The sequence below is a fragment of the Ursus maritimus genome, unplaced genomic scaffold (assembly GCF_017311325.1).
Source record: "Ursus maritimus isolate PB19 unplaced genomic scaffold, ASM1731132v1 scaffold_6, whole genome shotgun sequence".
In the NCBI taxonomy this organism is placed as follows: domain Eukaryota; kingdom Metazoa; phylum Chordata; class Mammalia; order Carnivora; family Ursidae; genus Ursus; species Ursus maritimus.
Window position 1 is genome coordinate 24,502,263 of NW_024426774.1, and position 70,644 is coordinate 24,572,906.

Genomic DNA, 70,644 nt, shown 5'->3' on the forward strand with positions numbered 1-70,644 from the left:
GGGTATTTACCCCAAAGATACAGATGTAGTGAAGAGAAGGGCCATATGCACCCCAATGTTCATAGCAGCATTGTCCACCATAGCTAAATCGTGGAAGGAGCCGAGATGCCCTTCAACAGATGACTGGATTAAGATGTGGTCCATATATACAATGGAATATTACTCAGCTATCAAAAAGAACGAGTTCTCAACATTTGCTACAACATGGACGGGACTGGAGAAGATGTGGTCCATATATACAATGGAATATTACTCAGCCATCAAAAAGAACGAGTTCTCAACATTTGCTACAACATGGACGGGACTGGAGAAGATGTGGTCCATATATACAATGGAATATTACTCAGCCATCAAAAAGAACGAGTTCTCAACATTTGCTACAACATGGACGGGACTGGAGGAGATAATGCTAAGCGAAATAAGTCAAGCAGAGAAAGACAATTATCATACGGTTTCACTCATTTATGGAACATGAGAAGTAGGAAGATCTTTAGGAGAAGAAAGGGAAGAAGAAGGGGGGGTAAACAGAAGGGGGAATGAACCATGACAGACTATGGACTCTGGGAAACAAACTGAGGGCTTCAGAGGGGAGGGGGATGGGGGATTGGGCTAGGCCTGTGATGGGTATTAAGGAGGGCACGTATTGCATGGAGCATGGGGTGTTATACGCAAGTAATGAATCATGGAACTTTACATCAAAAACTAGGGATGTACTGTATGGTGACTAACATAATATAATTAAAAAATATTATTTAAAAAAAAGTTTACACTACAATACAAATTCACACACACACACACACACACACACACACACACACACACACACACAGAAATAGAAAGTCCCTCCTTCCCCCTCCAGAAGCTTCCTGTGGCTCCCCCTGGTGGGCAGACGGGCAAAACTTAGGACCTGGGAAAGACGCTTGTACTTGTTGCTAGTACCAGGCTCCTTCCAGCTCTGGATTCTTGCACTTTTGGAGTTTCACTGCTTTGTAACTTTTCTCACCCAAGGGAGGTTGTCTAGCAGAATGGTGCAATCCAAGACTGCTGGCAGGGAAAGATCGATCTATCTGGGTGGGGACCAAGAACTTGTTTCTGTTTTGCTTTGATCCAGAAGCTCGGACCCACCCAGGCTGCTCACTTCCAAGGAGCCCCGGGTGAGCTCACCTGCTCTGACATTCTCACTGCACCACCCACCTACCAGCCCATTCCCCTCCTATCTACTGCCTCAAGGATTAAATTATTTTTCAGAATGCTGGAGATTTTGGTAAGCTGCCTCAGCTTTTGTGGATTGAGGGGAAAGTAGCTAGTTCCACAGAAGATGTCTGGGTGGGCAAAGCTTTCAACCTCTCTGTGCTTGATGTCCCTCCCCGGGAAACATCCCCATCTTCACTTCCAGGATTGCTGTGAGGACCAGATGCTGCAAGAGTAATGGCCCCTCCTGCTCTACTCCCTCCCCCTCCCCCAGAATCAGAGTCTGAGGTTGAAGGTAATGGTGGGGAGGTTTTCTAACTATAGCTTTCATCTTGCAAGTTACATACGTCCTGCCTTTGGGAGATGGGGTTCTTGGAGAGAAAACTGAGCCATGGGGGCTCATCAAGCAGGCATTTTAATAAAACCAGACATACACCACTGCCTTCCTGGTGTGGGCTTTCTTCTTTGTGATAGTGGACTTTCCAGGTTAGCTCTGCTCCTGGTACAACGCAGGATGAAACTAGGTTCCTGCCCATGAGAGCTGCCATGCACAACAGACACATGTCCCAGCAATTACGTAGATGTGGCAGTAATGGCATGACTGGGGAAAGCAGTTCCTAGACACCTGGACAACTGAACTCAGCCTGACCCTGTTTCTTCATCCCCTTTCCTGTTTATACACTTCTGCAGCACAATTTGCTAATCTCCTCATTTTTATTGCAGACTTCCCTGTCCTTATGTGCATTCAGTTGTCATTCATTCAAGGGGAAGTGAACCACTATCTACTGAGTGCTCTAGATCTAGATAGATGTAAATACATAGACACTGTAGTAGGTCCCAACCTACACTGTTTTATTCTATCCCCACAATAGTATTCTAAGTGTCATTCTCAGGTCCGGTGTCACAGATGAGGATGTTGTCATAAGGTGGTTAAATAGTTTAGCCTTTTTCTCGACGGTAGGAATTGGCTGACTTGATGCACTTTCCCTTCCAATGGAGACCAAGAAATGAGTAAACTATGGCTTACCCAGGCGCCAGGCTGAGAGGGTTCAGGGGTGGCGGACACGGGACCCCCACTGAACTCTCTTAACTCCCCCAGCCTCCCTGAACCAGGGCTCAAGCTTTTATTCCAAGTTGCCTCCGCAGTGTCCATCTCTCTCCCTCTACTTCTAGCCAGACCTTGGTGATCTTGGTGAGAAAGAGGAAGAGACGGGAAAGTCCCCTATTTCATTGTGTCATTCCCGAGGGCCTTTTGCAAATGCCACAAATTCTATTAGCAATTATATTCTTTAGAGTCAGTGAGCCATCTTTGGTTAAGATACAAAAGAACCGGAAGAGCTACCCCCTGACTCATGCGCTAGCTTACCAAACAGGTCCAGAACCCGGGGCAGCGCACACGCCGTGACGGAACGTCACGGTGATCATCACATGCAGAGCTAACAGTCACACTGAGCACTCGCAACGGACCGGGCATGGCCCTAAGCACGGCACACTCATTGTCTCCTTTCATCCTGAACAATCCTGTTACTCTCTCCATTCCAGAGACCAGGGAGCTGGGGCTTGGAGAATGTAGCCACTTTCCCAAGATCACACAGCCAGGATGTTGGGGGACCAGGATTCTATGTTGCAGGATGTCTGACTGGGACCCTCCGTGAGCCAGCAGGGTGACAGGTGCTGGGTTCAGGAGAGGCACCTGGCGGGAGAGAGGCGCCCCGGAGCCGCGGAGGGCTGAATAGCAATGCTGTGACACAATGTTGAATAGGAAAAAATGGAGTTCTAGGAGACTGTGTGCCGCCGGTAAGCTGTTTATCAAGTCCCGAAGCCCGGGCCCCCACAACATGTTGTTCCGGCTACCATGCATATGTGCTAACATTAATTTAAAAAGCAAGGGAATAGAGCACACTAAATTCCAGGTGGGGTGGAAGCAGGATAGGGGAGGAACACATAGGTAGATGTAAATTATTGCTTATTTTTCTGGTCTTTGGATTGGATGATGGGTTCACCAGGTGCTCTGTAATATCATTTTAAAATGTGTTAAGAAAAAGAAAGAAAAAATGCAATGAAAAAGCCAGGCACAGGGGCGCCTGGGTGGCTCAGTCGGTGAAGCGTCCAACTCTTGGTCTCAGCTCATGTCTCGATCTCAGGGTCCACGCTGGGCACAGAGCCTACTTTAAAAAAAAAAAAATAATCCAGATACAAAGAGTTCATCTTGAACCACGAATTATGAAAAAAATCTAATTTCGTGCATCGAAGCACCAGATTTTTTTTTTCAAAGGATAGGGTGAATTATAAATGAACAGCCAAGTATCCATTATCAAACTTAAAAAATAAAACTTGCAAATACAGTTGGAGCCCCCAGTGTAACCTCTCTCCAGTTCCGTTTCCCTTCTTCGTCCCCGGAGGACACCGCTTTCCTGATTGTTTTATATTCCCTCACTTTTCAAAAATTTCTATGCATCCATGAACAACGCACTGTGGTTTTTGCAAGATCTCAAACTTGAGGGAAGTGGCCTTAGGCGACACCTCGCAGCCTCCCCCCCGCCCCCCCCCCGCTTTATTTATTCAGCGCCCTCTGTCCTCAGTTGCTCTATTTCCCTCATTTTCTCTTTTGCATCGTATTTATTTTATTATAAGAAATTTATTTTGTAAGAAATTTATTTTATGATACTAACACGGCAAAATGTATTTATCTACCTTCTTGGTCAAGGAAATTTAGTTGATTTAGTATTTGGCTGCCACGCACAGAGCTGCCATGAACACCCTAATCCTGATCTCTCCAGGCGTCTGTGCCGAGTTTCTGCAGACCACGCCCAGGAGCGCAGGTGCAGAGTGGAGGACGGGCACATTTTCAGCTTCCCGGATCATGCCAAATGGTTTCCCAAAGTGCTTGTGCCAATCTACACATCACACAGTGTGTGAAAGTACCCACTGTGCCACATCCTTGCTACCACTTGGTATCATCCAACGTTTTTTATTTTTGGCCACGTTGGTGGGTGTGAAGTGTTATCTAATGGTGGCCTGGTGCTTCTCTAATACTAACAAGGTTGCATGTATTGTAAATATCTTTTCACTCTCTTTGTCTATTCAGTTGAGCACTACTGCTTACGTTTAACAGTGCCAAATTCATTAATCTTTTCATTTGCAGTTTATGCTTTCGCTATTTCGTTGAAAACATTCTTCCTGACCTTGTAGCAGTACACATGTGATACCTCTTGCAGTTTTTCTGTATATCAGGTTTCCACATTGGCTGGCTCTTTTACCACATCAATGTTCTCTTGGTCTAGCTCTGCACCAAAACCACACCATCTTAACCACTGCAACTTGATATTGATGTCCCCTGGGGCAAGTTCCCTTTACCTAGTTGTTTCTATTGGTGTTCCTGTCTTCTCCTTCTCCCTCCTTCTCTTCCTCCTCCTCCTCCCCCAGTTCCTCCTTCTCCTCTTCCTTCTTCAATATCTTAGCTATCCTTGGAGTATTGTTAGAATCACCTTGCTAACTTCCAGGGAAAACCGTATTCAGATTTTAATTTAAATCCTATCAATTATTGAATCTAGCAATTATGTTGTAAAAAATTCTCATCTTTGAGACCTGGAATCTTTTCATAATTAAACATGGTATGACTCTCCCATTTATTTAGCACTTCTTTAATATCTTTCCATTAAGTTTTATCATTTTCTTGAGCATCTTTTGTTAGATTTATCCCTAGGGTTTTGGTTTTTTATTAACCATATCTTCAAAAAAATTATTTTTTATAACTATTGCTAGTATGTAGGAATGCTGAACTATTACTCGGTTCCTTTCCAAAGAACTCTCTAGGACTGAGAGCTAGAATTTTACGTGACAGAAGGCACTCCATAAATTAGACACTCAGGGCTGACACTCACTGGTACATAACACCACGGCTGTACTGGTTACTATAATACTGAAATATTTCCACAGTGGAATCCCCTGATTTCTTCCTTGACACTCTGGCCATCCTGGCCTCTCCCTCTGGACAGACTCAGACCTCCCCAAGTTCCACATACTACTACTGAGGTTTAACATCTTTTCTTTTGTCTCTAGGACATTCGTAACACTTTTGTAAACACTTTCGTAAAAGGAATTTTTGGGTCTTCAGGCATTTTTTTCTATTGGTTTTTCTATTGGAATGTTTTCCTTTTTCTTACAGATGTACAGGCATTAATTATGTATTTTGGAGGCTGTTTTGTTGGTTTTATGTACTGTAATATCTTTTCACTCTCTTTTATGTCTCTACACCCAGCACAGCACAGGGGCTTAGGCCCATTCCCCCGGGAGGGCAGGTGTCTGTTCTGATTGCTTGTTCCCACGCCATGTGAGTTGTTATTTCAAATGTTACCTCTTGTGCTCAGATGCTGGTGCTAACATAAACACCAGGGTGAAATATGTGCGCATATATATATATATATATATAGTGTGTGTGTGTGTGTGTGAGAGAGAGAGAGGGAGTGAGAGAGAGAGGGAGAGCATGCATGTGCGCTCATGTGTGTGGGGAGGGGCAGAAGAAGAGGGAGCTATCTAGCCACCACCCACCTCTGATAACCCCTACCCAAATCCCTGCAGCTTCACATACTCTCCCACGTGGCGCTCCCACAGGTCTCCCCACCACCACATGTTTCAGACTGAACACCTCAGCTATATTTATTTTCATTGTTACTCTTTCGTTGTGGAAGTATAATTAACGTACAGGGTTATCAGAGTTTCGGGTGTACAATATAATGATTCAATAATTCTGCATGTTACTCGGTGCTCACCATGAGACACACAGTCACGTGAAAAGATGCTCGACATCACTAATCGGGGAAATGCAAATCAAAACCGTAATGAGCTACCACCTTACACCTGTCAGAATGGCTAGAATCGAAAAGACAAGAAATAACAAGTGTTAGGGAGGATGTGGAAAAAGGGAACCCGCGTGAACTGTTGGGAACGCAAACTGGTGCAGCCACTGTGGAAAGCAGTGCTTGGGTCCTCCTAAAAAACTTAAAAATAGAAATACCATATGATCCAGTAATTGAACACATCATCTTTAAATGCTAAACCTGCCCTCTTCCTGACTCCCCTGACTGGTGGACCAGTGTCTCCAACCATCTTGTCTCCTGCAGTAGAAAATTCAGAATCATCCCAGACTCTGCCTTACCTTCACTTCCTCTTTCTTATTGTTGACCAAGATCTGTCAATTCTACGCCATAAAAGAGTCTCTTGAATACCACCTTACCCCATCCTAATTGTCACTGTCTTACAAATTTTTGAATAGTTTCCTAACAAGTCTCTTGGCCGCCAGCCTCTTTGGCCTCTCCAGTCCCTCCGCGACTGTCCCCAGCATCAGCAGTCCAGCCTGGACCAGTCACATACTGCGTCCTCATCCATGGAAGGCAGTGAGTGGGAGCCATCCACCTCGGTGGGGAGGACTTTTATCACTGGCACGGTTTAGAATGGTGCTCATATAAAGCAGATTCACTTTGAGTTGGTTTTATTATTGTGTTTAAATTCCCTACAGACAATGCCACCCCTTTTGCCTACACCTGGCCAACTGTTCCCACCCCGTTCTCCTTGGTGCAACACTGGAAAGAAAATGTTCTGCCTCAGAGCTGCCGTGAACGGTGAATGGAACATGCCGGCTGAGAGCTCAGCCCAGCCCCCTGCACATGCTGAGCGCTTAATGGTAACAGCTATTAGTAATACCAGTACTATTGGTTCCTTATTCCCTATATGACTCCTGCTCTGGGAAGCAAAGCCTTTTGCACTGGCCTCGCTCACTCCCTTCCACCCTCCTGAACCCTATACTCTAGCTATCGAAACTGTTTACTCTGACTTCTTCCAACTTCCTGAAGCTTTGCAAATGCCCTGTACAGGGCCTGGCATGTCTTCCCTGTTTCTCTGGAGAGTCATCATTTAAGACCCAGTACACAGTCACGCTTTCTGGGAAGCCCTCCTCGGATTATGCAGACAAAAAGAATTCCTCCTCCCCCTGCGCACCCAGGGCCCTCTGCTCATGGCTCCTCCTTACAGCTCGCCAGGCATGGAGCTCCTGCAAGGGAGAGTCTATGTGTGCTCATCTTGGGGACTAACTTTGTATCCACAGTCACCATAATTGCGTCTGCCCCATAATACCCACTCACTACTTGTGGGAGTTTTGCTTGCTTTGTTTTGTTTTACTGGAAGGAATGGACAAGTGAATGAATGAATGAATGAATGGGAATGGTTTTGGTAGCGACAGTTGTGGTCATTTCGTGTAACCTGATATTGGACTCTTCTTTCCATACCCCAAGGAAAATGTCTCCAAGATGCTAGCGTACCTGTCTGAGCGTACCTGAGGACTTGGCCTCAGTAACTAAAGGAAAGGCTATTTAAAAGCGGGAAGATGGTGGAGCGGGTCAGCTCAGTTGTCTTCACAACTGTCCCTGCGAGGGCGCTGTTCCCAAATCAAACCTCCAGAGGCCGGAGCTGAAATACCCGAGCGTTCCCACAGGACTCAGCATCCCTCCCTTCCCAGGCTGCGGTCGCGGGTCCCCAGCGGAGCGCCTGCCCACACACATGGCGGCGCCCTGCTCAGCTTCTCGGCGCCGGGACCGACGGGCCGGGCCGGCCTTGCCAGTACTCGGGGACTTCCTCCGCGAGCCCGCTTCCTGCACGGCTGGCATTTAAACCGGCACTCGGGGCTGCGGGCTGCGGCTGCGGGTGCTGAGCTGTCCGCGGGCACGGCGACGCCGCCTCCTCTCCGGAGCCGGCCCGCCGCGCAGGAGCCGAGCCGCAGCATCCCCTCGCGGCACCCGGGCCAGGGCAGGAGAGGTCGGGGGCCAGGTCGGGGACCCGGCATCGCACCCCGGCATCTGGAGGTTTCATTGCAGGTTTGACTTTAATTTCCGAGATCGCAGCCCTTCTGCCCGGCGTAGATTATTTCTGCTCCCCACCCCGCCTTGGTCGCTGCTTGCGGCGCGCGCTGGGCTGGGCCCCAGGAGCTCGGGCAGGGCGCGTTCCCGCCGCCCCTGGGACCCCGGCGCCGCGCGCCCAGCCATGGTGCGGCCGAGCCCGGCGCTCGGGTGAGGCGGCGGCGCGGCTCGGAGCGGCCGGCCGGCCCTGCGGGGCCCCTTCCCCCCCGGGAGCTGAGGGCGCCGAACGCGGGGCTGCGCGCGGGAGGCGAGCGGCGGCCGCGATGTTCAGCTGGCTGGGTTCCGACGACCGCCGGCGGAAGGACCCCGAGGTCTTCCAGACGGTGAGCGAGGGGCTCAAGAAACTCTACAAGACCAAGCTGCTGCCCCTGGAAGAGCATTACCGCTTCCACGAGTTTCACTCGCCCGCCCTGGAGGATGCCGATTTCGACAACAAGCCCATGGTCCTGCTGGTGGGCCAGTACTCCACTGGGAAGACCACCTTCATCAGGTGAGCCGATCCCGGGGCTCCAGCAGCCCAACCCCCGCCCAGGGCGTAGGGCCTCCGTTCACTCCCGGTGGCCCCTCCTGCCTGGGGACAAACGGGAAGACTTCCGTGGAGGGCGCTGAAGACATTCTGGTGTTTGTGTGTCCAAAGCTTGCCCCACCATTTCACTGCTGGTCCCCCACCCCTTCCTACCTAGTGCCTCGCTGCTGGCTCTTGGCTCCAGAGGTCGGTTTGAAGTGTGAAAGTTCAGAGCCATCCGTATTCTACCCATTTTATGGATGATGAAACTGAGGCCCAGGAAGTACAGTGAGAAAGCTCCTGGTCACAAGAGCACCTTATGCTGGTTGGGGATGCCTCACATTCTCACGTTTTAGGGGCAAGCCCTTCATGGCCAGGACCACCTCCCTTGCCTTTTAAAGGGCTCAGCCATTCACGTGGGGGCTTGGCAATTGCAGCTGACCAGGCGGGCTGGGGACTCTGTAGCCCCTGCTGGTGTGGTGGCAGGTGTCCTTCTTTTTATCAGTTTCCTTCTCTGAGCAGAGCTCCTACATAGATCTCTTGGAGACTGGACAGAAGCAGTGTCAGAAGCAGAATGCTTTTTTTCTTTTCCCTTGTTTGATCTTAATGGCGCCGTAATAACATTAACTAGTCTTTCAGAGGTGGAGGGGACATGGGCAGATTGTCTCATCCAGCCCCTTGACCTGGCAGGTGAGATGACTGAGGTGTAGAGGGGTTCAGTGACTGCCCCAAGCCCCGTAACTGAGTAAGAGGCCCACCTGGGATGCTGAGATGCATGGGCGGAGATCCTTGGCTAAATGCCCGTCTTGCTCTGACGGTGAGTCATCTATTCCCTTGAATTACAGAATCCTAGGGCCGGAGGGATCCTCAGGGAGTCAGCTTGTCCAGAGAAGTCCGTACACTGTCCTCCAGAGTGATGACCGTCTTTCCTGTCTTTCCGGGACAGGCCTCTCTCCGGTCCTCAGTCCACACGACCCTCAAGGCCAGGCGGTTTCCTCTGGCCTCATTTATAGCCATTGCCAAGCCTCTGCAGGTGCTTTGTGGCCCTCTGTTCAGTCAGACTTCTGTAGTGTGGCAACGGGGGCAGTGGCCTCCAAAATCAGTGGTGCTCATCTCCTGCAGAAGTTCTCAAAGCAGGGTGCTCTTGTTTCCCTTCAAATCAAATCTCATTTCCATTCCAGTCAAATATTGACGAGCTGGGCACCTGCCACATGCAAAGCACTGCGCTTGTTCCGCAAGGAGAGCAGAAAAGTTAACAGTCTGGTCACTAATTTTCTAGATACTAATTTTCTCCAAGTCTAAGCTTGTACCCAAGCCTTCTGGGAGCAGGGCTGCACCACGCTGTCTAAACGGAACACCAGATGGGCTTTGCCTTTGTGGGGTGGACAGCCTTGGGTTCAGCAGCTTTGAGGGGCTGAGTGATTTCTAAAGAAGTTAGGTACCTGGGCTGGGGAGTGGGGAGCTACTGGCTTTGGATACCTAATGTTGATAGAATGACAAGGGCTCTTAGCAATGGATCTAATCCATTGCTTTCTTAACTTTTTAAAAGGTTAATAATATATCCTTCGAAAATCTGACAAACGCTGTGGCCCTATCTTTAGAAAAATGCACGTCCATATACACAAAAATGCACAAATTCATATAGAATCTCAGAGCGAGAACCCCTGATCGAATCCATTTCCCTTAGTTCATTAAGCACCCGTTGCTCCCTAGGTTCTGTACAAGGTCTCCTTTGTAATCCCTGTCCTCCACCCGGCCTGGTTTGTGCCCCACGGGAAGTGCAGGCCATTCACAGATGGCTCGTGCCCTTACGCGGGCCTCCCTAGCCCTCTGGACACACCGGGTTATAACTCCAAGGACATTACGTGGAGCTTCTCCTTCCGGTAGCACCAGAACTTAACAACTGTGCCTTAGCTCCCTGGGGGCCTCGCCTGGGGTCGAGGCTACTGGAGCCTCCCAGGAGATGTTTACAGAATGGGAGGGAAGATGGGGAAAGGCGAGTGTCTCCTGGGGGCAGGATCCTGGAGCGGCAGACAGATTGAAGTACCTCTTGCCTGAGAAGCTTTCCTGGCTCTGCCTGAGTCATGCTGGCGGGTAACTGGGTCTAAGAGAGTGGCAGAGTCGAGTTGCCATAGATTATTGCTTATCTGTGGGAGACAGGAAGGCAGGGAGAGGCAGATCCCTCGCTTTCTTATTCTCTGAGTACAAGAGTTCTCCCTCCCCACTCCCGTAGTAACTGAATTTAGCTCCTGCATCAAAAGCCATCCGCCCGCGAGGGAGAGTCTACCAGCAGGGTAGGAGGGGTCTGAGCGCGGGGAAGCCCTCCAAAACCAAATTACGTCTTTTCCTCCTTTTCATGAAACCCACTAAACAGCTATTTTTCCCCCCACTGGAAAATGTAGACAAGAATGAATTTGAGGAAGAAGAAAATAAAATCACCCATAAGCCCACGACTCGGGGGAAACCATTTTAAATATCATGTATACATAGAGAGAGAGAGAGAGAGAGAGAGAGAGATTTATATTTTTTGTATATGATTTATATACATTTATCTTTCCATTATTTTTAGCTATTTTGTAACACAAGTGAGATCGTGCCATAATGTAATTCTGTATGCTGATTTATTTCACTTAGAGAAGGAGCATTTTTCATGTGACTCTAAACCTGTCAGCATTAGTCTTGAGAGCTGCGTGATACTTCACCCTGTGTGTATGCGATGACTCATTAACCAGTCCGCCTCTCTCAATGCTCTAGGCCGTCTCTCATTTTTTGCCATTGTAGAGTCCCTCTGAATACCTCTCTGCATGATATTTTTCCACGTGTTGGACTGTTTTCTCAGAGATTCCCAGAAGTGGAATCACTAGGCCAAAGGTTGTACCGTTTTGTTGTCTTTTTAAATTTTTTCTACTTTTTTATTTTGGTGTCAAGAATCCTATTTCTGAGTTGCTCTGCAAGAGGGTAAGTTGATACAACACCCCTTCCCCAGAGCGAAGCAGGCCCCCCTTGGGGTAGCCCAGGGTGCCTCCCGCCCTCGCTGCCCCGGCTGCTTGCCTCGAGCGCAGTGATTCCCAACTCCGTCCCTGACCCGAACCTGTGCAGACGTTTCCCTCGGAAACAAAGACTTGCCTCTTCGTTTCCTGGCCCTTGGCCCTTTGCCTCCTGAATGCCCATCCACTTTCAGTTATGTGTGCTTGCCACGGCGTCCGTGTCTCGTCTCAGGAAGAACATGCAGTAAAGTACATTCTTCTAATAACTAATTAATGTGCTATGATCACTGCCTGAAATAACTTCCCTGGCCTAAGGCCTGGCAACCCAGAGTAATAAAATAAACAATAAATTGGCCTGGGGGCTGCTCCCTCCACACAGGCTGCCTCTTTGGATACAGTAGCTCTGTGTCCCTCTGGCCCTGGCAGCCTTCCTCCAGCCTCTGCTGTGTGCCTCCCTTCACTCTTCCTCTCACTGGCCCGCAGCCTCCACCCCCTGCTGCCTCCAGCCCCCTGTTCCCTTGCACGCTTGGCCCCTGGTCACCAAGGCACATCGTGGGCTGCCCCGGGGGCTGAGACAGGCCCCAGCGCTCTGGTGGGCTGGGAGGGAGGCCTGGCTGGGCCACAGCAGAGGTCAAGTAGAGGACCAGGGGACGGAGTGTGGGGCCTGAGGCTGCCACAGCGAGGCTGCCAGGGCCTCCACAGAGAGATCCGGGCTGGTCGTGAGAACCTGAGGCCCTGCTACAATGGGACTCGGACCCTAAAGTATGAGCGCGTGGTGGGGCTGCAGGGCTGAGGTGGGGGGCTCCTCAGCGGGCCCTGTGGACTGCCCCCACTTCTTCAGGGAGCTCTTTGTGTCCTCCCACAAAGGTGACTCGGCATTTGGCTGGATTGTGCCGTCTCTCCTCACAACCCCAGCGTCCCCACTGCCAAGGCCTGGCCCCTGGCTTTACAGCATCTCTACCACATGGAAGATGATCATCCAGAAAGCCGAAGGACTAGGGAAAGGGGCCACCTTTCCAGGAACACCCACTGACCTCTGCAGGGTCTGTCCTGCCAGCCACAGTCCCTGGAACACCTCACTCCTGTCCTCCCGCTGTGGTCAGCAGACACCCTTCTCCCGTCAGGGCTGTGGTCTGCTGGTCCCTAAGTGGGAGTGGGTGGGACTCTGCCCACCTCTTACAAGGCCCGAGTGTTACTCAAGGGAGCAGACGGCCCTAGGCCAGAGGAATGAGTCTGCCTGCCTCAGGTGTGGCCTCAGATCTGCCTTGAACGTCAGGTGTGCGGAGGTCCTCAGGGGAAGCATTTACTGGCAGGAGGGAACCTCTGGAGAAGGGCCTGCATCCCATTCCCATTGACAGTGAGGTAAGGCCATGGAAAGAACTCAGGCTGGCTTAGCAGAATCTAGGCTCTACGCTATGGCCAAGAGACCTTGTCAGGAAGGCCTAGCCTGTCCAAACCCCAGCCTCCCCATCACTGACCAGACACGAGCAACAACCACTTTGTGGGGTGTGTCTCCGGATTAGGAAGGGAAAGAACCAGTGTAGCCCCAGTTATGCTGCCGGCACTGGCCTTGGGGCTTTATCATTCACTCTTGTCTTTCTAGCTGATTCTCTAAGCAGAGGCTTAGAAGCTGGCCCTCAGGCGAGTGGGGGAAGCCCTTGTCCAGCTCCGCCCACAGTTGGGGGGAGGGAACAGAGGGATGTGAGGGAGGTGAGGAGGATCTTGCCTCTACCTCCAAGGGCTGGAAGAGGAGTGGGAAGGGGACTGTGCGCGGTGCTGGGTGGGTCGTGGACTGGGCAGGCCGGCCTGTAGAAGGGTGAGTGCAGGAAAGGGAGGCTAGTGGGCGGCTTGACAGCCTGGCTGCCGGCCTCCTCCGTGCTGAGGTCACTTTGTCCCGTGGCGGAGGCTGCTGGTGCCAGGGACAGTGGTGGCTGCTCCGTTGCCTACAGAGCTGATTCAACTCTCAGCGTGGCCATCGAGGGTCTCCCATGTCCTATCTCACTTTGTGATTATAGGGTGCTTTCCAGGGTCCCTAAAACCTCCTGAGGTAAGTATTACCCAACAGAGCAAGTATTATTTTGTTTTTTAAGATATTATTTGAGAGAGAGAGAGAAAGAGCACGTGCACACAGGGGAAGGGGCAGAGGGAGAGGGGGAGGGAATCTCAAGCAGACTCCCCACTGAGCGGGGAGCTCAATGCTGGGTCCATCCCAAGACCCTGAGATCACGACCTGAGCCGAAATCAAGAGTCGGACGCTCAACCGACTGAACCACCCAGAAGCCCCAGTATTATTGTTTTGACCCTGTTTCAAAACTAAGAACCCAAGGCTTGGAGAGACCCAAGGTACAGGTGTACAACGCAAATACCTGTAAGAGCAGAGAGCGAGCCGTGCCTTTAGGGTCTAGAGAACGCAACCCATGAGCCCGGCCTGCGGTCCAGCCCCGCTGTGGCGGACGTGGATTCTTCGGAGGCAGACCGGGTTAACGTTCTTGGCTCCACGCCTTTACCCTGGGTGCTTAGGTCACCAGTAAAGCAGGCCACATGCCTAGATTGCCAGCCAAGCAGGACACACAAAAAAATGAGGAAAGTGTTAGAAAACAATTTGCTTTAAAAGATATGAAGAAAAATTGTCCTCACGGAAACATCAGAATTGCGTGGGACTTCCTTACACCTATATTATGGTGTAGTATTTATTAAATTGCATTGGATGGCCAGGGGGCAGAGGGGCGTACCAAAATCTTTTCCACTCTTAGGCCCTCTAAATATTGTTCTCTGGCCCCAGAGTTGGGCAACCTGTCTCAGTTTGCTCAACGGCAGCATGGAGAAACGCCGCCGTCCCATGGCGCTTCTGGGACTGACGCGGTGGAGGAATTCGGGGAAAGGTCCCGGAACGACACCTGCCACACAGCGGGTGCTCAGCCTGCCCATCCCTCTGTAGTCTTGTGTGTCCCCATCTCCGCCGTTTCCCACCCAGGCTTGAATTAACTTTTCTTTTTTTACACTGCTGTGGGAATGTTTTTGCCTGGCAACAGAGGCGATCTGTATCACTCCCCATAGAGAAGCAGCCATGAGATTCCTCAATAGCTTTTTCCTTTCTGGACACAGTGGTGGCTTTGTTAAGGGGGCACTCAGTGCTGTAAGCCATACCCAAATGTCCCTGAGAATTTACCAAGCCCTGGGTTCTCTGCCCAGCCCGGCTGTGTCCCCGGACCCGCTGGTGGCTTCGCTGGATTCTGTGTTTCTCCAGACCCATATGTGGTCAGCAAATTGGGGGTCATGTGGGTTTAGCCGAGAGGGCAGGACAGCAGATCCAGCCGCCAGGCCCTTGCTTGGCCACCTGAGGCTGCGGCTCCAGAACATCCTGGAAAGTGGCCCCTGTTATGCTGGGAAGAGTCACCCTTTGTTCATTGGCTGGTACGCCGCGTCTCTCCCGCGGCTGGGATCTGAGGCGCCCGTGGCAGGAAGATACTTCGTCACTGCGTTTGGCCTTCTGCAGGCTGGGCATTCTTGAGGCTGCCTCAGGCCTGTTTCTTTCCCCCCGTCTGTATGTCAGCTGTCCCCGAGGCCTTTGATGACATCCAGCACCCTGCTCCAGGCTCAGAATTCACACTTGCCACATGCTCTGCCAGGAGGGCCCTGCCAAGGCTTATATCCAAGCACACGTGGGACAGGTGCCCCCATCCCAGGCAAGAATGCATGGGGTTCCCCGGCACAGCCGTGATCTCATGAGGCAGCTTCACGTTCCAAGAAGGGCCTTGGCGAGCCAGTGGGGCTGGACCTGCTCTGGTCACCCATAGCAACCACTTCTGTGGGCCGCATCCCCCTCACGGAGACTGAGCTTTGAACCCCAACGGTGGGTGTTTATGGGGATGAGCCCATTCCTGGGTTTGTGGGCACCGAAACCTAACTTTCCCCCAAGGCCTGGCCCCCCGGCCAGCCTCCTGCCAAACCGTACTCCTCTGTGGCCTTCCTGTCCCACTCCTCCTTCTGGTCTCCTGTGGGGCTCAGCCCCCTCCCGTTTCCTGGTCAAAGGACCTAAGGCAGGAAAGGAGACAGTGAATGTAGTGGTGAGGAGCATGAATTCTCCAGTCCAAGTGCCACAGTCCAAATCCCAGCTCTGCTGTTCACTGACCGCATATCCTTTTTTACAACGACGGTAATCTCGGTGCCGGTACTGGCTTAAGGGCTTAAGGTCTGTAATGGATGGCACGCTCAGAACGCCCTTCGAGGTGGGTTTTCTTATTAGGCCCATTCGATGAGAAGGATCATAGCGCTCACATCCGAGATATGAAGAGGAAACGAGATAATCCATGGAAAGTCCAGAACAGCGCCTGGCACATGACTGGTACTTAATAAATCAGAACTATAATCTCGCAGGTCATGGAGGACGGTGGTGAGGTTCGCAGAGCGTACGTACCTTCTGAAGGGCGTATTCCTCATGGTTAGAGAAGCAGGTTTCTGGCCCCAGGCTGCTGAGATTCCCTGCCTCTACACTGAGGCCCTGAAGATGTGTTTGAGAAAGCCAGACATGCTGTCTAAGTGCGAACCTGCTGTCATTTATTCTCATCACAACCCAAGTGCCAGATTTCAAACTGATCCTCTGATGGGAGAAAATCCTGCCCTCACACCTGGGTTATTGGGCTGTCCTGGAGGAAGATGAGGGCCTCCCAAGGCAACTGAAAACCCTCCAGTGTGGCCAGGGGTGACCTCCTGGGCGGCAGCCCCTCCGCTGGCTCCTTGGGGAGGGAGCCCATAGCAACCCCATTTCAACCGCCCTGTGCCTCAGAGTAAACAAATGGCTCAGAACACTTCCTTAAGCACAAGCAGGATGTCGATGAGCCAGAAGAAACCCCATCGGGTCTCCCCAGCTACCAGCCTGTGGGGCAGAGCAGGACCAGTGCTCCAGGCCTGTTCTGGGGAGGCTTAAGACAGGCAGAGAGTTCAGGCCCTGGAGGCATGGCCTCCTGTCCCAGCTCTGTTCTGACCTGCGGGGCCTTGGTCAGCTCGCTGTCAGGGCAGAAGACAGCTGAAGAGCCAAGGATTTGGGGTTAGACTGATAGGGGTTTGGGTTCCCTAGCTGTTTAACTTGGAGAAAGCCACATAACCCTACTCTGCCTCAGTTTCCTCAGTACCTGCCTGTAGGGCCGCTGTGAAGCCCGAAGAAGATAATGTTCTCCTGGGGAGTAGTGTCGTGTCTGGCCGGTGGAAATGCGACTGAGTGTCACTGGATTTATCAGTGACATGGGAAAACTGGTCTAGAGCAGGTCGTCAACCTGCGGTGCCCCTTAGAATCAACGAGGGAGTTCCTAGAAAGGACCAGTGGCCAGTCCTCCCCCCTCTCCCCCAGCCAGCAGGGCAGGACCTCCGGGGTGGGGCCTGGGCACCATCTGCTGGAGCTGCACGGAAGCTCGAATGCACCGCCAGGGCGAGGACAACCAGTCCAGGGGGCTTTCACGTTCCTTCGCATCATTCTCGGGCTCACCAAGTTTGCTCTTGACTTCTAACAGGGCCTGGAGAGGAGCAGTGGCCTTGGGCTGTCCCTGCCCGGTCCTGGAGAAGAGCAGAGAGGGGCACCTGCCACGTCAGGCCACAGCCTAGTCCTGACGCTAGAGGGTGGGACTAACATTCTTAGACTTTTCGCAGTGTGCCCTTCTCACCGTACGGTGTGGGAGCTGTTTTTATATTTTATATTAAGTAACTGAATAACCAGATAAAGAAGTCTGGACCTGCGGAAAGCCAGCAGGGTCTACGGACGGTCTCATTCTAACCTTGTCTTCATGCAAGTACTTGAGCGGGTGACCTTCAGTTATAAAGTCTGCTGTTCTCTGTGCAGGATTCAGTCTCAACCCCGTGCTTATGGCGGAGCTCAAATCCTGCTTCTCCCTGCCCCCCAACTACTGATTCAGGGAGAGAAAAAGATAAAGGCCAAGAAGCACAGATTAGATACTTGAAGTTCGGCTAATATCCCACTTCCTCCACGAAGGTCTTTCAATTCCCCATCCGTGGAAATCCGTCCCTGCCGTGAAATGTCATTGCTGTCCACCTGCCCCTCTGCCGTGACTCGCATCACCGCCTGCCCGTGGCAGACACGCGGCTTTGCTCTGCGAACAGAACCCCTGTGTGACGACTGTGCTCCCTTCCACCAGGTACCTCCTGGAACAGGACTTCCCCGGCATGAGGATTGGGCCTGAGCCGACCACGGACTCCTTCATCGCTGTGATGCACGGACAGGTGGAGGGGATCATCCCCGGGAACGCCCTGGTGGTGGATCCTAAGAAGCCTTTCAGGAAGCTGAACGCCTTCGGCAATGCCTTCTTGAACAGGTGCGTGCTCCAGGAACACTCATCCTGAGTGTTCTCTTTTCTTCTTCTTGGAGTTTGAGAAGGAAGGGACGGGGTCTTGGGAGGCTCACTGCCTTCTCCATACCCAGAGTCTCTCGATTGCCCCTTTCTTGCTGGGAACGTAACTGAGACCGTCACCACTGATCAGGGATGTAGGAACTGGGCTAATTCCTCCTGATCGTGGAGCTGGGTAGGGGACACCAGTTAAATCACATCCGCCTAATCTGCACCTCCCTCCAATAAAAGCAGAGAGGGCTGTACTGTGTCTTTCCCAGCTATTGTCTATCCAGTTGACGCTTGAACAACACAGGTGCGAACTGTGTGGGTCCATTTATACACAAATTTTCCAGTGCGCAGGCTGGGACGGGGTGATGGACGCCTCTAACCCCTCATTGTTCTCGGGTCAGCTGTGCTACAGAGGGGATTTGCCTCCAACTGGAAGGAGGCAGAGGAAGGTTCCTCTCTGTTCCTGGACATTGTCCTTACCAGGTGGACAGAACCCGGGGCTGAAGGCGGGAGCCCTGAGTTTGAGCACTGTGTGACCTCGGACAGGTCACATCTCCTCCCCTGGGACGAGTGTAAGCCTGCAGACATCAGGGTCATTGGGTCAGTGTGAGTGACGAAAGCTGCAGGGAGTGTGTGGCAAGCTGACCCTCATTCCCATTATTAGTCCGCGTAACCAGAATGCAGGCTGACCCCGATCACCCTTGTGCTACAGACCCACACCACGAGCTCGCATGCGTATCACACCTAAATGGTGGGAACTACTCTCTCTAATAGGAGGTATTTAGAGTAAAGGCAAAGACGCATCAGGTGGTCCTGGGTCACGGTCCTACCAAAGAGCACCATGGATCTTAGGCAGATTATCTAAGTCTCTGTGCCTCACTGTTCCCATCTGTGAAATAGGATAAAAGTAATATCCTTCTCTGGCAAGAGGACTGATGAGGCCTCTGTGGAAAAGTTGGCGTTGGACATGGGTGTTCAATGATGAGTGAAATGATGCTGGAAAGGTCGGGGGAAGGGACATTTCAGGTAGAGAAAACTGGGGGGAGAAAGACGAATCCAACAAGCAGAGAGGAAGGAAAGAACATGGCTTGCTGCAGGAGCCCTGGGAGCAGAGCACAGGGCACTGTGAGGCCTGTGCTTTCCTCCAGGAGCACAAGAGCTGCGCGGACGGGTGTTTAGACTGGTGTCGGGCGTGTCTGCTGGAGGGACAACAGGGACCCGGGGGTGGGGAGGGGGGGCCTTGCAGCTGCCTCCAGCTCCACGGCAGCCACACCGGGGAAGGCTACACCTAGACATCCGACTCCCATCTCCGAGCTGCCCAGGGGTCCTGTTACAAGCGCTCCAACCACCTCTGCCTCCTCCTCCTTCAGCTCATGCCCTTGCCTCTATTCTGGAGAAAACGGAAGCCAGGATCCGTGGAGCCCCTGGAGTTGGGTTTTCATCTGTCCATGCACTGAGGTCACCTGCCCCCGTCTGCAGAGAGCTGCGTTCTCTCTTTCCCCTCCCTTCCCCACAGGTGCTTTCGGGCCAGCCGCTCAGGGACCGCTCCCTCGGGGACTCCTTTTTCTGACAGCAGCTCCCGCCCCTGCCCCGCCCCTCACTTCCCTTCACAGCCAAGTTTCTGGACTTCACCTCCGCACTTCTCCCTGTTTCCCCATCACAGCTGCCCATGTGAAGGTCACCGTGACCTCTCAGTGATCATGGGCAGTGGACAGTTCCCTCCCTTCCCTTACCCTGCCTCTACTTTGCCATCAGTCCTTCTCGACCCTCGTTCCCTCTCAGCTACCTGGCCCTCGTCCTGCCTCCCTGGCCAGGCCCTCTCCAGGCTGCTCTGTCCCCCTTCTCTCTGGCTCCTGTGACCTGGTGTCCCCCTCAGTGGGGCCCACCCTCAGCCCCCTGCCCTTGTCACTCCAGGAGCTCAGCCTGGGGGAAGCTTCAGCCATAGCCTCTGCCCCAGACACCAGCCCGTGCACCCGACCACCTGGTCACCAAGTGTCTGAAACCCAAGTCACGCCAGCTTCAGCAAAATGAGGAAGTTTTCCTAGACTGCTTGAATGGGCCATAGAGCCTAAGGACCAGAATGAGGCTAGGCCTCAGGAATAATGGAAGCCAGGGGCCTAGATCAGACAGGGGCTTTGTCATGGACTTTCCTACCCCATTACCTAGTCCAGCGCCAGGCACGTGGCAAGCCCCCCACATACCTGACGAGCCGAACCAGGCTTGCTGCCAGCCATCCTCTCTGAGTCACTCTTTTGCTTAAAATGTTCTCAGCATAAATAGGGTTCTGCTGCCCTCAGTATAAAATCCGAATCTCAAGGCCCTCGCAAGGAGGCTGGAGGGTCCCCTGCCCCCCCTCCCCAGCCTTCTCTGGGCAGCCCTCCCTGATGCCCCCTTCCGTGCGTCCCTGGCCTCCTCACTTCCCTGGCATCTCAGCTGCCACCTCACTGGGCAGTGGAGGCCCAGTGTACCTGAGAGAATAAGACACCTTTTTGACTTCCACCAAAAACAGCATCTAAGAGAGAAGGCTTGAAGTAAGAAGGACCTAAGTTAGGTTTACCAATTTGTATTTTGAGACTTCAGGATGTAACCCTAGAAATATTTCCTTTAGCAAGGCTTGACCACTATCTTGATAGCAGGGCATCTGGAAGCCCAAATAAATGTTCCTGGGTGGCATGAGCCATTCATCAAGGCCAGCTTCCATGCCTCCTCTTCCAGGAAGCCATCCCTGGAAGCCATCTCTCTACCTTGGATTTCCTGAGCCCTTCACCTGACCTCCCTCAGGGCACTGGTCCCATTTCACCTCACGTGTGGTTGCCTGTGCCCACACCTCCTCTCCCCGCCAGGCTGTGCTCCTTGGGGGCAGAGATTGAGGTTTGCTGTCCCTGACAGCAGGGGTTCGCAAGTGGAGGACCACGGCTGCCTTGGGATCACCCAGGGAGCTTCCTCAAACTACAGGTCCCGGGCCTAATGCTGGGGCTGAGTCTGGCCCGGAGCCTGGGAATCTGCTTTGGAAGGCAGCCAGGCTTCTGAACCTCCATCCCAGGCCTGGGACTTGGGAGGGTGCGTGAGAGCCAACGAGAGGACAGCATGGGCTTGCTCTTGCCCCATGCAGGTTCGTGTGTGCCCAGCTGCCCAACCCAGTGCTGGAGAGCATCAGCGTCATCGACACTCCGGGCATCCTCTCTGGGGAGAAGCAGAGGATCAGCCGAGGTAAGCAAGGCACCGGCTAGGATTGGCTCTGGCTCTGTTCTTTCTGGTATGTTCTCTTGCTTCTGGCCTATGAGACAGACCCCCCCCCCCACATCCTTGCTGTACCTCGATGAGCTGGGACTGCCTCGTGTGCTGTGTGGGACGATCCAAGCAGGGGGCCAGAGGACAGTTTGAGCCCACTGTCGCTCAGGAGACAGCTGGCCTCAGTCTTCTCATCTGTAAAAGGAGACGTCAACATCTGCCTTACCTCATTGGGTTTATTCATCCTCCAAGAGGCCCGACTGTGGGCCAGACCCTGGTTTGCTTCTGAAGTTCCCATAGTCCCTGGCCTGGGGAGCTTGCTGTCTGCAGGGAGGGCAAATGCCTGCAGACAACTTCAGCCCAGGAACGTGAGGATGGGAGCACACGCTGGGGCGTGAGAGTAGGGAGCTGGGTACGTAACAGCACTTAGAAAACTGTTCACTCCAGACAGATATGGGGCGACTGCTCACCGGGGAGGTCCCCGGGCACGGCAGCGAGGAGACGGAACGCTGGCCCCGACTGCCGGCGAGCTGAGCCTGCCTCTGCCACGTCCTAGCTGAGTGAGCTCGGCAGGGATCTTTACTTCAACGATGCATCCGTAAAATCAGGGAAAATGATTCTGTCTACCTCATAGGGTTGTTTGAGGATTAAAATAAAAATAATATAGATATGAAGCCTCTGCCTGGCACATAGCAAGTGCTCAGTAAACGTGAATGACAGATCATCGCCATCACCAGTCTTTTCTAGCTCTAAAATGCTCGATGATGCTGTCCAAAACTCAAGTCCGCTCCTGGCCCCCTACCCCAGCCTCTCCTGCCACAGCCTGCTGTGTGCCCCAGGGAGCTCCCTGCCCTTTCTGCGTCTCTGGCAAGCAAAGCAGAAGAAGCCGCTCCCGCCCCAGTACTGGAGCTAGGAGCTGGGCTGGAGCCAAGTCTGCACTCAGAAGGCAGCCTCCGGGAAGGAAAGGCTTGGGACTGGCAGGTGTTCTCCGGGCAGTGGCCTTAGGGGACTGTCTGCTGCCCTCCCGCATGTGCATTGGCCCCCTGTGCTCTGCAGCCAGCCGAGATCTGTCTGGGCCACCGTGGTGGGGCCCAGAAGCCCCTTCCTCCAAGGGCATGGCCCGCATGGGCCGGCCCCTGCTGAACCCCAGGCTTCTGGGCCCCGGGGAGGAGAGCCCACTGTCTCACGGGCAACAGGCCAGTGCCCCCATGGCTGTACCAAGGAGGCCCAAGTGCCCCCTGTGCTGGCCTGGGTACAGGCCCATCGCGTCAGAACTGGGCCACCGTGAGCACTCCAGCCAGCTGCCCCAGCTTCCTCTCTGAGGAGAGCAGCTCTCTGGAGTGGCAGCACCCAGCTCGGCCCGTGTTGATCCGCCATGGCCGTGTGGGTGGGTGCAGCCAGCACTGGTATTGGGTAGACGGGGAAGACGGCGGGAGAGGCGGTCAGGTCCTCAGCGCACTCCAGGGCCTCAGGACCCTGGTCTGTGCTGCAGGAAAGACAGAACCTGTGCCTCAGGGCCTCGTTCACAGCAGGAGGGAGGAGGGCTGAGGCCCGGTGGGAAAGCCTGGCCTCTCCCTCCGTCTCATTTCACTGAGGAGGTGACACCTGGGACAGGGGGGAAAGACGGCAGCCAGTCAGGAGGGGCCTGTGTTAACACACCGTGTAATCGGCAGGACATCGGTGGAGAGAGTCTGGGACGCCTGGGCTCGGGCTGCCTACCTCTGGGCTGTTCGGTGGTGCAGGGGCTGAGGAGGACCTGGTGTGGAGACACAGAACCACGGCCCTGGGAAGAGAGGCTCGCCTGCCCTCTCCTCCGGGCCTTCGTGAGCAGCTCGGTACTCAGGCGAGCCTGTGGAGCTGCTTGGGCAGCTCTGTCTCTGGCTTCTATGTGTTCCCCTAAATACTCCCTCCCTCCTTACCAGACCCTCCCTACCATCGCCCCTGTTTCATCTGGGCTCCCCCTGCATTTAGACCTAAAGGAGATTTATTGCTTCACACTGGCAGCCTGGGTCTCCTCGAGGAAGGCTCAGGAGAGCCACAACTTCTCCATCTGAACCACCTGGGGTCTGGGGTGGGGGGCAATCCTGCAAGGCCGTGCAGCCTGACAGGTGGGTCCAGAGAGGACTCCGGCCTCTAGGGTTTCCGAGGGCACTGGACTGTGAGTTCGGAGCCCTGCATTTTCGAACTAGGATAGGTCCCAACAGGTCACATTTTCTCCTGGAGCCTGTGTCTTGTGTAACAAGGGATAATGATACCCATCACATGACCTTGTGAGGTCGACAGATAGTAATGGAAACACAGACATCAGCTCTGAGACTGGATCACAGTGAGCTCCCTTCTTTCCCCATTATCTGCCAGCCAGGGCTGCCTGTTAAACAACGCCAGGCTGATCTATGTGAATGGCCTTCCTCGCGGTTGTACAGTGCACAGCCTGTGCAGCTGTATGTGGCAGCCCCGTTTGCAGGGACTGCTGCCCTCCCTCCTCAGCTCCTGTCCCATTCCATTCTTTTCATATTCTTGTATCTTCTCTCCTGCTTTCATCTTTGGACCTCAGGGGCTGCCCTTGGCAAATTAGGTGCTTGGTTTTCTCGCCTGTCCTTCCTATCCCTTCCTACCCCTCACTGACTTCCAGAAGCGATGGCCCCATGAATGGTTACATAAGCCAGTTTGTTCTCTGCCTTCCCGAGTTCATACTATAAATGCAGTTGCTGGCAAAAGCAGCCTGTGATAAAAACCAGAGCTGGAGCTGGACTCTGGCACCGTATCGCCAGCCTGGGACAGTGCCGCCTGCTGCACTCCAAGGAGACTGGGAGTGGGAAGGCACCAGACACCCTGAGATGTTAGGGAAGTTTCCAGTGTGCAGAGCCTCTCCCATTCTTGCTCACAATCAGCCATAGGACCTGGTAGTTCCAGTTTCTGTCTACACACGTGTATACCTTCTCATCTACACACACACACCCCCTTGCTCCACACACCCCCCCCACACACACACAAGCAAATGCATGGAACCGAACGCTCTCTGTATGGCTTCTGGCCTGGGGCCCTCAGAGCTCTGGGTTTGGCTGCACCACAGATCTGGCGCTTCTTCCTTTCCTCCAGCCAGCTCAGGATAGGACGGGGCCCCATGGGGAGTCCGGCGACTGCGCTCTTTGCAAGAGCACTGGGCAGAGAGGCGTGTAGAGCCTGAAATCCAGCCCACGCTCCACCCCCTGGGCTTCACACCGGGCACAGTGCCATCTCCCCAGCAAAAAGGGGCAGCCTTCTCAAATCGGCACAGAGCCACCTCTGGTTGGTGGCCCCAGGGTGCCACATGCTGGAAAGTGAGCTGCTCCCGAGGGTTCCCCAGGCCTCGGCCTTCATGGGAAGGAGCCCTCCAGCTCTGGGCTAGAGCTGGCAAAAGAGTGGTCCTTGCTCAGGGTGGGGCCTCTCTGCCCAGGCCTGGGGGAGGGTGTCTTAGGGGGAGAGAGGAAGCAGGGGACATCCGGGAACCTGAGTCCAGGAGGTCCCAGGCCCGCACGTGTCTCTGGATGAAGATGCACTGGGATGGGCAGCAGGCAGGGAGCCAGTTCCAGGAAGTGACAGGATGTGCCCAGCCCCAGGCTCATTACTGGGAAGAAGCAAGGATGCAGCAGAAGTGGGAGGGCTCCGGAAGCCTGAGCGTCCTCACACCTGGGAACCACATTTCCTGGCTCCTTCTCAGCTGGAATTCCCCACAGGCCCCACCCTAGAAAAGCAACCCCTTGGGCATGGTGCTCCCATCCGTCCAAGGGGACCTCTTCCTGTACAGGTGAGCTCAGCGGGGCCAGAGCAGGTAAAAACCACGCCCAGGCCGTAAAGCTGGAATGGGAACTCGGGTCTCCTGATTCCCAGTGCAGCGGCTTCTGAGCACATTATCATCTCCTGCCCAGGAAGAGTGCAGGGAGTGGGAAGGCAGCAGACTCTCATCTGCAGTCCGCTGGGGGGACCTCGGAGGGTCTGGGCTGGTCCTTGCAGCCTCATGTCCCTGGCCCGTCCCTGGACTCTCCCTGGAGTGGGGCCCGCACTTAGGGACGTCTGGGCCCCAGACTCTGTGCCCTCCACATGTGGCTGTGTGGGCATCCCGCGCCGGGGCGGGGCAGCGGAGTCCTGACACGCGTCACAAGGGCTTGCTGGCAGCCTTGGGGTCCTCAGAGGCCTGCGATGTGTCTGTCCGGCCACTTTCAATGTTACCTCTAGGAGGCATGCAGTGTGACATTGTTTCCCTTGTCATCCGAACTCGTCCCACATTTTGAAAATTGATGCACTCTTATTTCTCTTTTGCTAAGATGTCTTTAAATCTCAAAAGAGATCTTTTGGGGCAAGAGAGGACCTTTCATATGCCCAGTCCTCTGTGCTCCAGCCTCACACATGGCTCTGCCTAAGAAGGGAGCGTGGACAGGAGGCAAGGGTCTGCGTTCCAGTTCTGCCCGTGTGAGCTTGGCCAGCCCCTCGCTGCCCTGTAAGATGTGTGTGCCCTGTGTACCTCCTGGCATGCAGACACTTAGGAGGCCGCATGGAAGCTGGTTCTGTAAATACAGAGAAATGCGCCGTCAGCTCCCTTGTATTACACTGCAGACTGCAGGAAGCCGGTGGGTGATTAAGCGGTTGCCTTGCTTATTGTGTTTGTCTCATTGATTTCCTCCTGCCTGGCATTACTTAGAAATGCTTTCTTTCCAGTCCTCCGGAGCCTGGGGGTTAGTGGGGAGAGCCTCAGATCCTGCAGGCTGCCTGGTCTCTGGGCCTGATGCCTGCAGGTCAGATCTCTGGGAGCCAGCAGACTGGCTACACGTAAGCCCAGGGGTTCCAGGAAGGCTAGCTTCACCGCTCAGGCCCTTGGGACTTAAGTGTCCCTTGAGCCACTAGTTTGCATGTCCTGAGCCCTTGCACAGCTGCAGGTGCTCAGGGGCTCTTACTGGGGGGTCTCAGCGCCATTCCCGAGACCACCTGAGGACAGGGGGCCTCTCACCCTGGAGGTTAGGGCAGAGCCTCCAGACCGATCCAGGCCCTCCCTCCGCTCTTAGATCCTGCTGCCAGGGCTCTGCCACTGACCCCTCATTGGTCAGGTGTTATTTCCCCCATTTTACAGCTGAGAAAACTGAGGTTCAGATTTGCTAAGGCCACACAGACAGTAAACGAGACACCTAGTCCCATGCCCTTCTCCAGTCCATGCCTTTCAGATGCTCCCATTTCTGGATGTGCATAAGCCCAGTCCCGGAGACAGTGACCCGTCCTGGAGGCTGCTAGGTTCTCAACAGCTGGGTGTGGGAGGCTGAGCTCCAGAGGAAGCCCACACCCTCACTGCTCGATCCTCAGGGTCCTCACAGCCAAACCTGGGGAGAAGGCGCCTGGCGTTACTGACTTTGCAGTTTGACGGCACCGGTCAGAGCGTGCAGGATTCACAACCCCAGGAAGATGGATAGGAGGTCTCTGTGCTTATAAAATCCCAGAAAAAGTTCCCAGAAGTTGTCTGGCTGTCCTCAGGCAGGAGCAGACTTCACACAGGCACTCCACGGGGTTGAAGACAGAGGCCCCCAGCCTCCTATCTCCCTGTCCTGCAATGGCTTCCTTGTGTGTCTCCAACATCCATCCTGCTGTGCTCTCCACCCTCACACCTCTAGTCTTAGAAGCAGGGAGAAGGGAAGCTCAGAGATCTTCCAATCCAACCCCCTGCTTTGACAGGCAGAGAGACCAGGGAACAGAGACTGAAGGCTATTTGCCCAAGAACACATAGCAAGTCAACGGCTGCCCAGAAGCCAGAGTGGGCTTACCCCATCAGTGCTCCTCAGGTGACCCCTTTGGAGCACATCCTGAGAACACCGAGGGGCATCTCACCCAGCCACGGGGACAGGAACGGGCAGGGGGCCGTCCTCTTCCAGCAGCACTGACCTGGTGCTGCTCTTGCCCCACCCCACCCCGAACTGGGGGCGGGTCAGCCTTGCCCCTACTCCCCCTCAGGCCTTTGCAGCTGAGCCCCTTTTTGCATGGCTGGTGCCATCAGGCATTGGAGAGAGTTGGGGTGGGGGGGGAGCCTCTTTGCTCTGCAGCTTCTCTGGCCCGTGGAGGGCTGGTAAGAGGCCTGACTCGGGATGGGGAGACATGAGCTCTGATCCCGGTTCTGCCCACTCCCGCCACATGGCCCTGTGCACTCCCGGAGCCTCCACCCCCTTGTCACTAAAGTGCCCGGCTCCGGCCGCGCACCCGGTTAGGAGTGGCTGCTCTGTGACTTTCTGGCAGAAGCAGCAGCTCTCAGGGCCGCCCTGCGAGCAGCCCGCACGCCACAGCCACAGTCCTGTCAGGCCAGAGTTGAGAATGAGCCCTGCTGCCCTCCCCAGCTACCAAGGAGGGCAGGCTTGCTGGTCTGGACTCCAGAGGAGCAAAGCTGTGACCCGCTTGCTAGGATGGGGCTTGGGGCAAGGGGATCAGGTTGTCCTTGTTTTCTGAGCCCTCTGGCCCCCTTCCTGCCCACAGCTCTGAGGGTCTGCTTTGGGAGGTGAGAGCAGCCCTCCACCTGGCTGTACTGAAGGGAAGATTAAAATAGCCAGGCCTGGGAGGGAGGGACAGAGGGGAACAGGTACCAGCCCCAGGGAGGGAGAGGGAGAGGGGAGCAGGGTAGGGGGTGGAGGCTGCAGGTCATCTGAAGCAGGAAGGCACAGGCCTCCTGGACTCTGTGGGAGCTGCTGGCTGGGCCTGGGCCGAGGGCAGGCAGGGAGGTGGGGAGGCAGGGAGGTGGCCGGTGCAAGACTGCTGCCCTCCAGCCTGCAGGGAGCCCAGGGCCCAGGTGGTCCCGTCCAATCCACTCCTGGTCCCGCCCCTCAGTGGCTATTTGACTGTCACCTCATCTCTGAAACTGTTTCCTCCGAAAAGTGGGAGTGGGACTCCTCACTCTGCCTATCTCACAGGTGCTGTGGGGGTGACATGAGGCCGTGATGTCAATGTCTTGCCAGCCAGAGCAGGCACTGAACTTGGGGTTGGAGAGCTGGCTACCGTGCCCCAGCGGCTACCCCCTACAAGCAGGGTGGTCTTGGCTGAGTCACGGTGCCAGAGTCTCTCGGTGACCTGACCGAGCCCCTACTTCATTGCTGGGCGGAGCCTGGCCCCAAAGCACTTTCCTGAGCCCGGTCCCTGAATGGGGAGCACTCCTCCGCCTGAATAAAAAGGCTACATGGGAATAGTGATGTTAACAGCAACTATGTGCTAGGCCCCGAGTGTGTCTGGTCCTTAGAATTCCATGAATTAGGTGCTATTAGTATGCCCGTTTATGGGTGAGGGAACACTGGCTCAGAGGCACTGAGTGACATGTTCAAGGTCAAATAGTGAGCAGTAGAGACGCTGGGATTGGAACCCAGATCTGACTCCCAAGACCGTGTTCTATGTACGGTGCCTGGCTGCCTCTGCCCGAGGGCCCCCTCCTGACTGTCCCTCTGCCACAGGGTACGACTTCGCGGCTGTCCTGGAGTGGTTCGCCGAGCGGGTGGACCGCATCATCCTGCTCTTTGACGCCCACAAGCTGGACATCTCTGATGAGTTCTCCGAGGTCATCAAGGCCCTCAAGAACCACGAGGACAAGATGCGGGTGGTGCTGAACAAGGCGGACCAGATCGAGACGCAGCAGCTGATGCGGGTGTACGGGGCCCTCATGTGGTCCCTGGGCAAGATCGTGAACACCCCGGAGGTGATCCGGGTCTACATCGGCTCCTTCTGGTCCCACCCCCTCCTCATCCCCGACAACCGGAAACTCTTCGAGGCCGAGGAGCAGGACCTGTTCAGAGATATTCAGAGTCTGCCCCGAAATGCCGCACTGCGCAAGCTCAACGACCTCATCAAGAGAGCCAGGCTGGCCAAGGTGAGGCTGTCCCCCCGGAGACGTGCAGGCTGGGGGCGGGAGGGTCAGCTGCCAGAGCGGGGGGCCGCCACCCACAGCCCTGAGCTCTCGCCTGCCCGCCTGACACCGTCCTAGAGCCCCCGCTTCACGGACACCAGCTGTGTCCGCTCGGGCAGTGGGGGGCAGGAGAGTGTGGTGGTTATGGTCACAGGCCCCGGCGTCAGGTGGCCAGACTGGAGCCCACCTCCACGGTTCTCAAACTGTGATCCCAGCTCTGGTGAGGTCTCTTTATGCCTGTCTCCACGGCTCTACAATGAAAGGATGGGAGGATATAGCAAAATAAGGAACGTAGCGGCCCCCATCACAGTGCCTGGCACCCTTAGAGTGCTCCAGAAATGTGAGCTGTCGTTGCCATCTTCCTCGTCACCAACCCCAGCAGCAGTATTACCGTCCCTCTTACTGCCTTGACCTTACTCTCCCCATAATCCCACCCTTCCCTTATGATCTAGGAAAACAGCTCCGCCCTGGAAGTGACCAGCGAGGGTGAGGGGGTGAGATAGGAACGATCGCAGAAGCAGCAGAAGCAGGAGGAGGGATTCATGGGAAGAGATGGGTGAGAGCCACCCCCTGGAGGGAAGGAATGGGTCCAAAGGTTTCTCTGTGCCCCCATGTCTCAGGTTCACGCGTACATCATCAGCTCCCTGAAGAAGGAGATGCCGTCAGTGTTTGGAAAGGAGAATAAGAAAAAGGAGCTGGTGAGCAACCTGGCTGAGATTTATGGCCGCATCGAGCGGGAGCACCAGATCTCGCCTGGGGACTTTCCCAACCTGAAGAGGATGCAGGTAACCGGGGCTCCGGGGCTCCAGGACAAGGGACAATGTCATACGAGCTGGCCGAGGAGAAGGCCAGCCCTGGATGCCCCGATGGAAGCGGACCCAGAGTCCAAAGGCGAGGAGATGGCCCCATGTCTGCCTTTCCTACTGAACTGCCAGTGGCCCAGCAGATATCATATCTGGGTGTGGGGAGAACACGGAGCCCCAGTTCTCCCAGTGAGACAGGGTGATCCATGATGTTTGGGGCCTGATACCTCCAGTGTAGGACCTCCCCCTGACACGAACACCACAGGCTTGGAGTCCCCACCATGCCATGTGAAATGGGACGTCACCTGACATGGGGTCTCCAGACTCTCAAGTGCTTATATTTACCCTAGAGCTCCCACTTGGGAGCAATTTGGGACACAAGCCACGGAGAAGCAGAAGTCTGCATGGGAACTTGCCATCTCCAGGGTACACCGAGGACCTCTGTCTTGGGCCAGGGACCATAACACCTGGTTTCTCACATTATTCCCCAGAGCAGTCCTCTGAGGGAGACCTTTTCATCCTCCTTTTACAGATGAGCAAACCGAGGTTTACAAAGGTAATTAACCTTTGTAATTAATTGCTGGCAGTTTTCTGAGAGTAGTGTTCACACAGGCTGCTAGTGGGAGAGCCGGGAGCTGTCCCCACAGTCCAAGCAAGAAACCACCACACCATACTAACTGGATCCTCTCTGAGCCTCTATCTCTTCTTCTGGAGTCTGAAGCTCCAGAAACATCCACCTTTCTAGATGTTACGAGCATCAGTGAGATCATATTTGCAAGGTGCTTAGCACAGAGCCTGGGACAGACTATGCTCTTAAAATGCAGTGTCCCATTCGGTAAGACATCACCACGGGGGGGGGGGGGGGGGAGCTGGGTGATGAACACAAGGGACCTACCTGTACGCACAATTGTTGCAACATCTCATGGTTCTATGATTATTTAAAATAAAAGGGTTCTAAGAAGTAGGGAATTTTTAAGAATAGCAACAGACGTAGTAGTAACATCGTTTGTGCTCCTGTTGCCGATTTTGATCTTGGCCTCGGCAATTTGTTTCTCAGTTTAAGACCGGAGGTTCAGAATGTCAGTAGAGGTGCAGATAGGCATTTTTAGTTTCCCATGTGCTAAGAGAAAGAGAAAAAAAAAATAGACGTGCAAAGTATGCTTTTGTTCATGTATCCCTTCATTCCCATAACTACCTCCCAGGAGCTAGTTACTGATTTCAGAATCACTTTAACATAATTCAGGTTTGCCACTCAGCTGTGGCTTAGAATATTTACAACTTTTAGCCTCTCCTTCTGTTAAGAGTGTCACGATCTGCAAGCATTTTGGAAGATAACATTTGAAAGGGCCCATACCACCCCATTTCTAATGTGAGGAATCCTTTCACATTATAAATTATTTCACCTTCTCATCTGTTTGCCCACCTTAGGCCCCGTTGTTAGGGACGCTGAATCAATCACGTAAACGGCGGTCCTGGCGGGGCCTGTGTGCCCCTGCAACACATTAGGATGCTGTTTGGAAGCCCGCCAAACACACCTGGCTGTGGATAGGCTGGGAGAGATGCCAGGGACCTTGGGAGGTTATGCCCCGAGGGCAGGAGGAAGGGCTTATCTGCTCTTGCCCTGCACACCCCACCCCTCCAGCCCCCTTTCGCCTCCCCGGTGCGGCCCTGCCTTGGAAGGGAGGTGAGAAATGCACAAGCTAACACTCACTCTTGAAATGTAGTTGTGGGTGTTTTCTGAATTTTTCTGCAGTGAACTCGATGTGCTTGTCCCTGAGGCTTCCCCTGTGCACTGGTCTCTGCCCAGTGTCCTGAGATTGCTCTGGCCAGAGCCAAGGCAGGGGCAGAAAGCTCTCACCTTGTCACTGAAAAGGCCAAGGAGCTGGGTGTTCTAGACCCGGGACCTCTCAAAATCGCAGAGATGTGCGAAGGGGAGCGTATTTCTTGTGCCATGGGGTGTGGGTGTCAGGGGAGGGCAGGGAGGGGAGCTTTTCTAGGATCTGCATGCCTCCCTGCGTCTCCTGTGTCCAAACCCACAGGGGAGAAGCCAATAGTTGAAAACTCTCTCCAGGTGATTCCGATTAGCATCCTAAGAGTCACTGGTTCGGAGATGAGCCATGGCTTCTATGATGATTTGTGTTTTGTTGCCTCTGCCTCAGTCTTTCCTTCCCTAAATGGGGGTAGAATGTGATGTTCCTCCCTCAGAGAGTCCCTGGGGGAGCGAGTGAGATCACCCATTAAAGCGAGCAGCTGCTGTGCCCTCAGGAAATAACCCTGAATAAAGCAGAGAGACGCACAAGCCCGTCTCAGAGGACAAGGCATTCAGGAACCACCCTTCGGTAGCCAAAACTAGCAAAAGAGAAATTGGATTGTTTTCCAGAGCTGTAAAGGGAATCCAGATAAATGGAGCAAACCAGTATTTGTTCAATTTCCTTTTCTCCCCCAGACCCTGCACCTGTTCTCTCCGGAAAAATTCCACCCAGAGCCAGTGCCTTTTTTTTCCTCCTCCTCTCTCACATCTTTCTTATTTTGTGATCGGCTTTTTAGCCTCCAGGGCTGGGAGTATTCCAGCATTTGCAGAAGGCAGCATCCCCAGCAAGGGGAAAGATCTCCTTCCGGGGTCTTCTACCCTCACTTTCTTTTCTCTCCCTCTCCCCAGGACCAGCTGCAGGCCCAGGACTTTAGCAAATTCCAGCCCCTGAAAAGCAAGCTGCTGGAAGTGGTAGATGACATGCTGGCCCACGACATCGCCCAGCTCATGGTGCTGGTGCGGCAGGAGGAGACGCAGCAGCCTGTCCAGATGGTGAAGGGCGGAGCGTTCGAGGGCACCCTACACAGTCCCTTTGGGCACGGCTACGGGGAGGGGGCCGGGGAGGGCATTGATGATGCCGAGTGGGTGGTAGCCAGGGACAAGCCCATGTACGACGAGATCTTCTACACCCTGTCGCCGGTGGACGGCAAGATCACAGGGGCCAACGCCAAGAAGGAGATGGTGCGTTCCAAGCTGCCCAACAGCGTGCTGGGCAAGATCTGGAAGCTGGCTGACATTGACAAGGACGGCATGCTGGATGACGAGGAGTTCGCGCTGGCCAACCACCTCATCAAGGTCAAGCTGGAGGGGCACGAGCTGCCCAACGAGCTGCCCGCCCACCTGCTGCCCCCGTCCAAGAGGAAAGTGGCTGAGTGAGGGGCAGAGGAGGCTCAGAGCAGGCAGGGGTTTGAGGAGATGGGAGAGGAGGACACACACACACACACACACACACACACACACACACACACACTCGCACACGCAGATCTTGAAAACTGCATTGCAGCTGAGAGGGGCAGGGACCCCCAGGCTTCTGGACTGGTCTTTGGACACATCGCCAGGTTCTCGGCATTGATAGAAGCACAGGAGCGCTCCCAGGACCCCAGGGTCAAGCCCAGGTCTCCATGCCTCTTTCCCTCCCCTCTCCCACCACCCAGAGACCTGCCTTCTCCCTCAGAGGCAGTCCACTCCCCCACGGGTAGCCCACCCGCCTCCAGACTCCCAGGCTCGGAGCAGATGGAAAAGGCTTCTCGCTTAATAGGCACTGTACTGTTTTCGGTGCTTCGTCCCCCTCAGTGGCTTCCCAGTGGTAAGCAAGGCTCCAGGGCTGAGAGAAGTGCCAGAAGGGGCTGCCACAGGGGGGCGGGGGTTAGGGGGTGTAGAAGGAAGCATCCTCGGCTGGGTCCTGAACCTGAAGAGACATAGCCCTGAGCTCTGTGCCCCACCCCCCCAGGCTCAGACTGTCTGCCTGCGTGGACCAGTCCTTGAACCCTACCCCTACTTCACTGCAAAGAACCCCAGACCCAGAGAGAAAGAGAACAAACTGTCAGGAAAGAAGGCAAAGAAATTGCCTGAAATCCTCAACTCAGAGCCAAAGTGGCTTTGTTCCACAGAGACTGTGAGGTTCGTGTTTCTTCCACCCGGCCCTGACGTTTGGATGCTCGGACCCTTCTGCCATCGGTCCAGCCCCGCCGTGCGCAGGGAGCTGTGGGGGCACTGCACATAACGATCCCGCTTGTCCCCCCTCGGGAGGTAAGCATCAGTCCTCCCACTTTGCCGATGAGGAGCTTGAGACTCAGAGGAGTTGAGGTGACCTTCGCAAAGCCACAGAGGCCACGCGTGGTAGAGAGAGGATTCGGAGCCAGGGCCTCAGACCCTGCCCGTGCAGGATTCCAGCATCGCTGGCTGCCGCCGAACCCCGGAGAACAAGCCGAGCATGCAGGGCACACCTCGGCCGCCCAGGGCAGGCTACTGAGGCAGAAGGGCCAGCCGGCATTGGGTGGCTGTCAGTCTGGCCATCTGTCCCATCACAGAAGCAAACCGTGCCGTCTGGCTACGCAGCCCATGTTCCTAAAATCACCCAAATCCGACAGCGCCAGCCGGAGAGTGGGCCGGCCTGCTGGCTGCTGTTGGCGCCTGAATCATCCCGTTCAAACGCAGCCACCGACCCTCCTCGAGGGGGACCTCGTGCTCACTCTCAGAAGGCGAACGTGAGGGTTCTGAGGTCTGGTTCCCTGCAGGAGCCCCGGCGACTCTGCGGCGGCCTTGGCACCTCCCTACCATTGTCAGTGCCCTACGCCCTCCTTCACGCTCTCCCTGCCCCCGGCTTGCTTTGTGGCCACTGAACCAGTCACTTTGTATGCTATACTCCTACTGTGATGGAAGATAGAAACCAGTATAACTTATTTTATATCTATGTTCAGACTATATCGAGAATATTCTATGTATCTCTGATGTGCTTACTACTGCAGTGCATTTGTCGTTAGGATTCATGTTAATACAGCACATTTATCCTTTGGTACCTGCTTGGCCACAGAGCGTCATTCCAGAGGAGGCTGAGGGAGGCCGAGGGAGGGAGGTGGATTCTTACTGGGCTCCTGGGGGCATCCTTGGCAGAGGGTCGGGCTGCACTCACACACAATCCCATCGGCCTGATGCCTCCAGGCTGACCTCCTGGAACCACCGCTTCCAGCCACTCTGGAGTGGAGAGGATCCCCAAACCTCCGGGTTTCCTTCTGTACCCAAAGGTTTCTCTTTCTCGTGAAATGAAGGGCAAGAGAAGACCGAGGCAAAGAGGTCACATGTCCCCTAAGTTGAGTGCAAAGCCCAGCCTGCTCTATGCCTTTGAGACGAAGGAGACAGCAGTGAAGAAGAAAGAGGGGTATCCATTGTCCCCTTGCCCCACCACCACTTGGACACATGCATGTCTTCCTGCCCCACATGTCCCTCCCTCTTCAAGACTCCAGAGATCAGCGAGGCCCCGGGAATGTGTGGTGGCACTTTTCCCATCTTCCGAGAAAGAGGAAGTGGTGCTTGAGGCCCCTCTCAACGGGTGAGGGGACAATGAAGGGACACTTTCTCTGGGGCAGTCCCTCCGGCTCTTGCTGCCTCAGCCTCCTGACCTCTTACAGGCTTCGGGAACCCGGGGGTAGATCGAGCCTCTGCCTGGAAAACATTTACTGCAGAGAGCAGGAACCCAGCCAGGCAGTTTCACAGGCAAGAATGCCTAGGGACTCCACTGTCCTATGGCTCCTTCCCCCACACTACTCAGTTTGGACCACAGAAACCATCAGATAAGAGCAACACCCTACACCCCTGCCCCGGCAAATTTTGCCCCCTGTGCCTTAGAGTTAAGTCATGACCAAAGTCTAGCTTTGTACAGGTGCAGGGGACACGGCGGGCCATGGCAGGGCCCGGGCCTCAGTTGGCAGAGCGGTGAGAGGTTGCCTTGCGTTACCCCACTTCCATCTGTCCGCTCTGTTCCAAGAGGCTACATTTCTGCATTCGGTGTTCAGAAGCAGCAGAGCTATCCAGGGAAATGGGCTAGGAGAGGTGAACTGACTCTGTACGTATTCAGTCCTTTGTTCATTTGTGTGTCCGTTTGTCCATCCATCTGTCCATCCATCCATTCATCCATTCTTTCTTTTACTCAGAAGACACTGAGATACTCCTGCAGGAAAGGCTCTAAGGTAAAGACAGAAATTCATTCTTTAACCTATTCAGAAATACTTAGTACATGCCATCTGTGTAGCAGGGATAATTCTAGATGGATCAAATCAAGTTCTGGCTCTCAGAGCTAGTGGGGGAAGTGAGGCATTTATACAAACGTTGATAATGCAATGAGGGACCATTCTGGGAAGGGGGGTGAGGGGTGAGCACAGGCAGAGGAGGGACTCATGAGAGCAGATGGCTTCCAGCTGGGAGAAGGTGGTCAGCACAAGCCTGGGTGAGGCACTGGGGCTCAACCTGAGAAACATCTGGGCTGTGTCTCTAGTGCCAATCACCTTCTCTCCCTAATTCAAGAAAGATAAGCAGGGCTTTTATACAAAAGTAAACACGCAGCATTCCCAGCCCACAGAGTCATGACAGACTGAGAACCACAGATATATTTGAGGAAAAGCATGAGGAGAATTTTGCCTCTGGGGACCGAGCCTGATTTTTCACAGGCCATTTTCAAGTAAAAATGGTATCAGTATCTTTTAAAGCTGAACTTGTCAGGGCCTGAAGGAACATGGTCATGGGGGAATGGTGAGTGGCCCCTGCTGGAGTGATGAGGCTGGTGTAGGGGGCACAGTGTAGGGGGCACAGCTCTCCCCTCCACCTCCCAGCAGAGGTCATCAGTGCTGCTTACCGCACTTTGGTTCTCTGGTCCCTTCAGCCCAGGAATGGTTGCCATTCTATACCCTTGACGCTGGGCGAGCTGGGGAACTTGCTTTGCTAGTGAAACGTGAGTGTCCCTTCCTTGCACAAACAAGCGTGTAGTTAGCCACACTTTGTTTTTCCTGCCTCACCAAGAATGCTCTTGGGAGCAGGTGTGAAGATGGAGCCGTGGTCAGCCCAAGGCCCCGGGGCCCTGTGAAATCCCTTACCAGTCCGCAGGGGCAAGGGGCACGAGCCAGGGGTCAGCCCTCGTGTTAATGCTAACGCACTGATGGCCGTGGGCTATTGATCCACGGCATAACCTGGACTACGGTGACCAAAATACCTGGTAAGCTCTTCCAAGAGTTGAGTCTCCTGATACAGGGGATTGACTGAGCATGTGTCTGCCTAGAGCCACACAGAGGCCGTACGGGTTGGACAGAGAAACACTGCCAATTCCCAGACCCCCTTGCAAGCAGGTTCAGGATGTGAATTTAGGTCCTGCCAACCAGACATACTCATGGGAGAGTTTGCCGAAGCGGACGGTGCCAGAGGGGGACCCAGCAGCTAACCCAACAGCTTTCTGGCTTCACAGCTTCCTTTCTGTGCTCAAGAAGCTGCAAGTTGTGTTTGTGAGGTCAGACAAAGCAGTGGCCTGCACCAGCAGACAACACAGTAAGTGGCCACGTGCCATTGTGTCTGCCCAGCTAAGCGTGTTGCCTGAGCTGTGCTGTGGTGTGCAGAGGGGACCCGGCCTCAGCAGGGGAGGCTTCCTGGAGGGCTTGGGTGTGTGTGCGTGCGTGTGCGTGTGTGTGTGTGTTGCGAGGATGCACTGAAGTGGGTCTTACTGGATAAGTGAGGAAGAGAGGGCAGGGCTCTCCAGACGGGCTGATGGGAACTTTCAAAGCAATCATCCTTTTCTAAGCATCCAGTGGCTATAGTGTGTGCGCTTAGAACACTTGAGCCTACAGAATAAGGAAATGTTACAAATAGCAGTTCTGTCTCCTCGCTCAGAATTTCACCAGGGGCAGGTCCACAGCCCGCCCCAGGGGACGGCACTGAAGCCCGAGGGTGGAGCCGTGGCCTGAGGCCAGGTCAGCACGGCTGACGGGGGACATCCGCTGCCTGAATTCTAGCTCAGCACAAGCTGTGTGGCCTCTGGGCCTCCCTTCACTTTCCCCGCAAGTGGGGGTCATCTCAATTTTTCCGAGATATTGTGAGGATGCTGAGAGAGGGGAAAGTTCACCGAGAGCCTAACCACCGCGCATGTGAGTGCTATTGGCGTAGCTAGAAGAGGCTCGGTTCTGGGAAGAGGTGAGAATCCCGTCTCTGGGAAGGAAAGCCCTGGAGAGGCACAGAGGAAAGACCCTGGAAGAGCAGGCGTGTGGGGATACCCCAGCCCGGCGTGCGGAGACTGTCTGTGGGCACCTGCAGGCCCTGGCCCAGTGTGGCCCCTACACAGCCCGGAGACCCTGCCTGGCCTCCCAGCCACAGTGAGCTGGTGCTGACAGCAGGCTCAGAACCCTCGAGAAGCGCCCACTGGGGTGGGTTTGGTGGGGGAGGGTGGCAACATGACAGCCTGGCTCCGATGCAGGCCACCTAAGACTTTCACAGGTAATAACAGATGCTCCGATGTCCCGCACGCATGACCTAAATGGCGAATGTTTATCTCCGTTCACGAAGTCTCAGAATCACGCTATCGTGTAAGGCAAAGCCTCATTTTCTGCCTGCCAGTGTCTTGTCACAGCATCTCTCAATCCCTGTTTGAGTAGCAAAAGCCAGCTCAGTGCAGAGAGATGACCCTCACCGCACCCCAGTCCCATCTTGGGGTGGAACTGGGATTTGGTTCACCTCTGAGAGAATCGCAGACATACTGGCACAATGATGACCCTGGTGAGATCAGGTCTCCTTTCTCCGAGGCCACTGTCCCTTTGATCCTCCTTCCTCCTGCTCTCCTTCCCACCCCCACCCCAGGAGGCCAGAGGATCTCCCTTCCCCTGACTGGGCCTTCTGTCCTCCGTCGGCCACCAATGCACACATGCACACACGCTCGCGCACAGGCACACGCACGCACCATTCCCATCACTCGTGTCTGCCCACCCCACGGAGCTGGATCTCACTATGCTGATCTGAGGAACCAAGAGTCTGCTTGTGTGACCACGGGATCCGCTGCTGTTGCTGCGACTGTGGTCACAGGTAAGTCACAGCGAGGAATGAAGCAGCAGCCCAGCAGGAGAGGGTCCTGGCAGCCTGGCAGAGAAGAAGGTGAGAGTTCAGGGTCAGGCAGGTGTCGGGACAGGCCACCACGCAGGCACCTGCTCGCATGCGGATGGCCGGGCCCTCAGGATCTTATCTGCTTCCTGAATGCCTGCACAGCTTTCTCCGCAGGACAAAGGAATTCCCCTCCTTCCAGAAAATCCTACTCCTCAGGAACATGCCAGGGAACGAAATGCTAGAATCCACTGCGGGGAAGTCAGTGGGTGCTCCCTGCCCCGAGCAGAGTCTGTCCAGGCCCCAGACCAGATGCAGCTTGTCCTCTTGATACCCCGGCGTGGCCGCGGTGGCAGGAAGTGAGGCTGGAGATAACGGGAGCCCTGAACTCCTCAGCCACATTTCCGGAACTTCTTGAGATAAAGCGAAAACAAGCAAGCGGCCTCTGAGCTGCGGCACTTGACCAGCCGGCCCTCGTCGGCCACAGGGACTGACCGAAGCTCGAGCATGGAACCTGGGCCCCGTGGGCTCTGTGAAGGAAGCCCCGCTCGGTGCCCCACGCATTTCAACCAGGCTACCTTGACTGCGTAAAGACAAAACCGCTCAAGGCAGTATTTTCCAAGACCCAATTCACATACTGTCCCCAAGCGAAGGCGACACCTCTAGCTCCACCATCGCCCTCTGCAACCACAAATCCCTAGGGGTCTGGGATCTCCACCTGCCTGCTGCCACCTTACACTCTCGTCGTTCACATTCGTGTTTAATTCCACCATCCAGACATTACGCTCCTTAAGGGCATAGAGCGGGCTTAGCACGGTCCCGTGGACGCCTTGCTGTGCCGCCGAAATTATCCTTGAGGGGTTATTGCCCGGTTGCAGGCAGTACGGCCAGCTGTCAGCCCTCAACCTCCAGCTGACTCTAGAAATTGCCCTCGGCTGCAGAAATCTGCTTCCGCCAGCACCACACCCTTCTTCCTGAAGCAGCTGCAGCCTTGAGCATTCCGTGAGGAAACAGAAGGCCTGCTCCCCTCGTCCCCACCTGGAACAGTTCTGATGGGCCGTCCCATGGCGGGTGAGCGGAGCCCTCGTGACCACAGGGCAGCTCAACTACTCCCTCTGCCCACTCTGCCTCCTTTCCTTCCCCTGCCCCAGTGCTGAGCCCAAGAGCACTAACACGCTTCCCGCATGCTAACCTCCATCTCAGAGCCAGCTTCCTGGGTAGCCCACCTCCAACAGAGGGCCTGGCAAATAGGAGCCGCTCAGTAAATCCCAGCTGGCATCATCGAACAGCCAACGCCTCTGTGATAAATTCGATCAGAGGACGGCCTCAGCTGTGGCCTTGCCAGGAAAAAAGTGCCATGTGGCACCAGACCCTGCTTGGCAGGCCACTCTGACTTACTGGGAGAAGCTGGAGCCGTGCGACACACGGGAAAAGGCAACAATGGTCCCAGAGTCACACCTCAGACAGCTCCGGCCAGAAGGTTGTTTCATATGAAGGATAAGAACGACCACAAGACCTGTGTTCTGTGCAGAATAGACCATTTTGCTAATCACTCTCAATCCATCCTTTCTGCTATTCTTACCAAAAGAAAATCCCTGGCATTCTGGGACATGCCACAGCTCAGAGAGAGACAGAGAGCCATAGCTGAGGGAGAGAGCATTCTTTCCTGGGTTGCAGCTCCAGCCAGGGTTTCTCAGGAAGTAAGCATTAGAAGGACACCTGGGGGGCTGCGGTCGGTTTAGTGTCTGACTCTTGATTTCTGCACAAGTCACTATCGCAGGGTCGTGAGATTGAGCCCTGCATTGGGCCCTGTGCTCGACCTGTAGTCTGCTTAGGATTCTCTCTCTCTCTCCCTTTCCACTCCCTCTCTAAAAAAGAAGAAGGAGGAGAAGGGGGGAAGGAGGAGGAGGAAGGAGGAGGAGGAGGAGAGGGAGAGGGGGAGAGGAGGAAGAAGTAAGCATTAGAGGGAAGGATGCTTCCTGAGGAATGAAACTGAGGAAGACGCTCTCCTTCAGCAGCAGCCTGGACAACTGCGTGTAGAGACTGACACATTTCTACATATGGTATAAAAGCCCTGGTGATGAGTTGGGTTTTGTTTTGTTTTTTTTAATTGCAGACTTGCAGGCTTTGAAAGATCAGTGGATCTTACAAAGAACTGGTACAACAAAGATCTGATGGGGATCAGATTCCCCCCTGCTGCTTTCCACATCCAGTGGCCACAGATTGGTAGCAGCTGTGGGAACACCGATGGAAGGACCCGAGTCCCAGTGTGGCCGCCAGGGCCGTTCAGCAATGTCTTCGCTGCCACCAACACACGGAACTGTGGCACATTCGTCCTAGGCAAACGTGCCCGCAGGTCCTCAGTGAAGAGGAATCGAATTTAATCCCAGAGCCATACCGTATATTATATATGTGACTTATTATATACATCATTAAATTATAATTATATATGCATAGTTAATTAAGTTTAATAAACTGTGCAGATCTTATTCCATGTCCTCAATCATTTTATCGTCTTTGAAAAGTGTGGAGACAAACAATCCTCTTGAGACCCCATCAAACAAACAGAAGCCCGAACACCGTGAATCCCGACTGATCCTGTCGGCCGCAGTGGGCAGACCGGGCAAGCAGCACCCCCACGGGATAGGGCTTCCTAGGCGTGCTCCTCACAGTGGACGGCCAGGTTACAGAAGCTCGGGTCTTGGAGCTGAGTGGACCCTTGGAAACCATCATGTCCCCCCAGCCTCAGACTCCCGCCAATGGAGTTCTATCTCCTTATGACTGTCCCTGGCCACTCACATGTCAAGACCCCTTTCTTCTGGATGCAATGCCTTCCCATAGTCACTCTCGAGTTATTACAATACTTTGTCTTATAAATACACATACAGGGCCGCATCAGAAAAGAAAGTAGGGTCAGCACACATTTGTCAAAACCCATAGAGTCTATCACACTGAGAGGGGGCCCTAATGTAAACTGTGGGCTCCCGTGATAATGACGTGTCTGCCAGGCTCCTCCCCTGTAACAAGGGACCCCTGCTGTGTGGGATGCCTTTGTGGGGAGGATACATGGGACTCTCTGCACTTTTTTTTAAAATTTATTTGAGACAGAGACATAGAGAGAGGGGGTGGGGAGGGGCAGAAGGAGAGGGAGAAGCAGACTCCCTGCTGAGCAAGAAGTTCGATGTGGGGCTCCATCCCAGGACCCTGGGATCATGACCTGAGCTGAAGGCAGACTCTTAACCAGCTGAGCCACCCAGGCGCCCTTTTTTTTTAAAGATTTTTTTTTAAGATTCTCTTTATTTATTTATTTGACAGAGAGAGTGAGCACAAGCAGGGGGAGTGGCAGGGAGAGGGAGAAGCGGGCTCCGCCTGCGCAGGGAGCCTGACTCGGGGCTTGATCCCAGGACTCCGGGATCATGACCTGAGTCGAAGGCAGATGCTTAAGGACTGAGCCACCCAAGAACCCCTCTCTTCACTTTCTGCTCAGTTTCTCTGTGAACTTAAAACTGCTCTGAAAATAAAGTTTATTAACTTTAAAAAAGGAAGAAAAAATCAGGCCCTGCCTGTGCGTGTGGAGCTCAGTGTTCGCACACAGTGATGATGGAAGGGCTGCAGGCATGAGCTTGGGACTCACCCAGCTGGGCTCCCTGGCTCTTTCTTGCCCTTCTCACTTAGGCAAAATAAAATCCACGACTGGTGGGTATTGCGAGGGACTGAGTTTTGAGCTGGAGGAACTTGGGTCTAGAAAAGAAAGAAGATGTAAATAGATACTCATTTAATTAATTATGTGCAATGTCTTCATCTTTATAAGGGCAGCTTATCTGGGGCACACAGGGGTCCCTTGTGCCCAGATCCCCTTCTTCAACTCTTAGAAGGCCTGCCTTCTACCCCAGCTGAGCTTTGAGATCAACTTGTCCCATCACTGCCCTTTGCTGTTGGTCTCATTTGATCTAGGCATGGAAAAAAAATAACCCAAGATGACTTATTGTTGAAAGAAAAGGAGATAAGTTTCAAGAACGGAAAGAATTTTTTTTTTCTTTACAGCTCAGGAAATGCAGCTCTCCAGATAAGTTTTAAAAAAAACCCTCTTAATTTCTTCCAATGCAAAAATAAAATTTCCTTTGAAACCTAAATGTATCATTCATGTGTCTCAAACCACAGTTGTTTTTTTAAATAAAAAGAGCAGATTTGGTATGGGAGGGGGGTGACTAATTTCAGTCTGCTCCCTTTCTCTTCAAGCATTAAACAAGCATGAAGACTAAGATAATCCTTCTCATGCCCTTCCCTGGCTCTTCCCACTGCCCCCAAGGGTTTCTGCCGAAGTTATTTCAGTTATTGTAGTTTCTGGCCCTAAGCCAACATTTTTGGCAAAGTATGTATTGGGAGCACTGCAGTGTCTACAGGGCTTCAACATCTGTGTGTGTGTATATGTGTGTGTATGTGTGTGTATATGTGTATGTATGTGTGTGTATGTGTATATGTGTGTATATGTGTGTATGTGTGTGTATGTGTGTATGTGTATATGTGTGTATGTGTGTATATGTGTGTATATGTGTGTGTATGTGTATATGTGTGTATATGTGTGTATATGTGTGTGTATGTGTATGTGTGTATATGTGTGTATAAATGTATGTGTGTATGTGTGTGTGTATATGTGTGTATATATGTGTGTATGTGTGCGTGTATGTGTGTGTATGTGTGTATATGTGTGTGTGTATATGTGTGTGTATGTGTGTATATATGCGTGCGTGTATGTGTGCATGTATGTGTGTGTATATGTGTGTGTGTATATATATGTATGTGTATGTGTGTGTATATATGTATGTGTGTGTATGTGTGTGTATATGTGTGTGTATGTGTGTGTGTGTGTGTGTGTGTGTGTGTGTGTGTGTGTGTGTTGTTAACACTTCTCGTCCTGCTTCTCTAGTGCTACAACAGTTTAGGGAGAGTCCTTGGGAATTTGCAAAACGCCGTACCAGAACCTTCCTGTCCTGTTTCTATGAAGCAATTTCAGCTTTGGAAAGACCGCACTGAACAGTGCCTCCAGCGGAGCAGTCTGCAGATTCAGGACAGTCACCTCTCAAGGCCACCAAGCCCATGAGCAGTGCGTCTGTAGCATATCATCCGGACAGGTACTTGAACCCATCTTTGAACCGCATCTGTAAACCACACATAATGAAACCCACTGTCACAGGGTTGGCATGAGACTAAAACTGGACCATGTCTGCAGTGGACCCCGTCACCCTCCCCCCTCCCCACACCGTGGCTCTAGACCCTGTCCTCCTGGCATCGCCTGCCAACGTGCTTCCACAGAAAGTGGCCAGGCGGTGAGCCCATTCTGACTGTCTCCACTTTCCCCTCTTTTCAGCGCCGGTCACGAGTCCACAGTGACTCTCCCTTCCCTGAACTTGATAGCACCCACAAAGTCTGCATCTCATCACAAAACACTGAGCAGCTTATTAAGGGTCTCAAGTGTCTTTGTTGTGTCTGCCAACCAGACCATAAGGTACCAGAAGATAGGCTAGGGTTTCCTAGTCCTGTTGTTCCCTCCCAAACTACCTGCACTAACCCGGGCGATCCCCTGGTGTTCGGTGCTGGACAAATTGGCCCAGGCCCGGTGAACACGGTCCCCAGAGGGTCGCAGTCAGAGAGGCTTCCAGCCTGGCATGGCTGTGCGGGTCACACGGCAGAGCTGGGAGCCTCAGGTTTGGGCCACGAGAGGAGAGCTCTCCAGCCCTCCCATTCCCAAAGCTTGTGCCTCTTCTCTCCTCTGAAATTGAGGCAGGCAAATGGTGATAAGGACAAATCTTGGAAGGCAGGCATGTGCCTGATGTCGGCAGTTCCGAGGCTCCCCTATGCCCACCAGACCCCCCGAGACCTATGTAACCTCAACTTCTATAACCATTGCTCACTTTCAGACCAGTTGTGAAATTCACCTCCTTGAGCATTAAGCTTTCTATTTTGTTTTCTAGAAGCTCTCGGTGTTATGGGGGGGGGAGGCACTATTACCCTGCACAGTAATAATGTGTAAATGCTGATTCTAGGAAGTCAGAAGCCCAAGCTGGAAGCCCAAATCCACCTTGAGCAACTAAATACCAGTGTTCTTCACCTATAAAATAAAGGTAATAATGCTTCTATCAGCAGAACTTCTGTAAGAATTAAAGTTATTAATGATCGTTAACATTTGTTAATACGTACTGTATACAGCCTGGGCTGCTGACGAGCATTTCATCCGGACCCCAGAACCACCCTGTAATCTAAGCGCTGGTATGACGGGCGAGACACTTAAAGAGTAAGTCTCAGATGAGACATCGGAGTTACTTGCCCAAGGTTGACAGCCATTACGTGGCAGGGCCAGGAGAAGCAGCAAGAAGTCTTTGCAAGAGTTGTTATTCTTATGTATACCTTGTCTTCCCATCTGTAATTGGAGACTTCTCAAGGATAAAAAATATACCTTCCACCTGTTTTATATCCAACTGTATAGTTTTTTAAAACACCCAAAAAATTCCTAATAGAGGAATGAAGGAGGTTTTTTTGAGGGGGGTTGTTTTTTAAAGGAACATAGGGCACAAACTCTTCAAGGAAATAAAAAATTAGAATATAGAAAATTGGAGATTATTTACATAAAGTTCCACTAGAGACAAGAAGAATAGACAAATTATTCTTCAAAGTCCTTTCTAGACGTGTGACACTGGTACTAAGAATAGCTTAACTAGTCAAGCTGTTGACCTTGTTCAGGTCTGCAATTTCTTGTGATCTCCCCGCTCATTAGTTTCTGACCATCATCGCTCACTAGAGGGCCACGCTCTGCCCCTGAATTCGGGTGGAAAAATGAATGAGCCCATGATGAGTGAAAAGGCCTTTATCAGCCAGGAGAATTGCTTTCCACACGAACAGAGCTCCCAGGATTCGCCTAGCTGGTTCTCTCCTGTCCCCATCAGGGTCCTGACTGCACTGTGAGAGCCTTATGATTAGGAACTTGATTACCTGCCAGGGGGTTCGGGGGGAGGCACAAAGGCAGGTGAAGAGAGAGCCTTCTCATGCCACTGTAAGGAGGAGAACTTTTCTCCCAAGTCAAGACAGGATATTTCCAAACACCCTCAGAATTCTTGCCGAAGATATATCCAGACCCCCTTCTATGCCTTTGCGTGGAAATATTCCAGTCCCAGGCTGGATGGTAAGGCCTCCTTCTCCTTACTTCCTGTAGCAGCTGAAATTCAAAAGTCGTGCACTTGAACCAAGGGTAGCCAACTGCTGTGAAAACCTGCAAAATGGAAACCTCTCTAAATGGAGCCCCTAGTCTCTGGTTCTTCCCATCCTTACTCTGCCTAATGGATGGCCTTTCCTGCCTGACTCTTGTAGGCACCTGTGCAGATCAGTGACGGCGCAGTCCAAGACCTGAGCCTTGAGGGCCGTTGCAAATAGGCAGAGAGAGAGCAGAGGCAGCGCTCACGCCCTAGACCTGAGACAGAGAAACAGCCACTTCAGAGCTAGAAGGAGAACGTGGGATCCCAGAACCCAGCGGTTATCAAGAATGAGGGCTGGTGAAGATTGATAGGGAAGGTTCAGGAGTTGTCTGGAAGGTGAAGGGCCATAGTGAGATGGATTCCACATACAGGTCTAGTAATCCATAGATGAAAGAGGGTGGACTAGGAGCTCAAGGGGAAGCAGAACTGTTTAACAAAGAGGAGTCAGGGGCCTGTCCGCAGGGGAAGGAGTCACTGGAGGGAAAGATCTTTAGGGGGACCTGCCATCCAGTTTGCCCAGAACTGAGGCGTTTCCTGGGATGTGGGACTTTCAGTGCTAAAACCGGTAAGGTCCCGGGCAAACCCAAACAAGTCGGCCATCCTACAACATGCCAATAGGACAGTGTGGGGACGGGGAGAGAGAACTGCAGGGTCCTGGAAGAGGTAGAAAGGCTACCTAGAAAAGAAGAATGAATTCTCTCTATATACCAATTTTTATGCCACCGAGAAGCACCTTGGGCACAGAGAACACTTGGGTTCACAGATTATACAAACACATTCTCAGCTGCTCAGTGAGTTTGACACAGAGCTAAAGTCTCAGTCTCCATGCTGGTCCTCATTTCATGCTCTGGCTTAGTTCCCTTCACTATCTAGAGCCTTCTGGTCACTGACCTTCCAGCTCTCTGCTCTCCAACTCAAAGTCAAGCTTTCACTCTTAAGTCCTCAGCTCCTGACAAATACATCTCCCAAGAGCCAAGGCCCTAGGCCAGGCCTCTCCCACTCAGGCCTGCAGCAGGTGTGTGGGCTTGCTAGAATGTCCCCCAACTTATCCCCTCCCACCTGGCCACATCCCTACAGAGGCCACATCCTCAAATCCCCTTTTGACACTGCCTCACACCCAGCCTCCCCCACCCCGGCCCCACTTACTTCAATAGCGGCTTCACAGGAGCAGGACTTAGGCACACAATTCCTTTCTAGGGCGTCTTCTCTGAGAATTTAGGAACCTCTCCAAAGCTGAGAAAGCTCTCCCCCTTATATCTGGCAGGAGTTAGAAGCAAACAGGAGTCTTGAAAAGATGGTGCCAGAAGATCAGGGAATAGCTGTGGCTCTGGGTATTAGCCACATCAGACTCTGGGTAAGTAATTCAAGATCTCTAAGCCTCCATTCCCACATCTGTAAAATGGGTACATAATGCCTACCTCCCAGGGTCAGCCTAATTGAACTAGAGGGATGAACAAAATTCTTAGACACACTATAAAGAATCGTAAATTCTTAGATGTGCCATAAATAAGCTAACAGCACAGAAGGTAATACTCAAGTTAAACAGACACACTGGCAAGCCAGCAATAAACATTTATTGAATGGATGAATAAATGAATGGATCAATATGGAATTGCTAAGGTCCGTCAGACCTGTGGAGAACCTAAAAACCAGTCCGTGCCAACCTAGGTATAAAACCAGGGTGAGTGTGCCAAGTTCATGAAGGTGGAAGTTTAAATGAAGTCAGAGGTGTGAAAACAGACAAGGTGGCAGGACGCCAGGTGCCAAGCCCAGCCGCAGAGGAGGCCTTATGGGGGTGGGCCCGGGGGGGCCCCGCCCCGGCGGTGAGAAGCCTCCTGGGCCTGAGGCCAAGCATGGGGTAAGCTGTGTGCTAAAGCATCCTAGAATCCCATAACAGAGGCTGTGGGAGCCAGAAGTGGTTCAGACTTTAGTGTAGATGAGTAAAGCAGACAGGAATAGGACCTTAGGCACACTGGCTGGTGGAGAGCTGGAGAATGTGTGCCCTTTACAAGGGAGACATTTAAAAATCAGTTCAAAACAAAACCTTTGCCAGCCAAACAAATATGGATGAAGAAATGGGCGGAGAGAGTGGAGCCTGCCAGTTTATGAGAGCAAGTAAATCATCTGACCGTAAGCAATGCATTGTCCAGACGACAGGGGAGAGCGGAGGGTCTGTGAGCAAGACAGGTGGACATGATGCCCAAGAGGTAATGAGGCACAGAGAGAGACCAGCTGGATTCATTTGCTGGGGCTGCATAATGGCCTGCCCACAGACTGGGTGGCCTAAACAACAGAAATGTCTATCCTCAGAGTCCTGGAGGCTACAAGTCCAAGATCAAGGGAGGATAGTCTCTTCTGAGACCTTTCTCCTTGGCTTATCTTCTCCATATATCTCCATATGGTTTTTCCTCTGTGTGTCCCTGAGCCCTGATTGTTTTTGGACACCAGGCACACTGAATTAGGACTCATACTGATGATCTCATCTAACGAAATACAGTCATATTCTCAGGTACTGGGGGTTACACTTCAACATATGAATTTTGGAAGGGACCCAGTTCAGACCATAACACTAGCCCAATGATCCTTCAAAATTTTAATGAGATCTGTTTTCTTTGGTGCTATAGAAACCATCAAAAGACCCTATGGGAACAGAATGAGGGAGCCTAGGCATAGGATGTCACAGCAAACCTAAGAGAATCAGCCTCCTCATTCCCCTCACACCTTAATTCTTTCATTCAAGAACTGCTTTGGGGGATGGAGGCTACTGTATTCGAGGCACTCTGCCAGGCTGCGGACACAGTGGTGAGCAAAGCCGGCCTGGCCTGGGCCTTCAGGTAATTCAGAGTCTACTGAAAACACTATTCTTCTCGTTCCAAGCTTTCCTACTTATGTGACTTAGACCACATTACTGAACCTTGGTGAACCTCAATTTTCACATCTGTGAGATGGGGAAAATAATGCCCAGAATTAGAGAAGATAACATGACAAAGGATCTGTCACAATATGTGGAACTTATGTGTCCTCAATAAAGGTAAACCTTCCCCCCTAAGTCATATGGTCTTGGATTCCTCATAAAATAATACATACATAATTAAACTTTCCAAATTTGAAATGGAACACCTTTATTTTGCCTAAATCTGGCATAACCCATTCCAGGGACAAGATGAAAACAGGACCATAACTTATTAGTGCAGACAATGAACATGTTATCAACAGAAATGCACATTCCGAGATAATGCAGGCCCTGCTTCCCAGGGTCCAGCTTATCCCTCCCTGTCTACCCTGGTGGGATGAGGAAGGACTGGCGCCATCTTGAACCATAAATCATTTTCAAGCAGTTCCTGGAGGGCACAGACCCCCAGCACAGCACCTTCCACGCAGCTAAAGAATTTCCTGCCAAAACGGATAAGAATTTCCTGTTTTGCTTTTCATTATTACTTTAAAGAATCATACTCAGAGTCTTGGAAGATCATGTGCAGCAGGGGCTAAGGGGGGTGTCCACATCTTTTCTAGATTAACTCAGGACGATTGCTTTAGAAGCAGCAAGTTGAGATCTGGACAAAATGCACAAAATGACGAGCCAGGAATGAGACAGGACCTCTGACACCCAGGCCTCCCCTGGGTTTGGCACTGGACTTTGCCCATGCCTTTGACCAGGACCCCAGACCAGGCAGGAATATCCTCCCTGTCCCTTGGCCTGAATCTCATTTTCAAGTTCAGGAGGGAGCCCCCACAAGCCCTCAGGTTACCCCGTCCCCTCTCAGGACAGCCCCGGCTGCCCTTCGGGACGTCTGCACCTTCTCAGACGACACAGCTGGATGGCTGGGGGATCCTCTCTGGGGGTTCTGGGAATACTGGCTTGAAATTCCACAGCCAGGAGGATGGCTCAACACTTTTGACAACCGTCTAGGGCTCTCCACATGCTCCCTTGCCTTCTGCCTTCCCCAGAGAACAGACACCCCCTGGTTTACCTCCAGCACTGAGCGCAGCTCCCCCCTCCCTCACGCCAGACCAGCTCCCCGTCCTGACTTCCTTCTTTCCATGGATGCCACCTTCCTTCCAGTCGTATGAACTCAAAACCTCCTGCGTATCTTTATTCCTCCCTCTACACCATCAACTGTCACCCCCTTATCACCTCCAGCCCCAAGGATGGCAGTGGCCTCCTACCTGGTCTCCCCCACCCTGATGCCATCCTTCCCCCCCACCCCATGCCTGGAGCTGCCAGTGCCATCCCCACACTGCCTTGTAAGTTCACAGAATGTTCAGAGCCCAGCAAATAAGGCACACACCCCTCCTCCTGGCACTCCAGGCCCTGAGTGATCTGGTCTTGGATTTCTCTCTGGTTACTCCCGCCTGGTATACCCACTCTTCTGCCAAACCAGGCAGATCCCCGTTAAGTTCACATTCTTTGTGCCCTTTGCCAAACCCCCTGCTTCTGCTCTGCCACCCCTTCTAGATTCAAGCTTTCCATGCTCGGCTTCGCAGAGTGCAGCCTCCTCCAGGAAGCCTTCCCATCAAGTCCACTGGGGGATAGTGCTCCCAGCGCAGCTGCCCCACACAGCTCTGTTGTTTTGTCACAACGTAAGTGCCCTTAGGGGTGGCAGGACTGCTTTCCAATATTTCCAGTCTCCTCTCCTTCTGGCATACGGTGGATGGACTTGCGACTTGCTCTGGCAGACAAAATCTAAGTGAAAGTGACGTGTGTCAATTTTGGTGAGAAGCAAGCTTTAAAAGCCAGTGTGTACTTGCCACGTTCTCTTCCCCATGAAACACGTGTCAAGGTGGAGCCTCCAGCGGTCTGCGTCCCCGCTGACCTGCCGTGATCATACAGTGTGAGTGAGAAATAAGCCTTCTTCCTAAGCCACTGCGATCTGGAGATTGTTCGTTATCCCAGCAAAATCTAGTCTGTCCTGATGGTTATTAAACCAGAGAGACCAAGAGGCCATCGCGTTCCATCCTCTGCTTCACAGGTAAGGAAAAGAAGGGTTGAAGGAAGTAAAATGACCTGTCCAAGGTCACATCATTAGCAGTGGCTCAGATCCAGCACCAAGTCCCCCTCACATATGGTCCAATACTTCCCTCAGGACACCATCCTGTAGGATCCTTGAGACCAGAACCTAAAACTGCGGTCTGGGATCCCAGCGCCTTCTCCCACCGTGCTCCCCTGACTTAGCTCTGCGATCCTAGGTAAGTCACTCCTGCCCACAGGCCTCCGTTTATCCTATTCTAGAACGATCACATGGGACAGAAATCCCTCGGAGGCTGTCTTGCTCTGTGCCTCTCTGTGTGCATCCCCTGCCCCACAGGGTTCATTATGGTGCCTCCCACAGAGGAGGCACTCGTGATGTGCTGATGATCCCTAGTGGTCCCAGGCATATGCTAGCTTTCCCATGGGAACGACCAACACTGCGTTCTTCAGGTGGGGCAAAGGCCGGGCAGGGGCACTGACCGACTCTCGCATCTCCCTTCCCATCTCCTGGGTCCTCACACGGTTGCCCTACCAGACCCTCCCTTTAGCTGCCCCTTCATGGACTTAACACTCATAGACCTCGGCTGATGCCACAGAAGCGTGGGCTCTTATGACAGGTGCAGCCTACAATGAGAGGTGTGGGCTTGCTTCGTCCTGGGTGTACTGCTTTTGTTTTTTCCTATCACATCCCAGTTCTTGAGTACTCAAAGAGCCTTCAGCCTTTTTACCTGGTCATTGGGTTTCTGTCCTGCACTAGCTCTTAATGCCTTTTACTTTGTCTTTTGATCATTCTTAGGCTGCCTCTGCATGGAAAGAACCAATTCTTTATTTTTATTTTTTTTAAGATTGTATCTTTTTATTTGAGAGAGGGAGAGAGAGAGGATGAGTTGCGGGGGAGGGTCAGAGGCCAAGGGAGAAGCAGGCTCCCCGCTGAGCTGGGAGCCCTACACGGGGCTCGATCTCAGAACCTTGGGATCATGACCAGAGCCGAAGGCAGATGCATAACCGACTGAGCCAGGCGCTCCAAGAACCGATTCTTCTAAGTTAAGACAATTATCAAGGTTCTAAAATGTGGCAGACTATCTCTTACTCCTGGACATCATGGCAAAAGTTGAGGCTGCCCTTCAGCCATTAGCCACCTGCCTGACTTTCTTAAGGGGGTGGTCAACCCCAGAGCTGGAAGGATCTCAGAGTACAGGTGGCCTCTTCTTCTTATTGGGGGCAGAGAGGACAGGCCATGAGCTGGTGCAGTGCCTGTCAGGACGAACATTTTGCCACGGCCACCAGTTCGAAAGGACCCTGACACAGCTGTGGGGTCTCCCCTTTCCGCGGTGGGCCAGCTCTGTGGAGGACATCAGCATGACGACAGAGGAGTGGCCAGAGGAAGGGGGATCTTGCAGCCTCGACAGCCTCTGTGAAGCTCCCCGGCCACCTAACCCTGGACAAGTCACCTGACCAGACCTCAAATGGAAAGGAACCTAGAAGGTCCAGTTGAACCTGTCCATGAGAAACATAATCCCGATCACGTTTATATTTCTAATGTTCTAATAGCTATGTTAGTACAAAGAAACAGGCAGGGAAATTAATTTTAACAAGCTATTTTATTGAACCTGTTACACCCGAACTATTATCATTTCAACATGTAATCAATAGGATTATGACTCATGAAAAAGCTTGCATCCTTTCTGGGGGTTATCTTCAAAATCCAGGGTGTATTTCACATTTGCAGCACGTCACAGTTTAGACGAGTCGCATTTAGGGTGTTCACGTGTGACTCGTGGCCTCTGGACTGAGAACACGGGTCCTAGTCAAGCCTCTTACTCCCACAGACGAGCAGACTCAGGCCCCAAGATGAGAAGTGAATTCCATCAAGATCCCAGCTCCCGAGGCAGAGCTCAAACCTCGGTGTTGCACAACGTTCTTTCCGCCGCACCGCTAAGGAATAAACCAAACCAGAACAAACCAAAAATGCCACTCGGCAAGCAAATAAGAGGTTGGTTTACACAAACCCCAGACAAAAGGCTAGGGGTACATTAGCTGGGCTACAGGACGGAGTCACGTGACTTTCAAGTTCAAGCAAGCGGCACGTTGAGAGAATGTCTCACCGCCCTCTGCACACGGTAGTTATTCGTGCTAGAGGGAAAGCCAGGCCAAGGCAGCCACCCTGCAAACAGACCGACGCTCCTTCCAGCAGACGGGAGCCCACGCTAGCGGCCACCAGGTCCCAGAGCTTTGCTTCTGACCTGCGGCCAGATGTTGAACGAAGTGTTGAAGGTAAAGAGAAAAGGGTGTGGGTTCTGGAATCACGTTAAGCCAGGTTCCAGTCCTCGAGAACTTCTCGGAGCGTCTGCTCTTTTCTCTGTAAAACAGGGAAGGTGCTGATGCTATTCTCCCTTGATGGCTTCTGGAAAGTTCGAAAGGCCCGGCCCCGCCAGCACCAGCCAGCATGTCCTTGGCACACGGTCAGGCCTCAATAAATGTTGCCTTTCCTTCCCTGATCTTCTCGAGGCTGGTGTCTCACAGCCAATCGATGCCGTTCTCCTGTTTGGGGGAAACGGGTCCTCTGCCTGAAAGGCCACTCTTGGCCAGGACCTCTGAGGTGGCTCTGGACTCTGCAGCTGGCTCAGCACATTCGTGGGTGTCTCTGCGGTAGCTCCCGGGGCCTGACCGTGACCTGCATGGAGCACGGCCCTCCTGCAGTCACGTGTGACCCTCGCGGCAGCAACCCTGCTGCTTGGGATCAGAGAGGAAACCTAGTCGGGAGGTCACAGCTCCTTGTCTCACCGGGCTGTCGGGGCCAGTCTCGGAGGGCGCAAACCCAGGACTGAGCTTTGGAGGGGAGCACCTCAGTGGGGGTACAGCTAGTGCCCCGCGTGGACAGGAGAGTGTCCCTCTCTCCCTGGGGTATTTTTAATTCTAACATCAGTAAGAATAGAATTTCCTGTTGATCTGATGAGAAATTCCTGTTTTCCCAGGAAGCGGGGCACCCTATCCTGGGGGGCATGGACCACAGGGGTTACCAACCGCTTCCGACACGGATGATTAAAGGGCCTCGGTTCACATTTATTTATTTTTAAAGTGTAAAGACAACTCATACCAAGAAGAATCGCAGGGTGTGATTAATAGTTTCCTACATACATTGAGGACCTTGGCTGGCTTTGGAAGACCTCTTTCTGCTGATTCCCTGGAGCCGGGATATTTTTAGTTGCATATTTTTAGTTGCCAGATGCCCCTTGGTCCAGGCCTCACACAAGGAACATGGCACAGAAGGGCGGCACCTCCCCTGGGATGTGCGGGTGCCAGGCCCCAGGCTTCACCCCAAATCCCTTGTCACCCCGACTTGTGCTCTGCTTCTATGACAGACCCAGAGACTTTGACGCCAGAGCCCCCGCTGAACTTACTTGTTTTTTTTTTTTTTTTAAGATTTTATTTAGTTATGTGACAGAGAGACAGCCAGCAAGAGAGGGAACACAAGCGGGGGAAGCGGGAGAGGAAGAAGCAGGCTCATAGCAGAGGAGCCTGATGTGGGACTCGATCCTGGAACGCCAGGATCACGCCCTGAGCCGAAGGCAGACGCTTAACCGCTGTGCCACCCAGGCGCCCCCTGAACTTACTTCTGCACGAACAGGGCAAAGAGTGTCTCTGGTGGACATTTGAGGTTCTGGGGCCTCCCAGCACCCACTTCCTCTTCCTTCCATTAACAGCTCTCTTATTGGCATTTGGAGAAGCACCTCCCCCCCGCCCAGGGTGCAGGCCCGGTGGAGCTGCCAGTCGGGGTGTCTTGCCCTCCCCTAGTCTGTGGCCCATCGTCCAGACCCTCTCCTGGGATCAGGAACCTCGAGTGGAGCCACGCAAGGCAGAAAAATGACCATTGCTTCGTTGGCCCAGCAGTCAGTCCCCATCCCTGGCCCCCCAGCCCTTGTGCGGTCCTTGACCCTTTGAGGCAGATTATTCATGTCTCCAATTCTGTGGGCTATCCAGTAGCCTTCTGAAGATTTTCATTTTCTAATACTTGCAAATAACACCCTGTGACTAACACACACATGTGCTGAGAGTGACTCAGGGGTGTCAGCTTGCGTGTCTTCTAACAGGGAAATAACAGTCACAGCACAAATGTGTGACCTCTTGCTGCCTGAGAAGCTCCCACGGAAGACAGGTCCTGCAGGCTTTCCACAGCGCTGTGAGGAGGCCGGCAGGAGTCAAGCACATTCTGAGAAAGGAGGAGGTTGAGCTTCAGAGACCTACCCAGCCTGGGAATGGCCTGGCCATCCCTTAAACACCACCCTGCCTTCTGACCCCAACCCAGAGCGCTCTCCCTCCACTGTCTCTCCCAGGCCTCTTGAGCTGAATTGAGCTGTTTCCCCAGGATGGGGGACAGCCAGCGTTTAGCTTCTTCTGCCTACTGATGCCTGTGTCCTGGCTCGTCAGCGATCAAATCTGGGCACCTAACCTCTGAAATACATTTCACAGTCGGACTTGTCACTGCATCCAAGCAAAGTACACATAAAGACACAGCATCAAAGTCATCTTCAAAATGTCATCAGGATGGTACGCCTGTGTTCCTACTGACTATTTGCAATGGCCACCTTGCGTAAGGGCCCAAATGTCCATTAATGCTGAATGTATAAAGAAATTTGGTCTAGCCACATGATAGAATATTATTCAGCCGTTGAAAGGGATGAAGGACTGATGCATGCTACAATGTAGAGGAAACTCGGAAACACGCTGAATGAAAGATGTCAGATATCAAAGGTCATATATTGTATGATTCCATTTATCTGCAATATCCCGGAGAGATAAATCCATAAAGACAGAAGACAGCTGGTTACCAGGGACTTGAGGGAGGAGGAAAGGGGGAGAAATTCCTTAATGGATACAGGGTCTTACTTGCGAGGAATGGAAAAGTTCGGAACGTAATAAAGGTGGTGGTTCCACAACCTTATGAATATTCAAAGTGCCACTGAATTGTTCACTCTAAGATGGAATTCTAAGAAATTCATCTTATGTGAATTTCACAATGAATCATGTAAAAAAGCTTAAGTCGATAAAATAATAATAAAACTCATTTGAACAAAACAAAAAAATATCATCAGGACTATCCCTTCCTGTTTATTCCCGTCCATCGCCCTTTCCCTTCTTTCCCTTCCTTGTTGAAACATTCACACTCACCTGTCATCACAGGGCTCCCCTCACCCCGTTTTTAATCACCATGTTGGCTCTCTCAACAATGCCCAGTGGCACCCAGTGACCGCAGATGAAGGCTCAGTCTGGTGTTCAAAACGCTCCAGTCTCTGCATCTAAATGGCCAAGCATCTCGTCTGCTTTAGCCAGGCCGCTCTCCCCACTGTCACTGGTCCCCGAGGCCAGTGCGCTCTTCCTGACCAACCCGGGCAAGAGAAAGGATCCTCATGGACCTTTCATCCTCCATAAAGGTGGAATGAGGACAGCACCACCAAGTTACCACTGCTGTGCCACTAAGCGCCTCCGTTCGCCCATGGCCTTCTCTGTCCCAGCTCTCCTAGGTGTTGATAATGGGGTGCAGACGCGTCCCCTCAGAACTGAGACAGTCTTCCCAGCTCCCTGCTTGTGTGGCGGGCTCTGGTGTGAACTCCGCTGGGAGTTCAAACTTCCCGTTTCCCTTCAGCATTAGATCTCCAGCAGTCTTCTCTCACCCTGCATTTTGACCATGAACCCTACTCCCCCTTGTCTTCCATTTCCCCTTGACCTCTCCCCTAGTGGATAGGTACGATTTTTATGGTATTATTATGATCTATTGAAACCAGACAATGACATTGGAGTCAAGATCTCAGGACAATCACGGTCTGTCGGGAACTTTCTCATGGGGTGGTGCTGTGTGTTCACAGGCCAAGAGGTCCTAAGAAGAAGATAAAAATGAGATCTCCTGAGAACAAACATCTCTGACTAGAGGGCAAAGTTTCGTGGGCTGGCTGGCTTTCCCTGTCCACTACCGGACCGAGGATGTGGCTTAAATACAGTGATGGGAGGGGTTGATGGGAGAGAGTTGTCGAACGCTGCCATGGGGGTAACGGGTATTTGTTTGAGGTTTTGACTGAATGGTTGGTTGGTTGCTTGGTTCCTCCTGACATATGCCTTTGTCAAACATGGGCATCATGGAGCTGAAAAGAGCTAAGATTCTGAGAGCCAAATTGCAGGGACAAGGGCCACCAAAAGAAGAAGGGATGTTCTGGTAACACTTTACATATATCATTTTGCCTAGCATTTATAATAATTGTAGCTGGAGACAGAGAGAACTATCTCCACATTAGAGGTGAGGAAAGGAAGTTTCAGCAAGCTTAGCCAAAGTGCCTGAGCCACCCCGCCTATACCCATGGAGCGCAGACTGAGCTCCAAAGTCTCTGCTTTCCCCCCCGATGTCAGTGCTGCTTCTCCTCTCCTTTCCTACCCCTTCCTCGGGCTTTTCTCTCTGAGAATTAACTTGCCCTCGATTAGCTCCGCCACCTTCGGGGTCCCTTTTCTGGACTCCTATGGTACATACGAGCTCTGTTATTCACTTGAACACTGATTTCTTAATCTTCTAATATATTCTGCTCTACCCTACTCTTCTAATACACTACTCCCTGTTTCAAGAGTGCGTAACTCTTATCTTCAGTAAAAGCACAGATCCTGGGACACCTGGGTGGCTCAGTCGGTTAAGCGTCTGCCTCCAACTCAGGTCATGATCCCGGGATCCTGGGATTGAGTCCTGTATTGGGCTCCTTGCTCAGTGGGGAGCTGCTTCTCTCTCTGCCCACCTCTCCCCCTGCTTGTACTCTCTCGCTCTCTCATTCTCTGATAAATCAATTAATTAATTATAGATAAATAAATAAAAGCATAGATTCTTTGAGAGGAGACAACTGGTCTGCTCTCCTTTCCCCAGCCCTGCCTAGCAAGATGCTGAACAAGCAGGGAGTGACCACAACACCCTGGGGTCTGGGAACTGCAATGGTCTTAAAAGATAGTTCTCATCCAGAACCAGACCCTTATAGAAACTCCCCAATGATCACAAGAGCAAAGAAGCAAGAAATGTATCATTTCAGCTAACATGCTTCCTGCCCTTAAATATCAACCTGCAATTTCTTTGAGGAGAAAAGGGTTAATTCCATTCCTTCCAGGGTTTTGGCTCTCAAGAGTTCCAGAGCTCACAGTCACTGCTGTTGAAAGTCGGTCAGAGGACGTACTGCTCTTAGAAGTAACCCAGGTTCACAATCCCTTATCCTAAACCCTGGGAACCAGGCGTGTTTCAGAATTCAGAATGCCTCACACTTGAGACGGGTAATGCGGCGTGTGTACAAGCCATCACGTAACAGCCCCAGCGGGCTCCAGAGCCCTGCCTCATTAGCGTTTCTAAATTTAGCTCTGTGCCACTTCACGATAGGCTTTGCTTCCAAATGAGTTTTGACACCAACCATACAATTTTCAGAGCTTTTCTGACTTCAGAATTGTAGACAACAGACTGTGACCTGTAATAGATGGCAATTACTGCGTGCTTACTCTACGGCAGCTCTGCTAAGTGCCTGTTGCAAGGTGCCTCATCTAACCACCAAGAGCACCATGAGCCAGGTTCCCGGTTTACTTCCATTTCACAGATGAGGAAACTGGCTCTAAGAGCTTGTCTAAAGATCATGCAGGGAATGGACATTAGAGCAGGACTTCATGGACAGTTTTAGCATCATTCCCTTCCGATGGGCAGTCCCCTCTGGGGGCATCTATGATGGGTGACCTAGAAAAGGCAAGTGATTCTCATGGGAGAGTGGGCTTAGGACTGGGCAGATTTCACCAGAGGGCATGGAGAGGTGGAACCTCAGGTCTTGTAAGCAAGAGATGAGAGAATATCAGCCACCTTCTTGAATTAATTGAATGACAGGTTCAGGGACAAACTTTAGCCTTGACCATGAATGAGACACACATGACATCACCTGTCCTGGAGGGTCTGCATAATGCAGTGATTGAGGTAAGAGATCTGAGGTCAGACTGTGGGGGTTAAACCCTATAGCTGTTGGGGTATACTGGGCACACTTGGTTCCTTCACAACTTCAATTCCCTCTTCTGTAAATTAAGGTTTCGTGATGCTTCTTCACAAGACTGTTCTGAAGATTCCATGAAACAATGCATGTAAATGCAGCCCCCGGCATGGAGTGGGCCCTTGATAGTCCCTTCAAATAAAAGCATGTGAGAGAAGAAGATGGGAGAGTGCACTGAGAAAATCACAGACGGAGGGAATCACTAGTCTGATCCTGTTCAGGGGTCCAGCCTGAATCCTTCTGGTGCTGAAATCACCGCGTCGCATGGTTCTTTACTGCTCGGTCAGAGCAGCTGATGGCTTGAGGGGCAAAAGCAACACCATCAGAGCTGAAGGGAGGCAAGCGTGTCCAGGACAGTCCATGGGGAGTCGGTGTGGCTGCTTCTCGCTGGCTGGGTGGCGGGTGGGCGGGAGGGGTGGCGCGGGCTGGAGCAGGGCAGCCCCGGAGCTGCCACTAAGGCCTTGTGTGTGATCCCTAGTCTCTGACCAGCTCCAATGCAAATGGATGGGTCATGATGCCTACAGTTCATTCTGCACAAACGTCCCGGGAAACGTCTTCGCTGCCCGTGATTTTCCTCTCGTATCCCTGAGAATATCTGAAATTAATAGCCAGTCCTTACAGATAAAAGTTTGCCCTTCCCCCACAACACACATATGTGTGTTTGGCCATCTGGGCAAAAAAGAAAACATTGTAACTATGTGTGTTGGTAGATGTTAAATAGACGTATTGTGGTGATCATTTTTCTGTGTGTGTGTGTGTGTGTGTGTGTGTGTATACACATTTATACAATGTATATATATTTTTATATATACATATAAAATCATCATGTTGTATACCTGAAACTGATATAATGTTATATGTCAACTATATCTCAGTTAAAATGTCTAAAAATAAAGTTACACTAGGGGCACCTGGGTGACACAGTCAGTTAAGCGTCTAAACTCTTGGGTTTGGCTCAGGTCATGATCTCAGGGTCATGATATGGAGGCCCACCTTGGGGGGTCCGTGCTCAGCAGGGAGTCTGCTTGAGATTCTCTGCCCCTCCCTCTGCCCCTACACCCCCCATGCTCACACCCTCTCTCTGTCTCTCTCTCTCTAAAATAAATAAAATCTTTAAAAAAAATTAAAGTTATACTAGCATCATAAAAAGAAGCAAGGCCTTGAACTTGATCAAGAAAATGAAAATTATCCCAATTTAGGAAAAAAAAAAAACCCACCTCAAGTGGAATAAATGAGGCACTGACCTCTGGCTTGAACACTAGTGAATTATCCATCCACACACATGCACGCAAGCGCACGCACGCGCACACACACACACAAATGGCCGTCCGAGGCCACATGAGCCATCGCCTTGTGACTGGCCCCTGAGGCTATCTGGGGCAGCCATGGTGTGCCTGAGGGGCTGCCAGGACCCTACTCCTTCCCTGGGGTTTTCTAGGACCAACACGGGAGCCACCCCAGACCTAGGCTAAATTCTACATCATGTTCAAGGAGACGGAGTCTCTAGAACCCTCCTTTGCTCTGTCAACTCCCAGCCAGGCACAAGCACCAGCTGGAGTGCCCTGGAGAACAAAAAGTTGCACGAAGACAGAGTGTTTGACCCCACACTGCCGAGCTTCACCATTCCCTATCAAGCCGCCAGGAAAGGACCGCAATTGGCAAACGACAGGTAATTGGTCACGGTGTGTGGAGTGGCTAAATGAAAAGGATGTCACAATGGAGGCTCAGCTTCCCATGAGGGGCTGGCCCACCTCACACTGCCCCTCCTGGTGGCAGGCCCCACCTGGCAGGCCCCAGAGCTCAGCTCAGCACCACGCCTGACGCCTGAGGCAAGGACAGAAGGGAGCCACAGCCAGAGGAGTCTGCCCGGACTGGCTGGTCTGACGTGACCGTCAGCAGTGGCCTGTCAACCGCTTATTTAAAGCTCACAATGTCTGCTCTTGTTGCACAGACAGACCTGCCATTAGGAGCTTTCCAGACCAAACCTCGGCTGCTCTGTAGGGCAGTAATTAAATCTGAGGACCCTGATGTCTGCTTTCTGCTCTTTTCACACCTGTCTGCCAACACCTGGGTTACTGGGTAAAAGGAGGTCTTGGCTGGGCCCAGACTGGTAAGCGCCCGTGGAAAATATCAAAAGGCCTGAGGCCGGTGGGGAGGGAGGTGGTGGCCAGCCTGTGCAGGCCAGCGTCCAAGACCAAGAGCAGCTGGCTGACAGTTCCTTGGGGGCTGCCACGTGGCCTGGGGGAGGCATAGCCAGGGCTGGCATGAAAGCAGCTCACATACAGAGTCAGCAATAGACCGCTGCCATCAGCCGGGAACAATCGCCCACATCCTGAATGTGTACTGGGCGATCCTATGCCCCCGAGGCCATGCTGGCATCTCCATCTCTCAGGCCCCTCCTTAAGTGGCCCAGAGTTGAGCAATTTCCCCAGGCAGAGGAAAACACAGCAGGCGCACAGGAGACATTCTGGAAATACCTTGTAGACCGGGCAGGAACAGAGGAGGATGACAGCCCAGATCCCAGCCAGGCCCATGGGAGACTGCTGCAGAGCTCTGCTCCCTCCCTGGACAGTGGCCTGGGTTCAGAGCACCAGGAGTGGAAAGGAGAAGCCTCTAGGCTCCCAGGGGCTCATCAGAATGGAGGTCAGCATGTCACCTTCCTCTCTGAGGATCCCTGTGGCCTTCTCTAAATACACACAGCCTGAAATTCCTGCTGCACTGATTGTCCAAGAATAAGAGGAAAAATACTCACAGAGCCCCACTGATCCCTGCCCCATTCCAGGTCCCATAAACATTCAGTGATTGAAAATACCCAGAGCCCTTAAAGGGGAACTTTCCTCACCAGAGCCCGGCGCTGGGGCCAAGGCCCTGAGGCCAAGGACAGCCCCTAGAAGAGGAAATGAGGCTGCTTCTGGTCATCTCCAGGGGGGGTCTGCATGCCTCTGCTCTGAGGGGCCACAAACAGAAGTTTCTCTAGGGTCTGGAAGGCCCTAGAAGAAATGATACTGGAGATCTGTTGATTCGTTCTTAGAAACCCAACTAAGATCTGTGTATTTCCCCTGTAGCTGAAAAGTTCAGTGAAGTAAAGAGCAGAAAAGCCTGTGTTACCACTAAGTGGGGAAGTTGGTACATTTTCTTCCCCAAGGCCTCCTCCACGACCCTACCTGCCAGAACCCGCCGTGCCTTTTCAGTGTGAGGACAGGCCTGGGTCTGTGTGTGTAGGGTAGAGGCAACCCTGGAGAGGGGCTGGGGCCAAGGGAAGTTTCTACCCTGGGAACTAGGCTGTGGTCCAAGGCTACACTCCACAGCTGGTATGTGTGTGTGTGTGGGGGGGGGGTTAAGTCTACACCCCATCTCTAGGGTGTGTGTTTGGGGATGGCATCTGTACCCCAGCAACGTACCCCATTGCTGATGTGTGTGCGAATGCATAAGAATGTGTGAGAAAGTGTGTATGGAGGGGGAGGGAGGGAGAGAGAGAATAGGAATGGGACTAGAGGGGGTGGGGGGACACACGGACACCCAGGAAGGCAGCCACGGACTCAGCAGAAGGGTGTCCCGGGGAGGGTGCTGGTGCAGGGCTGGAACGCCCCGCTCGCGGTGCACTCCTGGCCCTTCCGCGGGGCGAGTGTGGGCCAGCCCACCCCCTCCTCTGCACGGCCCGGCCCACCTCTCCTGTGAAACAGCCGCCCTGGGAGCTGCGACCTCCTGCCTGAGTCGTGGGGAACAAATGAGCTCTTAAGTATTGTAGTTGGAAGTGCATTCGAAGTGGCAAAGGGCTATGCAGAAATGTGAGAATATCGTTCCGAAAACGGCTGATGCACCGCGGTAGCTAACGGTCCTCGGGTCGCCTACTGCACTCGCAGCGCCCCCCCCCCCACCGTGTCGGATCAAACGGACATCCAAGGGCTGCCACCCCCCGCCCCGGGTGGCTCAGTTCAGTTAAGCCTCGGACTGTGGATTCTGGCTCAGGTCATGATCTCAGGATTGTGAGATCAAGCCCTGCCTCAGGCTCCACGCTCAGCGCTCAGCGGGGAGTCTGCTTGAGATTCTGTCTCTCCCCCTGCCTCTCCCCCTGCTTGCACACGCGCTTGCTCATGCTCTCTCTCTCTCTCTCAAAATCAGTAAATAAAGTCATTACATGCAATAACCTTCCCCCCATAAAAACAACAGCCGTCTGTATGACCACCCTCGATGCATCCACCACCCTCCTCGTCTGCTTCACCCTGAGACTCACACACGATAATGAACGTGTGAGCGCTTTGAACGCTGGCGGGAGGCCGCAGGTCTGAAGCACCGTGTGTGTGCGTGGGGGTGGGGCGGCTGCGCTGGAGCCGACAGAGAAGACCAGCTTCCATCCTCTCTCTACCGCTTACCACTCCGTGCCCTTGGGCAAATCACTTTACTTCTCCTCTGTTAAACAGGAATGGGGACCCAGGCTTTGTGCTCCTTACAGAGCTTTTCCGGTGTGTGTGTGTGTGTGTGTGTGTGTGTGTGTGTGTGTGTGAGGGTCAATGAAAATAGGTATTTGGAAGCATTCTGAGGTGGGTCCATTAAGGCCAAGAGACTTACAAAGTTGTTACCTCTTGTAGGTGGAAAAGTTAAGTTGGATGGAACCTGGGGGCCATGACTCCCAAGCTCAGCCTCTTTCCATGCCATGCCAAGCAGTATTTAGGAGTAAAAATAATAGTAATGCAGATTATGAACAGTGATCACCACAGCTCTTGAAAACACCTCAGCCCACCTGGCACTTCCGTGTTCATCAGAGACGCCCCTCTGCGCTGAGGGGGCACAACTTGGTCAGAACAGCAAGGTCTCCATCTCAGACCCCACTCACCACTCATCCCCTCCACCAGGCATCCTTGGACAGTGCACAACCTGTCCAACTCCACATTGGCAGCCTGGATGGTTATCACCTTAAGTTCTGAGCTCATTTTCTACAGCAGGGTAGCTGCGTACCCAACATTTTGCTGTCTTCCAGGTTCATAGAGCAGTGAAATCAATGGGTTAGAGGGTAGTTTTTGGCCAGGAAAGAGAGGTGCCAGCCTGCCAGCCAGACATGGGCAGCACGTTCCACCTTTCCTGAGAGAACAGGGAAGGAGGTGTGGCCTAGAAGCAAAGAGAAAAAAGACTAAAAGGAGAGGAAAACCAATGAGGTCAGGATTTAAATCAGGCACATTCTCAGCCCACAGAAGAGGAGAAGGAATTGTTAAACCTCCCTTGAAAGAGGAGACATAGAGAAAAAGGAGTCCTGAATGTTCCCAGTGTTTCCAAAGAGCCTCTCCACCCCTGTTACAAGCTTCCCCCACAACCAGGAGATCCAGCCAGCCCAGAACCCCATTACCCTCAAGGAAAGAAGAGCTGAGCCTTCTCTGGTGAGAAGTGAGCCTGGTTACCTCCCTTGCCCTTTTTCTCCATTTATCACACACCCCTTTATTCAGGGTGTGCACCAATGACAGAGCTGTTTTTTGTACATCTTGCCCTGGTGAAGACATGACCCAAGTCCTGGGATTCACAGGGCTTCCTCCACTCTCAGCAGCTGCTGGAATAACTCAACACAGAGCAAAGGTCATGTAGTACCTGGTAGGTGGAGGCAACCAGCCGAGACACCACTCTGTGTTTCTAGGCCAAATGAGCTTCTAGATCAGAGGGTCAATGTGTTAACCTCATAAGAACACAGAGTTTCGAGTCAACTGACCTAGATTCAAGTTCCCACTCAGCTACTCACCCACCCAGTTGGTGACTCGCGTGAGTTAGTGAACCTCTCTGAGCCTACTTCCTTATCTGGAAAACAGAATTAATGCCCACATCATGGACTCACCGTCAGTTAAGGTATGAAAGACTACGATGGGGAGCGACAGCACGAAAGTGAAGAACAGGGTATTTGGAATTAAGGAGCCATTGTTCACTAATGCTGGGACCTTAGACAGATACTGACACATTTTTTTTTTTAACATGGACTCTATTTCTTAGAGAAGTCTTAAGGTCACAGTAAAGTTGAGTGGAAATTACAGCAGTCCACAGACCACAACCCCCACCCCACCTCCAAACAGCATCCCCCATCAGAGTGGCACATGTGTTACCATCAGCGAACCGACACCAACACGCTGTCACCCAGAGCCCAGAGGTCACTTCAGGGTTCACCTCTCGTGTTGCACATTCTACGGGCTTTGACAAATGAATAATGACATGTATCCACCATCCCAGGACCACACAGAACAGTTAGACTGCCCTAAAAATCCTCTGTGTTCCACCCAGCAGCCACCGGACTGCTACTCTCTTCACTGTTCTGCCTTTTCAACAATGTTGTGTTGTTGCAATCATACCACACGTAGCCCGACCAGATTGGCTTTTTTCACTTAGTGATGTGTATTTAAGGTTCCACCATGTCTTTTCATGCCTTGATAACTCATTTCTTGTTAGCACTGAATAATACTCCTCTGTTTAGACATACCACAGTTTATTTACCTTTCCACCTACTGAAGGACATCTTGGCTGCTTCCAAGTTTGGGAAACTGTGAATAAAGCTGCTATAAACATCCATGTGCAGGATTTTGTGTGGACATAAGTCTTCCACTCATGTGAGTAAATAGTGAAGAACACCATTGCTGGATCATATGGCCGCTCTCGCTTTTCTGAGCCTCTTTTTCTTCGTTGGTAAAGTGGAGAGAACATAGTCCTTCAGGCTGTTGTGAGATTTATTTGAGCTAATGCATGAGAGGCATTCAGCACAGGGCCCAGCACCTAAGCAGCGCTCAACTAACGACTGTTCTGCTCGAGCGCTGATGGCAACACTAACAGCGGAGATGTGAATCCAAGCGTGGACTGGAGGAGATGACATGAGGGTATCATAGTCCTGGGTCATCTGTCCACAGTCCAAGAAGGCACAGGGCAACAGGGAACGCTGACAGGCCAGCAGAGCACCACTGCCTCCACCGAGGGGAATATGGCGGTCTCCTATGGGCTGTGGCCCTGAGTGCTGCAGGCCCGAGCAGCCTGAGCTGGAAGGGCAGATGGAGATAAACCTGTGTCACTGGCCACAGGGAAGCTGTCTCTTAGGTTCAGCATGTCAGGGCCCTGGAGGATCACGGACCCTCAGACCCCTGCTGTCCTTCATGGAGTCTTCCTCGACTTCCCAAGCCTGCTCTCAGGCACCTCCCCCTCCCCTTCCTCCACTTGACTCATCTGAAGCTGGGCCCTGCCCATAACCAGCAGCTCAGAGGTGACAAAAACAAGAGTGTTGTTTTTTTTTTTTTTTTCTCTTTTCACCTACTTCCTGTGTACTCACTTCATTGTTCCCAGAATTACCAAGTCACCAGGAAGCTTTGCTAGCGCAGTTTTTTTTCTTATTGTTTTTCTTTTTGCTTCTCTGGAGACAAGGCCTACTTGAGGTCTAGACTCATACATAAAGTGTGAGCCAGTGGTAGTTCTTTGTAACCCATTTCTTTGGGATGTCTTTGGAGACACGGAGTGAGGGCATGGGGCTGAATGACAAAATGAGACCCACTGTGTGGTGTGTGGTTTCAGAAGGCCACTCTTTTCTGCAGAAGGGACTGGAGCCCCATTCCCTGGGCCTCCGGCGCTGGGCCATGCTAGCTGGAAATGGTTGCGTTTTGCTGTTTTATCTCCCTCTTCTTTCTCCAGACTACCATGGAATTATTAAATGATCTGAGTCCGAATCAGGCCTGAGCCTTCCGGGAAGCTTTGCTTACTCAGCCCCTGCCCGTAGCTCCTTCCTTCACCTTCCATCCAACAGGGTCATCAGGCCATCCGCTCACACTTCTCCGCTGCCCCCATCCCCCTCCTCACAGACAAACCCTGGGGAGAAGCAAGAGCTGCTCTGTCCTTGTTCTTGAAGCAAAGCCCTTTGGAAAGCTGGTGCTTCTGCCAGCAATGCTTACAAAGCAGGCTCGTGGAGGAGGTGGCCATCTGAGGGTGTGGTGTGGGTACCGCCCTAGTGACATCAGCAGAGCATCCTCAGGCCTGTCACCTCCAACAAGAGGGGGTTTGACTTGATGACCTCTTTGATCTCTTCTAGAACCTATTTTAAATACTTTTCCAAGTGAACTCAGTACTATCCAGTAGAAGTTTCTGCAAGGGTGGAAGAGTTCACTAAAGCTTCGCTGTCCCATAATGGCAGCCAGCAGCCCCACATGGCCACTAAACATGTGAAATGTGCCTTGGGTGGGCAAGCGACATTATTTTCATTTTAATTAAAATTTATTATTAAAAATTATTAAAATTATTATTGGTAAAATTAATTATCTTAATTTAAATTTAAGCAGCCACAGTGGCTACCATATTCAACAATACAGATCTAGGAAGCCAGATTCTGTCTTTCAGACCATGGGTTCTGTCAATTCTACCTGAAAATTAGATCACAAATCCACTCACTTCTCTTCATTTCCATTTTCCACCTGCAACTGAACCACCGGCACCTCTTCCTCCTTGGTTTCTCTTCTCCCACTTTCACCCCCTATGAAGTTTTTGCCCCAGCCCAGAGCAATCTTCTTAAGACATAACATTGACCAAGATAGTCCTCTTCTCAAAACCCTTCAACGTCCCCATTGCAGTAAATCTGAAAACCCACCTGAGACCCGCAGGTGCCTCAACTCTGAACGTCGCTCCCTTCAGACCTCACCTGGCTCCTGCCTCCCCCTGGTACCCAACACCTTAGACTCCTGGAAGCAGCCAACCCTTTCTGAGCTCAGAGGCTTTGCATAAACTTTCCCTTGGTTCTAGAGCTGTGCTGTCCAATACAATGGCCACTAGACACACGTGGTTCTTTACATACCTATATTCAAATTAATTGATATTAAATAAAATTAGAAATTCAGGTCCTTGGTCACACTAGACACATTTCGAGTCCTCCATAGTCACATGTGGTTTGTAGCTACCATGTTGGATTGCACAGACATGGATATTTCCATCCCCACAGAAAGTTCCTTTGGACAGTGTAGTTCTTTTTTTATTATTATTATTATATTTTTTTATTATATTATGTTAGTCACCATACAGTACATCCCTGGTTTTTGATGTAAAGTTCGATGATTCATTAGTTGCGTATAAAGTGCAATACATGCCCTCCTTACTACCCATCACCAGCCTATCCCAATCCCCCACCCCCCTCCCCTCTGAAGCCCTCAGTTTGTTTCTCAGAGTCCACAGTCTCTCATGCTTCATTCCCCCTTCTGATTACCCCCCTTTCTTTATCACTTTCTTCTCCTACCAATCTTCCTAGTTCTTATGTTCCATAGATGAGAGAAATCATATGATAATTGTCTTTCTCTCCTTGACTTATTTCACTTAGCATTATCTCCTCCAGTGCCGTCCATGTTGCAGCAAATGTTGAGAACTCGTTCTTTTTGATAGCTGAGTAATATTCCATTGTATATATGGACCACAACTTCTTAATCCAGTCATCTGTTGAAGGGCATCTCGGCTCCTTCCACGATTTAGCTATTGTGGACATTGCTGCTATGAACATTGGGGTGCATATGGCCCTTCTCTTCACTACGTCTGTATCTTTGGGGTAAATACCCAGTAGTGCAATGGCTGGATCATAGGGTAGCTCAATTTTTAACTTTTTAAGGGACCTCCACACTGTTTTCCAGAGTGGCTGTACCAATTTGCATTCCCACCAACAATGTAGGAGGGATTCCCTTTCTCCACATCCTCTCCAACAATTGTTGTTTCTTGCCTTGTCAATTTTTGCCATTCTAACTGGCATAAGGTGGTATCTCAGTGTGGTTTTGATTTGAATTTCCCTGATGGCTAATGATTTTGAACATTTTTTCATGTGTCTGTTAGCCATTTGTATGTCTTCATTGGAAAATTGTCTGTTCATATCTTCTGCCCATTTTATGATTTGTTTATTTGTTTCTTGTGTATTGAGTTTGAGAAGTTCTTTGTAGATCTTGGATACCAGTCTTTTATCTGTAGTGTCATTTGCAAATATCTTCTCCCATTCCGTGGGCTGCCTCTTAGTTTTTTTGACTGTTTCCTTGGCTGTGCAGAAGCTTTTTATCTTGATGAAGTCCCACAAGTTCATTTTATCTTTTGTTTCTCTTGCCTTTGGAGATGTCATGAAAAAGGTTGCTTTGGCCGATGTCGTAGAGGTTGCTGCCTATGCTCTCCTCTAGGATTTTGATGGATTCCTGTCTGACATCAAGGTCTTTCATCCATTTGGAGTTTATCTTTGTGTATGGTGTGAGACAGTGGTCAAGTTTCATTCTTTTGCATATAGCTGTCCAATTTTCCCAGCACCATTTATTGAAGAGACTGTCTTTTTTCCACTGGATGTTTTTCCTGCTTTATCAAATATTAGTTGCCCAAAGAGCCGAGGGTCCATTTCTGGGTTCTCTATTCTGTTCCATTGGTCTATGTGTCTGTTTTTGTGCCAGTACCATGCTGTCTTTGTGATCACAGCTTTGTAGTACAGCTTGAAATCCGGCAGTGTGATGCCCCCAGCTTTGTTTTTCCTTTTCAACAATTCCTTGGCGATTCGTGGCCTTTTCTGGTTCCACACAAATTTAAGGGCTGTTTGTTCCAGTTCTTTGAAAAATGTCATTGGTATTTTGATTGGGATAGCATTGAAAGTGTAGATTGCTCTGGGTAGCATGGAACATTCTTCCCCACACTCAAGCTAGGCTAATTCCTACCCATCTTTCAAGTCTCAGCTCAAATATCATATTCTCACTGAGGCCTTTTCTGGTCCCTCAGTCTAAATTAAGAGCCCCTGCTGTCTTTCTTATAAAGGCTGTGATTTTCCTTGTTTGTTCTTACAACTGTTTGCAAAGTTATAGTTACACATGTGGCTGTCTAATGTATGTGTTTTCTATCAAAGTCTCAGAAAGTGTCTTTTTTGTTTACCAATCAATTCCCTACCCTTATCTCAGCCCCTCACACTTAATAGAAGCTCATTCATGCTGGGTGAATGAATGAAATAATGAATAAATGTTGGATGGAGTGGTTGCATATCATTTACTCACCTGACAAAGCACTAGGTAAAGAGCAAGAGTTCAGGAACTCTATGAACCTGGGATGAAATCCTGACTTCCGTACTTACTTTGGCCCATTTGTTACCCTTTCCCGGCACCATCTCCCCACTGGTAAGAGTGTATGCTAGTGCCCAGCGCAGAGCGCACTGGTGAGCAGTGTATGAGGTAGGTAATCAGTGGTGTGTGGATTTCTTTTCCTTTACTACTTCCCCTATGTCCTTCCAGCCTTCTTCATGATCCTCTCCCTCTCACACGGCCTCTCTGGCCTTGACCTCTAAGTCTCTCATCCCTCAGTCCCACTCTCATTAGGAGGACTTCATTTCTCTCTAAGCTGCCACCGCTCATTGATCAGCCACAACATTCCTCCCACGGAGAGAGCCCACCTTGCTTGGGCCCTTCCTTACTGCCTTCCCCACCTTTGGCTACATGAACCAGTCTGACCCCCCACCCAACCAGAACTCAAAAAAGCACACACCCATCCTAGAGTTGCTCTCAGAATAGCAGGTGCACACAGCACCTGGCCTAGAGTGATACCAATCAGTTCCTACTTGTGGACCACCTACATCAGCTTCCCTTCCAATGCTTGTTTAAAATGCAGATTCCTGGGTCCCAATCCCGACTCATCTAATCTCTACAAGG

The 70,644-nt window shown here is 52.2% G+C and overlaps 1 protein-coding gene and 1 long non-coding RNA gene across 2 annotated transcripts; both read left to right on the forward strand.

Annotated features, from left to right (window-relative positions):
• The first annotated feature begins 8,287 nt into the window (after window positions 1-8,287).
• On the forward strand, window positions 8,288-34,701 carry EHD3 (EH domain containing 3). The gene is made up of 6 exons (XM_008700558.2): window positions 8,288-8,592; window positions 17,741-17,917; window positions 21,054-21,151; window positions 28,621-29,033; window positions 29,690-29,854; window positions 32,532-34,701. The coding sequence occupies exons 1-6, from the start codon at window positions 8,366-8,368 to the stop codon at window positions 33,057-33,059; spliced, it is 1,608 nt and encodes a 535-aa protein (XP_008698780.2). The 5' UTR covers window positions 8,288-8,365; the 3' UTR covers window positions 33,060-34,701.
• Window positions 34,702-37,665: 2,964 nt separating this feature from the next.
• On the forward strand, window positions 37,666-41,237 carry LOC121101082. The gene is made up of 2 exons (XR_005833040.1): window positions 37,666-38,735; window positions 40,867-41,237. It is a non-coding gene; the product is annotated as an uncharacterized LOC121101082 (long non-coding RNA).
• The last annotated feature ends 29,407 nt before the right edge of the window (window positions 41,238-70,644 follow it).

Excerpts from the sequence above, each read along its gene's own strand:
- EHD3 (XM_008700558.2), top strand. The coding sequence starts at position 8,366 with ATGTTCAGCTGGCTGGGTTCCGACGACCGCCGGCGGAAGGACCCCGAG. Across the intron at positions 8,593-17,740 it reads GGGAAGACCACCTTCATCAG|GTACCTCCTGGAACAGGACT; the intron begins GTGAGCCGATCC and ends CCCTTCCACCAG. Across the intron at positions 29,855-32,531 it reads CCAACCTGAAGAGGATGCAG|GACCAGCTGCAGGCCCAGGA; the intron begins GTAACCGGGGCT and ends CCCTCTCCCCAG.